This window comes from Aulostomus chinensis, chromosome 20, assembly GCF_037954235.1.
Source record: "Aulostomus chinensis isolate RoL2024-O1b breed Wild chromosome 20, RoL_Achi_v1.0, whole genome shotgun sequence".
NCBI classification, from domain to species: domain Eukaryota; kingdom Metazoa; phylum Chordata; class Actinopteri; order Syngnathiformes; family Aulostomidae; genus Aulostomus; species Aulostomus chinensis.
Genome location: NC_141339.1, coordinates 19,604,145 through 19,676,233, shown reverse-complemented (window position 1 = coordinate 19,676,233; position 72,089 = coordinate 19,604,145). Strand labels below are relative to the sequence as shown.

The 72,089-nt window shown below is 43.8% G+C and overlaps 2 protein-coding genes across 7 annotated transcripts; one reads left to right on the top strand and one right to left on the bottom strand.

The window, feature by feature from the left end:
• Positions 1-65,022: 65,022 nt before the first annotated feature.
• rps29 (ribosomal protein S29) lies at positions 65,023-66,031 on the bottom strand. The gene is made up of 3 exons (XM_086189943.1): positions 65,955-66,031; positions 65,444-65,543; positions 65,023-65,151 (listed from the first exon to the last, which is right to left on the bottom strand). The coding sequence occupies exons 1-3, from the start codon at positions 66,014-66,016 to the stop codon at positions 65,143-65,145; spliced, it is 171 nt and encodes a 56-aa protein (XP_086046069.1). The 5' UTR covers positions 66,017-66,031; the 3' UTR covers positions 65,023-65,142.
• A 936-nt stretch (positions 66,032-66,967) lies between these two features.
• mgat2 (alpha-1,6-mannosyl-glycoprotein 2-beta-N-acetylglucosaminyltransferase) lies at positions 66,968-71,382 on the top strand. Of its 6 annotated transcripts, none has more exons than XM_086189939.1 (3): positions 66,968-67,290; positions 68,899-68,953; positions 69,762-71,382. In XM_086189939.1, the coding sequence occupies exon 3, from the start codon at positions 69,776-69,778 to the stop codon at positions 71,180-71,182; it is 1,407 nt and encodes a 468-aa protein (XP_086046065.1). In that variant the 5' UTR covers positions 66,968-67,290; positions 68,899-68,953; positions 69,762-69,775; the 3' UTR covers positions 71,183-71,382. The 6 variants fall into 6 exon arrangements, with proteins under 6 accessions (XP_086046065.1, XP_086046066.1, XP_086046063.1 ...); XM_086189937.1 differs by having other exon boundaries at positions 66,969-67,290; positions 69,544-71,380; XM_086189942.1 differs by lacking the exon at positions 66,968-67,290 and adding an exon at positions 67,388-67,961.
• The last annotated feature ends 707 nt before the right edge of the window (positions 71,383-72,089 follow it).

Sequence of the window (72,089 nt, the reverse complement as noted above, 5' to 3'; positions counted from 1 at the left end):
GCCAGAGGTTAGGATACCAGGCTTTGGGAGTATCAGATGATGGCATATAGCCCTGGAGTCACCCCTCCTCTTGCTCCCTCATACAGTTCATTTCCAAAGTTGGATTTATAGATGCGAGATTTTACATGAGAGTGACTGTAACGTTCAGTCTCCCGCTTGAATGCGTTGAATTGCTTGTGATGTTTGTGGAAATTTAGAATGATAATGTGTCATTTCTGTAGATTTCCCTCATGGGCGCTATTATAAATTCAATTTAAATGTGGGTGGATTTGATCAGGCTTACAAGTGCATATTTGTACAACATTAGTATTTCAACCACCTTCCTGAACACCGGGGTTTGTGAGTCTTTGGTATCTTTATCTTGGGCTCTGGAGCTTCAATGTCTGCAAACCCCTGCACTCATGCAAAGTTCATACTGGACTAGAATTTGCTTCCAATTGTGTTGGGATATGATGTGTATTGCTTGCGCTTCCCCAGATCATATTTGGCCCCAATGTGGCCCACATCAAACGTGGCCCCGATGAGGCTTTAATGTGACCTGGGATCCCCAACTCAAATCCTCGTTGAGTTTATCCAGCAGATAAAAGAGAAGCAGCCAGTAAACTGCACAGAGTTCCAACTAAGGACATAAAACGCATTTTTGCCTCTGAGCTGCAGCAGCAAATGACTTTCAGGTGCAACACCTGTACTGGAGCCTGATGTGGCGCCAGGGGCAGCAGCAGCAGAAGGATAGCTGAGGACACAATGTGCTCTGGATCATAATCATCTGCTTAAGCTAATCAGGACGGCGCTGATTTACATTGCAGCTAACTGTGCACCACTGGCCACTCAATCACACAAACGCAACACAACAAAAGCCGTTAAGACAACCCCATCCATCCATTAGGTCAAAACGAGCTATTCATTAATTTATTTATCTGGGCATCCACAGAAAGAAGCCCGTGGAGATACAGTGGAGGGGGGCTTTTTAATCAAGCCCAGGCTCCCAACCGGCTGACTGATGTGCAGCGACGCGTGTTTGTTTATCCAGGACGCAGCTGCCAGAGGGCAAGTTGACGGGGGAATTTCTCTCCCTCTCTCTCCCTCCCAGTTAGTCTCTCCCTCTGCATTGAGAACTGATCTGTGAGAAGAAAACGGCAAGGAGGATCTTGAACTTTTCTAATGAGATCTAAAGCACTGGGTGTAATTAGAAGCTGTCTAGAAAGAGGACAATTAAGTGCGGTTTTGGTGTCCCTCAGGGTTCTCTGAATGGGCCGAATTAGAAAATGGGTGCAAAAAGATTGATGAGTTCAATGTTTTCCAAATGAGCAGCCCTATACACAAAATTACACTAGTGAAATGAATGGATCATCATGATACAAACTCAGGCGAGGGTATGCTAATTGCTCATCAAATGGGAAGGCTGTGGTGTCAGCTACACGACTGCAGCATTCACAGAGAAGAAAAAGAAGAAGAAGAAGAAGAGTCGGAGAAGGGTGTTCTGCTGCTCGCATCTATATGATCCATCTTCCTCCTCACTCTGCTCATTATTCTATATTCCCTCTAACCTCTGTTATCCAGTCTCTGCTCTCCACGCCAGTCAGATGCACACACGTGTTGCTGCAGGAACACATCTGCCGTGCAGGAGTCCTCAGCCAACCCTCTTTGATATGTTGTGGCTGTTAGAGAGACGAAACTATGCTTTCCCTTTATTGTGGTAGTTAAATAGCGTGTTTATGAGGCCGTTTTCCACAGCAAAGAAAAAACAAAACAAAACAAAAACGCGTACGGATTTCAAACATCTTTGCTATTTTTTTTTTATGCATCTCACATCTGCTTGCAGTTTCAACAAGCCCTCCAACCTAAACAGCCGTACAAGTCATTTGTTCCAACTGTCTGATAAGACACATAAGCACATTTCATGTCATAAAGTAATGAAGTGATGTGTGAACATTTTGTTTGGATCTGGTTCAGTTTAGGCACAGAAGCTCTTAGTTAAGATTAGTAAGAGATCATGAAATTAATTTGATATCTGGTTGTTGTTGTTTTTTCTTCTAAATCCCATATGGTTACTTCATTTGTAAACTATAGGAAATAAACAGTAACAACGATCAGCCTGGTGAGGATGCACAGCCCTCCAAGACAGCCTGTGCATCCCTCTGCTCCCCCAGCTGAAGCGCTCCAGACTGATGCGGCTCCACAGGCTCCCTGAACCACGTCGATTCATCTGCAGCGTCTTCCAGTTTTCATAGCTTCTTGCTAGCTTGTTTTCCATCCATCCATCCATCCATTTTCGACTGCTTATCTTCTTAAGGGTCATGGGGGGGGGGGGGGGTGGAGCCTATTCCAGCAGCCTTCAGGCGAGAGAAGGGGTTCACCCTGGACAGGTCACCAGTCCATCTCAGGGCCAGCACATAGAGACAGACAACCATTCACACTCACAGTCACACCTACGGTCAATTTAGAGTATCAATCAGCCTCGTCCCCTCTTGATGTCTTTGGACTGTGGGAGGAAGCTGGAGTACCAGAGAGAACCCACACAGGAACAGGGAGAACATGGAGACTCACACAGAAAGATCCCGTGCTCCAGCCGGGGCTCGAACCCGGAACCTTCTTGCTGTGAGGCGACAGTGCTGACCACTGCACCACCTAGCTTGACTTCTTTGTGCAGTATTCCGCCACAAAGCGTGCAATAGCGCCCTCCCTGCTGCGCGACAGTGAAGCACAGGTAGCCAGAAAATCTAATCAACAAGCAGAGAGCGTTGTCTTGCAAACGATGAAAAACCTCAACAAGGTCAGCACCTGCCCGTCTTCCAGCAGAGGCTAAGGACGCATCTGTTCAGGCTAAACCTGGAGAACCTGAACCCCCCCCCCAAAAATACTTGCCTCAAAAATGGCTTTGTGTATCAAAATATGTTGAGATATCATTCATATTTATGACTTATCAGGTCATTTTCCTGTGAGGACACTCTCTCCATCGTTTACATTCAGCTCAACACTGCCGGAGGGGGGGGTTTGCTTTGACACGGTCAGACAGTTCAGAATAGGACATTTTGTCAGTGACCAGACATCAGTAAGTAATATTTAGTGGAGTGATCTTGGGGATAATGACATGACTAATTTGAATAAATCTCCTCTCTATGGTATGGAGGTTATAATTACCGTCAGAGGTTATGTGACTTCTAAAACAGCTGCCAGAGAGCCTGTTAAGTTGATGGAAGGAGTCCAAATTAAAGTTGGTTTAAAATGTGAGGACATTCGACCTTAGACCACAGCGTTCGAAGTTTCATTTTCAATATCCCCACTTTTTCCCCCTCCCCTTCTTCTCTTGGCTGTACACAGCATAAGATATCCGTCGTCATCTTGGCCGTGGTCCTCACTTGACCCTGTGTAATTCACACGAGGAGTGACATTTCATATATCGAACTGCAGTATTTGGACTCAGCAGTGAAACCAGCGAGTGACATCACCGGCCAGTTCCATCTTCAAATCATCAATCGAGACATAATCAGAGACTGCAACTTATTTTCACTGCTCATCAGACCTTTGATAGCCTCATACTAAGCCTGCGGTGTCACTGTTACACAGGACATGTTGGCAATGGTCTACTTATCAAATCCCTAGGAATGGATGGCAAATCCCTTTTCCCTGACCTTATCTGATATCTGTCCTGCAAGCCTTTCAGCACACTCATCCTGTATTGCATTAGACCATATAGCTGTCGGCTTACTGGGCTGGCGTGTATCCTTACCACCTTCCTCCCACATAAATAAGTGAGTGTCCAGGAGGGGTTGTCCGGATCTCTTTAGATTTCCTCTGGGATCCACATTCTTGCCTGGTGGAATTCAGTCTATTTAGGGATGCTAGTAAAAGCGGGACTGCGACCAGTTCGTATGTAAAGACCGCTACATATTTAATCCAGTTTTTTTTATGGTTCAGGAGTTACGCTAAGACACATGACCTGAAGTCAAAGGAAAAAAAAAGAAAAAGAAAAAAGAAACATTTGTGCATTATGATAAAATGATGTCAGGGGAAAAAAAACAATATTCAAAAGGGCTGAATCGTCCTGGCTGTCATGTTGATGCTGATGGCAGCACAAAGGCAGTTGTGTCAAAGAGAGACATGAAAGGCACAAGTAGAAAGACGCAACTGCGTGCCCCCACGTTGTCTTCCTCCCAACATTCTTCTAAATTAAGGTCACAGCCTGAATCAGGGATGTTATGGATCACTTGATATGAATATATATCATATGGATTGAATGGGGGTCAGCAACATCATGCAAGTGTATTGAAATACTAAATCCGGCAGCAACAATAAAAAAGACAGTATTCATTCAGAGAAGCCATTACTGAGGGCTTGTTAGTACAATGCCAGCAGGCCGTACTCAAGTGGACAACAAGGAGATGACATGTGTCCTCTTGTGGAGATAAGGCAGCGGGGGCTAGAACCCACTGGAGACTCGCGGAAACGGTTCCGAGTTTAAAGATCAAGAAACAATAATTCAAGGTTGGAGACCCTCTATCTGCCCCAGAGCCAGACCCAGCTAACCGCTAGTTAGCTTAGCACAATGAATGGTAGATGGCTATGGACAGGTTAGCTTAGCACACCTCTGACAAACGTAATCAAATACAAATTTTCTCCAACGTGTGCATTGCCTGTATTAATACAACTGGGCTTTTGTATGACTCTGACAGTGAAACAACAACTTCAAATCACCTTTTTAATTTTAGACTCAGGCAGAGCAGCAACTATTTTCCTGACTTTGATTTGACGCATCCTTTAGCCAACAAAACAATGCATTTGCTGTTGACTAGACTGCTGTCAATCATGGCCAGCTCAGTAAGAGTGGAAGGGGAGGATTACTTCTGAAGGTCCTGAGCAGGTAGCTAGTTAGCTTAGCATTCATGGAGCTTTGGAACTCTGATGCACAAAATACTGATGAGATAATTGTAGATCAGGAACTTCAATTACTGGAATCAGTCATGCTTTCTTGAGAATAATCATCACGCAGGTGTGTGTTTCTCACTTTCCAGGCATCATCTCAACATCAGTCTGGATCGTCGGAGGGAGGGCGAGCTTGTAGTCAAAGTTACTGGCTTGACCCTGAGAAACCGTGTCAGCATGTCCTTGAGTGTGACACTGAAACTGTAATTGATGAGCAGGTTGGCACCTTGCACGGCAGCATTCGCCATCAGTGTGTGTGTGTGTGTGTGTGTGTGTGTGTGTGTGTGTTCAATTAATTAAACACACACAATTAAGGGGGATAAGTTGAGACAATAGTAAAATTAGGAAAGAAATTAATCATTATTTGCATCCAGACAGCAATCCATAATCATATCATCTTATGAGTTTTAATGTTCAAATTTTAACTTTTTATACAAATTACAGCGGGATTCTATTTTTGCTGCACCGGCCACAAGAACTAGAATAAATACCCTCACAGTTCCATGTGGTTTCCCTGCAATTTTAGACCAAAGGCAGCAGATTGTGTACATTTCTACACTGTAATGAGGACAATGAGTCATTAGCTCTGACCCATCATGACATCTGTTTTGATATATGACTATTATGTTATTAACGCTTACCAGTGTTGGATGGCCCTCTGAGATTTACTTACCAAATTGTAAAATTCCCCTGCTGTTGCCGCTATTCAGGCAGATGCTAATTTTGGAGCCTATTTACAGACGAAAATTTGCAATAAGTGTGTGTGTGTGTGTGTGTGTTTGTGTGAGAGAGAGCGAGACACAGACTGACAGACAGACACGGTGGAGACTAAGATAAGGAGTGAATATGAGTGAATGGAGGTTCTCAGGACCACGGACAGCAGTACAGACAAATTCCAGGCAAGCTTTCGATGAGAACATAATCCTGCACTCTTAGGAAGGAAATTTCAACCAAATTAAATGCACCCGAGTGCTAGTGGCAGCACATGAGACTCGAGCAAAGTATCATTCGCAAGTGTATTTATGCATGTCAGACACACGGCTTCTCAGAAACCTTCATCGGACGGCGCCGAAATCCATTCCATGCAGGATTTCAACAAAGAGGGTTGTGACTAATAGTTTGGACACATGTACTCTCTCGCTGGTGACAACTGAGCTCCAGTGTAATCATGTCTGAGCTTAAGGATCAAATGAATAAACATGAGCTTTGTTTAATTATGGCCTTCAGTAGAGAAAATTCCTTAGATGGGGGGAAACTGTCAGGAGGAGGATAATCTCTCACACCTGCGAGATGAGACACACACACACACACACACACACACACACACACACACACACACTCTTAAGTCCCTTTAACGAACGTGTCCACCCTAAATCTCCTCACTTTCCTTTTAAATAGGATGCATATTCCCTGGAGGAGGAATGACAGATGAATATATAGACAAAGAGACGCATAAACATGACGGAGAGCCATGCGTGCCGTTCCTAAACGCCACGCTTGGAAGGTGTGCAATGGTTGGGTTAACCTGCTGGCTGTCTGAAGGCAGCTCCTCAACTCAACGCCCAAACGTTGGTGTCTGCCTCGGAGCTTATCAGGGTTTCCCAGATGGTGATTTGAGTGCAGGGAGAGAGCGAGAGGAGCACTGGAAAGGAAAAAGGGAGTGGAGATGAGTGGAAGGTGGGTTTACCAAGATGAAACAGACTGTACACTTGGGGGTCAAATAAATATGTGACTTTTTCTAACCCACTGCGCTCCTTTTTTTTTTTTTTTTTATTCTTATATTCCTACGTATCCATTTCCGTGTGACAAGCGCTCTGATGTCTCTAAAAAAAAAAAAAAAAAGTGAAGCAAGAAGTGTTTGGTAATGTTCATTGAGAAAAATTAGCTGCAACAAGCGTTTGAATAAACACATTAGCACAAGTGTGCATTCATTGAGGTGTTATAATCCGATTTTTCACCCTACACTGTCAATGTGCTCAATTATCTCCAGTCCGCTGCTAATTAGGTTTCTGAATGACACACTGGAAATATGTTCTATATCAGGGAAGGTTCTGAAGCTACCTGCAATTAGTTCCTGTCTTCAAGCTGTCGTGAAAACACATCAAATCCAATTCCAAAAAAAAAAAAGAATGCTCAGGATTTACGACGACGCCCTATATAAAACCCGTACGCACGTGCTTATGACAGCAAAAGTGTCGTGGCGATCTGCGGGGATCAAGCGTTGTGTTACCAAATGTGGTGCTACAGGACTCATCCATGCAAGCTCGAGAGCTAATTGACTGTAATGTCATTTTATCTGCTTCAGCAGGTTATTGACAGCAACATCCCAGAAGCCTGTTCATCCTTCTGTCAACTCGTCAGCATGGGAGGCACCATTATCATCTCATTACGGCTCACGCTTTCATTTAATCCTGACATTTCCTCTCTCTCAGCTTTGGGAGCCTTGCCTGCATTGTAGTGGTAACCGTGAAATGTGTGCATGCGTGTGTGTGTGTGTGTGTGTGTGTGTGTGTGTGTGTGTGTGTGTGTGTGTGTGTGTGTGTGTGGTCGGTTTAAGAGTTGAGGGGTAGAGGATAAGAATGAGAGGTAATAAAGACAGTTTTAATTTCCTGGAACCACTCAACAGACAGTCCTTACCCACCTGGTACTTCCCCTCAAACAACCTCACAGCCTTTAAATCACCACATTCTTATACTTCAGCGAAAAGTGGATGCAAAATACAACAGATTACCGAATTCATGTGGGCAGAGCTGGAGCTGAATTTGAAAAAATATGAATCTAAATGAGATCATTACAATTTGTATTGGAAATGAACATAATTCATATTGCTTAACTCCAATAATGAAGGAAAAAGAAAAAAAAAAAAACGGAATCCGAATGGAGTAAGTTGAAAGTGACATTTCAAACTGATTTTTAGTTTTCACAAATTTGAATTTAGTGAGAAGATTTCTGAACATACGTCTCAGCCTCGTTAGTGAGCGGCGAGGGAAAGGATGAAATGAGGGTCGAAGCTGAGAGGGCAACGGCACAGACGCCTCTGTCCTGTTCCCGCTAACATGATATCTGAGGCAGACGTTGTGGGAATTTCTCTAAACTTTTCACAAATAGGTCTTCCTGTAAAATACCAAATTCTAATTCTGGGATTCAAAACTTTTAAAGGTTTCAAGGCGAGTTTAGTGACACACATATTTCTGGCCTGTTATCAATGAAACCAGCCTGGGTGTGGGAGCGTTGTACTGGGGAGAGAGGAGCCTTGACTGACGCCTGGTTCTAGCTGATGGTGCGGTCGGCGAAAGGTCACTGACACATGAGCAATGAGAGGTGTGTTTGGTTGATGCAAAGTTTCTGGGGATTTTATCTTCTCTGTCCTATACTTTCGCAGGGAATGAGAGAAAATGCCTCACGCTGAGAGCTAAAAACAAAGAAAACAAAAACAAATGAGTGTGTTTGTGTCCTTGTCGAGAACAAAAATGTGTCTGTGCCCACAATGAGACTTCCTTTTCCCCGTGTGATGCAGTGATCACATGCCCCTTTAAAGGGTCTACAGCCGACCCTCTCTCTGTACCATGATTCTTTTCATCTACCATTTCCAGTGACCCTCCACTGTGCCCCTTATTAATCTTCCATGGACCAAAAAAAACAAAAAAAACACTGAATTTCAACTGAGCGCCGGGTGCAGAGGGATATCAGAGAAATCGATGCGCGGAGCTTCTGTAAACAAAGCAGCAGCAGCAGCAGCAGGCCCCAGGGTGATGTGGGCGAAGGTGAGGATCTGTATGAATCCTACAATTTATCCTGTACAGTTTGTAGAGAACAGAGAGAAAGTTCCATACTTCCACTTCAGCAGCCATCAATAGCTTCCAAGCTGTCTCCCTCTGCACCTCTTCAGGAGTACAACTGTCTCAGGTAGAACGGAAGCCTGGTCAGATCAATGAGTGCACGTGCAGCTGGTATTAGAAATGTAATCTGGTCTTTTTCTCTTGCAACATTAATACAGTATTTTACACTCAAAAGTTACTGCTGGAATAAACTGGCCATAATTTTGCATTTAGCTCGCCGCTGAACTGAATATCGCCGGGCATAACTGGATCCCCACGCGGGAATTTGACACATCTGGGCTGCAAAAAATGCTAGTTGACAGCCGGGCCGTGATGTCACTGTTCTTTGTGTACATTTACATTGGCGGCGTGCAGTGTGGAAGTAACTGGAAAACATTTAACATGAAGGAATGTGATGCTACTAACACAACACTTTATAGAGATATGAGGTCATAAGATCTCAAGTGCCTCCTGGTGGATGAATAAGGAAAAGCATACAAACCATTCCAGTTAAAACGCGCCTCCGCGTCATCTAAAGTGGGAGGCAGCGGGACACAAATGCTTATAACGGCAGGTGAATGGATTGATTTAGCAAAAGGAAAAAGTAAAGCGAGCAGGCAAGGATGGAAAAGAGGTGAAGTGATGTGTGGGTACGACTGAGAAGTGACTCAGACAAACTCTAACGATGAGCTAATGACGCAGCAGGAAAAAGGTATGAGGACATGAGGGCAGAGAAGGAGCTGACAGGGTAAACACTCGGAGCAAGGCAGTGGCTGACGACGTGTGATTGACAGAGGATACACAGGTGAGACTCCAAAAAAAAAGGCTGGAAACCGGAAAAAACAGGAAGTGCCTGTGAAGGCACAGGAGGGAAGTGCTTTCAGAATAAAACAGGTACTGGTATGGAAATACAAGAGAAACTGAGCAGCAAGGGAAACAATGGAAGACCACAACACGAGAGTAATTATGTCAGAACTCAGTGCATGAGTACAGAAGGACGTCCCGAACATGAAAAAAAAAATCCAGATCATGAGAGGAATGACATAGCATGAAGCAATAATCCAAACATGTTCCAGGCTAATTGGTTCAGAATATTGGAGGAAAATGTAGAGTGCTGCAACATTTAGGCAGCCGGACCTTCAAAACGTCAACTTTAAGAAGCTCCTCACAAGCCGTCACGTGCAAACTGAGATATAGTTTAATTTAGTATTTCAAAGCGGTAGCCCAAAACTGAAAAGAGAGCTGCTCTGGTAGGGATCAGCAGTATATCTAGTCTTAGATGTATTCCTCTCTGCAGCAGGGATCTGTTATTCCTCATATCTGACAGTCATGAGCACATGGATTTGTGTTTCAATCTTCCTTCCACTGACGTACATTCAACTGACCTCTACAGCTAGCTCTCCTAAACCTTTCAGTCAGGATGCACTGGAGCGATCCAAGTGTGAAAACATGAACACGGCTATGAGCTGATGACATTTCTTGATTTCTATTGCCAGAATCACATTTCCTCTTTTTCTCCATTCGGGCTGTTTTACTGGCTTTCGTGGGAAGATACAAATATTGAGCCTCAGTCTGTTTTTGTTTGCTGTTGTTTTCCTTGCTGCAACATAACCAACATTCACTGTATCACATGTTAATGCGCTCCCATTTATTTCAGCCCTGACGCATCAATGACAAATCAAAGGGAAAAAAAAAAACACCTAAAAAAAACATAAAAGCTTGTACCAAATGTGCGACAGCTTGCCATAAATCCACACAGCATAAACTGGATCAATTATTCTCCTCCTGTCACCAGCACACAGCTCGTCGCGTTGACTCAGAGCCGATGCATAGCTGCTGTTGTTTTCTGTACTGCTATTCTGATGTGCTGTGTTCTACAGATCTGCCAGACTGCCAGGAAAGCTCAGTTAGCCAGCTCCGTCCTATCAGGAATACCAAGTACATGTTCAGACTACTCAGGGGATGCGCATACAAATGTCTCTGTGTTCAGCCTCAGTTTGCAGGCTGGAGGCAGAACGCCACCATATTACAGAAACAAAGCCTAATCGTCTGACTGTATTGCTCATCACAGGAAACATGACTCCTCTTGTTCTGCAGACCTGAGAATTTCTTTCGCATCACTGTGTCTCTGCACATACGAATGCGTATAAACACACCCTGTGAGTATACAGTTCGCACCATACACACACTCTGTGCAGACATTATTGTATTCCTGAGGCGGCGGAGAGGGCAGCGTGCCCCGGCTGTCGTACATGAGGGAACATGAGTGATATGGCTCTGTGCCTCCAGGCCTGGCTTGTCACTCTGCTAAATTGTAGTAATTTCCTTCTCCTGGACTGGCCTGCAGTTGTGTAACCTTCCACATTTCACCTTGCAGCTGTCCTTAGGTCAGAGAAGCACTAAAAGCTGTGTCCTCATATATCCAGTCCTGCGTCCTAATAGATAAAACTCTGGGCAAAAATGAAAGTCCCCTTGACAAAGGATGAGACTTTTTTTTTTGTTTTTTACTCTCTGTGTTCATGAAGTACTGCATTTAAGTTTGACTTTAGCACACACGCAGAAAGCGCTGTACATGAAGACATCATGCCTGCCATAGATACCTCTTCCCTTCATTTATAGCAGCGCTTCACCCAAAAAGCGTGTTTGAAGTACTTACAAATGAACTCGTAGTGATTTCTTTTTATTCCACGCGTATTTAGCTTCAAGCTATTGGCAGCCACAGCAAAATCCCCCCCCCCCCCCCCCCCCCCCAAAATGTCCCAACCGCCAACTTTCAATGGCATCGTCTGGAATAGTCCGCATCCATTCTGGTTCAGCACTATTTCACATTAGTACCAAGTGCGGTGATTCAGCTCAGATACCAGCTGGTGATTCCAGTCGAACCACCTCGCTCACACTGACCTGGAGGGGTTGGACTTTGTATTTAGCTTGAATCAAAGTGTTCATTGGGTTATTTTCTCAGTCATGGAAAAACAAGATGTGGATGGTGCCAGTCAGTGCCGGGGAGAGATGGTAAATGGATGCTTTAGGACAGTTTGGAGTTGGTGGCCAACAATGAGCTAAAGCTTAATATGCGTGGCTGGTTCTTTCTGCATTCCTGAGTCACAACGAAAAGTACTGTAATCCAGCGGTGGGGGGAAGAAAAAAAAAAAGAGCACCCAATTGTGAATTCTTAAAAGGAAGAATAAACTTTTCGGGTAAAGTATCACTTTAAGTATAGCATCAGAGAGAGAACCCTTATGGAAAGATATATGTATAAAAAAATCCTGAGGTTTCATCTCAAAGTTCCCCTCAGATCTGACTGGAGTTGATGGAGTTTCTTTAACACAAAGGTCCAATAGCATCTCTCCCAGGTTTGCTTATCTGTGCTCACTGCAGAAGACTTAACAGAGCGAGTAGACGCTTGATCTGCTTCGGCTTATTTCACCACAGCGCTGGTGTGCAGACACCCATAACAAGTTGGAGGAAATTACTAGAAAGTACGGTGCATGCCATGAAGTCGTTTTGGCTCAGTTTCACAGCTGAGTGCCAACGTGACACTGAGAAAGACCCGATATCTGTCAAAAATGATATTTCACTGCAAGTTGTTCTTTATTTGTCCTAGACTCATTCTACTTTTGGCAAACAAAGAAAACAACAACAACAAAAAAACAGCAAGTCCATGTCATTTTGCGACCTCGCAAGATAAGCTTGTGTGTGCACGTGTGGGTCTGTTTTTCAAGGACAAACGAGTTTAGTAAGAGAAAGGGACGACGAGGAGGACGAGGAGGCGAGGGGGAACAGCAAAGTGTCCATGTGCGGTGAGTCCTGTACTCAGCTGCTGAATGTGACTCTCAGGATACCATTTGTCCATTCTCTGTTCCAGGGAGAGGGGCGAGGTGCTGAGAGTGACTCCCTGTAGCAGATGGCGGAGTTATGCTCTGCAGAGGTGAGAAATAGCCCATTAGCCTGACCAAAAAATTACAGCCAGCATCCTCTTTAGTGTTCATCCTTGAGTACACCTGACCAGATTGTAACTGGGCCTGGAGTCACTTTGTAGTCAGACTGTTGTCCATTTGTGCTGGCGCTCTCCTTCCTCGCTGCATGTAGAGCCATCCAAAAACAACATTCCCACACTAATGTATCCGATCTCCTCCCGTTGGAGTGTAAAAAAATGCCATAAGGTTGCGCGAGAGGACAGCTGTAATGATGATTGGTCCATCACCGTGTCAGACACAGCCATGGCCCGGGTGTTTTTCCCTGTGCTTCTCATTTATTTGTCATCTCAAGAACGTTTTGACGGAGTTTCTTTGGCAGAAACGTCCTCTGGGACCGGAGGATAAACTGAGGAGGTTATGGTGGTCAAAGGTCACCTCTCATCAATGCAATATCTCAGGTATGCCTGCGTACATTTCTTTAACAAAAAATGGCACTAATGAGGGTGAACTCAAGGGATTTTAGTTGTCAGGGGTTTTCTGATTTGCAGATTTCTTCAAATTCGGCACAAACGTCCACGCAGACTCTAGGAGGAAGTGATAATACTCTGAGGTCAAAGGTCAGCTTGCAGGACTATTTGTGTCATTCTATCTGCCCTAATCCTCCTCTACTCAAGGCCTGCAAGGATGGCATATTTCATGTTTTTGGAGCAATTATGCACATTATGATTGCACAAATGTCCATTGAGTCTTTCACACTGAGTGACGAGCCGTTTCCAGTAGTAGATGTCAGATTGATTGATGCTGACATTAGTGTTTGACAGCTGTTCAGCCTGCAAAGACGAAAAATTGCTTTGACCTTTGGTTTGCCAGTTATTTCTGGTTTAAAAACAAGACAATCCCAAGTATTGACATATTGATTTGCTTTTATTTCCACCAACTAAAATGGCAAAAGCTGAAATCAATTGTGGTGTTTTGTTTATTTCTCATGGATAAGAGTAGAAAAATATTGATGGACTGCAAAAGTGTTGTGCGATGTACCGCATCAAGTGTACAGAGCTCATTTCCAACAGCAGTCCCTTCGTGGGCATTGGTGATTAGACTGACATGTTTCAGTTTAAAAATAATGAAATTATGTACATACGTTAATGAGAGAGAACATCGCAACACAGTCGTCACAGCAACCATCAAACTCCATGTACAAAAACAAGCACAAACAAGATGCAAACAAACACACGGGTAGACGGTTTGAACACAGCGAACACACAAAACAGCAAACGATAAATCTCACAGCGCCAAACATTTTGAATCTAAATCAAAATGCAGTTCAATTCACACTTGAAAACTGACGCGATGATCGCTTACATTTCCCGTCCCACCACTCTGATGATGACCAAATATATAAAACATTTAGCTTGCATCCTTCGATGCACAGTTGCTTCGCTCCCGGTGTCTACATCTCAAATAAAAGCCCAGCTAAAAAGCTCACATTCATTTAGAAAATTCTAAACTGGTGTGTTTTTTTCCCCGAATCTTCACTATAAGAACTGGAAATAACCAGTCGCATCAGTAAAAGCTAAGCTGTGCCCCAGAAACATTTAAGGTATGTAATAACAAAATGTAAATTTGCCTTTTGTGCCTCATGAAATGATTCTGCTCTTTCCTACACTATCTCATCAGTTGATGGGAACAGGCAGTGCACACGGGAATGTGTCGTCGTGGTGTTCTTCACCGTATCTTCGACGGAGAGACTCTTTTTAAATGTGACTTGGCAAATTACTGATTACTGAAATTACTCATCCTTCAGGAACTGCCATTGGAGAGTGGCACAAAAGGGAAGAGGAGAATTCTGGAGACTTTTAATACGTCTGAATAGGTTGAGACTGAAGTAATGCAGCAGCTTTCCAAGCTAAAGACACAGCGTTACAATGCAACGACCTGACAAGCGTGTAAGGATTAGCTTACGTTATTCTGGAAGTAGACAATTCAAGGAAGCTGCTTCAAAAGGAATTACACAGTCAGAGATAGTATACCTCCTGACATTGCTTTTGCATGTTTATAGCAGGCAGCTCTGACCGAGCGGAGGAAAGCACTTCAGTGCCGAAATCACAGAGAGAACAGCAGTACCTGTCGTCTCTGTGCATGTGGAACACGCGACGGGGACGCATCCCCCTGCGTGACGTTCTCATTTTGATGATTTCAAACCTCTTTGAACTGGAATCAGGAGAGGGTGAGAGTGAAAGAAATAAACTGCAAAGAGGAGAACAATAAATATGGCAAATTGGTGCCGTGAAGAAGGAGAGCAGCTCTGTTTTGTAATCCCCCTCCATATCACCTGATGTTCTCTCTCTTACACCTCATTCCTCCAGTGGGTAATCTTCATCCATCTCTTCCAAATTTAGTCCTTCTACTCCGTTGAAAAGGTGCAAATATACTGTATATAATCATAGAACCAAGGAACTGAGAGATGCTTGTCTGCTTGCATTAGTAAATTTAACGTTGGCTTTTTTTTTCTGCGCTGAGGTTTGGGCAAATTTGATTTTGTCCAAAGAGTTACAGGCCTGAGAAACTGAGAAAAAGGCAAAGAACAAGACTGCACACGCAATTTTTTTAGGAGTAAAGCAGCTACGAACCCCGTAAGGCATCGCAAACTAAACAAGATTTCATGATCAGCTGACCATTTTTGTTGTTGCGAGGGAACTTGTGATATTAAAGATCCTCAACATTTCTCATCGGAAAGCTTCATTCACACATGCAAGCGTTCCCACAAGTGTTGCAGCATGAAGGGGCCACGAATCGATTTTCTGGGAATTCGGCGCTGGTAATTTTCCACCTCAAGACCTAACAACATTACATGGAATACGCTGTCTTGTGAAAGAAAGCAGGAACATTACACGGACAGGCGCGTCACTGAGCTCTTGCCACGCCTACAACCGACATCAGTATATATGTGTGCTTTGAATTGTTGAAGCCTTGTAATGTTCTTGATGTTTTTCTTTTTATTACTCCATCTTTGGCTATTCATGCTTTGATGCTTTCACATTAGATGTTGTGGAAGCGTCGTAATCCCTGCGGTCCATCACAACGGCAAGTAGTGGAGACCATCAAAGACACAACATATCAATAATACACCAAAGGAAATGTATAAAACACACAAAAGTTACAAACTCTTTAACATATAGGGAGAATATAAATCTAAATCCAACATATTATCAAGTGCGGGTTAATCTCCATGGCAGCAGAACAAAGTGAGCTATTGTACATCACAAGAATTACAATATTTATGCATTAACTTGCATAATACAGAGAGAAAAGTTAAAATGATCAGAAGGACAGATTCCCCCGAGCTGAACAAAACTGTACAAACTGCTTGAAGGCTTTTACTGCTCCAGAGCAGCAGGAAGAGCTGAGATTAACATTGCAAGGGAGTAATGGACTTCAGCACTGCTGTAGAAAAAGCTCGACGGAGGGGAGCCAATCAGAAAACAGCGAGGCTGCTATCTGTTAGATGAGTGGAGCAGAAACGCTGGGGTATAACTCAGCTCAAAACAGCATCTCTGATGTTACTGAGAACTCACTCAACACTCCACAGAGTGAGTCTTTTAAATGTCAGCGTGTTCCTGTGTGTTCCTGCCTGTTGCCTGCGCGGCCACACACGCTCAGTCAGCTGACCGTGGTGTCACTTTGGCTCAGTGACGTTTTTTTGACTTCTCCGGTGCTTTCAACACCATCCAGCCATCACTGCTGTGGGGGAAGATGGAGGAGGCCGGCGTGGACCAACATCTGGCTGCTTGTTGACTACCTATCTGACAGACCACAGTGTGTGAGGATGAACTGCTGTGTGTCAGATGTAGCAACCTGCAGCACGGGGGACCCCCGGGGGACGGTGCTCTCTCCGTTCCTGTTCACCTGCCACACTGCGGACTTCAACTACAACTCCGACCTCTGTCACCTGCAGAAGTTCTCCGATGACTCAGCCATCGTCGGCTGCATATCAGAGGGGGACGAGCAACAGCACAGAGGGGTCATCACCGACTTCCTGGACCGGTGTGAGCAGAACCACCTGCTGCTGAACACCAACAAGACCAGGGAGCTTGTGATTGATTTCCGTAGGAAACCTCCACATGAACAATAAACTGGACTGGACTGATAACACCAATGGCCTCTACAAGAAGAGCCAGAGTCACCTCCACCTGCTGAGGAGACTGAGGTCCTTCGGGGTTAGCGGGGCCCGACTCCAGCCTTTCTATGATACTGTGGTGACCTCTGCAGTGCGCTACGTCGTTGTGTGCTGGGGTAGTGGAGTCACGGCCAGGAAGAGACTGGACAAACTGGAGAGGAGAGCCAGCTCTGTCCTGGGCTGTTCACTGGACACCACCCGGGAGTTGGCGGACAGAAGGATGTTGGGCAAGATATCATCCATCATGAACAACACCTCCCACCCCCTGCACCACACTGTGGACACCCTGAGCAGCTCCTTCAGTTCCAGACTGCACCCTCAGTGTGAGAAGGAGCGCTACCACGGGTCATTCCTGCCATCAGGCTGTGATCATTCATGTGTCTGTTTTTCAGCAATGTGCAATTAATGGTGCAATAACCTATTCCTATTTTTCATACTTTATGGAAATATTTCTGTTAATTGTCCAATATAAATGTTATTTATTCATCTTAGTTATTGTTTGTTTCTTATTTCATCAATATTTTCTTTATTTTGATTTATATTTTCCTTTCTTCTTCCCTCTGTAAATGCTGCTGAAACTATTTAAATTTCCCCTGAGTGGAATTAATAACGTATTCTTATTGTTATTACTCTCAGATGAGGGCAGGCGCCGCGAGACCACACTTCAACTGACACGCGCACACAAACAGCGGCTTGCAGAATAGGTCGGCGCAGAAATCACCCGCTGAGAATGAAAATGAGAGCGAGAGAACGACACGATGGAAAAAAACGGGTCCACAGGTCGACACAGAGCCAGGCTGGCTGTTCTTTCACGATTCACTGTTACAGCTACTGAAAGTAATGCGTAGAGTGACGATCTAACCCAGTTAACAGCGAGCCAGGAGTGAGACATAGGCTTGCAAGTAAACGTTACACAGGAAGTTAAACTCAGCAAGTTTAAGAATTTCTACCTTTTCTTTTGCGAAAGGTGGAATTAACTGGAATAAATGGGAATGAATGCAAACGGAGAACTGAGCAGCAGACTTTGAGGCGGCATGACTGCATTTGACCACAACTCCAACTTTAAATATTTTTGCAGTCTTACACTTGGTCCTACATTTGTTGCCATGTTTGTGGTTTTTTTCTAGTGTGTGTGTGTGTGTGTGTGTGTATGTGTGTGTGATGTAGCGACTATTGCCTGCGCGTCTCTTGACCAAAAGATTCACAGTTAGCAACAGGCTGCTAGCCAGAGGCGGCAGATGAAGGTGGTTTCTGACTGTGTGTGACCTCAAGCCTAGCACATTCGTTTCCATGGGAAATGTTTTTACGGATGCAGCTCGTCGTTGCTAGGAACCTAAGCGCAGCAGGTGGTGCAGCAGGGACATCATATCATGACGCACATGATCCTGTGATTAAACTCTGCTCAGTGTCGCTGTGGGCGAGAGGTCTGAAGTCATTTTTTTCTTTCTGCTGTGGCTTAAGCACACCGATGGCCTCATGCTGCAGGAATTTTGTAGGGTGATGCTCAAACAATCGACAAAGAAAAAAGAACAAATATGTCAACATGCATCGCCTCAACTCGACGCAGATAACGCATTAATATATGGCGCTTTTGGCGGCCAGGTAGAGAAAGTGAGAAGGCCTACATGGAACAGCCATAGTAGATCTATATAAATATGCATGAATCGGGATTCCTCAACAGTGAGAGCAGTGGTGTGTCAGACCTCCCAGTAGGAAGGGAGTAATTGTACAAGATGATCTCAGTCTCTTTGAATGCCAGCTTGACGCCAAACTGCAAAATACTCGGCGGTACTGTGCCACATCTGGGCTTTTTGTCGTTCTGGAGATGATATGATGTTCAACTGAGGAGTTCCCTGTTAATAATTTGACATTTCTTAGATCCCTGATGGTTTCAATCTTTAAACAAAAGTGCTGAATTGAGAACGTTCCCAATTCCATCACCATCGTTTTGACGAAAACTTTTTCTGAAACACTCAACTTTAACAGAGTGCAAATTGTGGATAGTTTTTCAGGAAAAAAGTGATTTGTTTCTTCTTTAAATGGGTCCGTAGATTAGTATCTACACAGAAATACAAAGGGTATAAAAGCAGAAGCGGGGTGAGGTGAGGAAAAAGGGGAATTTTTTCACAACAGATGACATCACAAACCCCAACACACATAGCCAGCGCAAAGATGTCAAATCACACTCTTACAAACTGTGTGAAGAGCAACATCTTGGGTTCAGGCTCCCAGCAGAGATGTGCTTTGTCAACTTTTTTATCTTTTTGTTGTTGTTAAACCTTATTACGGCAGCACGGTGGTGCAGTGGTCAGCGCTGTCGCCTCAGCAAGAAGGTTTCAAGTTCCAACCCCCGGCTCCAGCACAGGATCTTTCTGTGTGGAGTCTCCATGTTCTCCCTGTTCCTGTGTGGGTTCTCTCTGGTACTCCAGCTTCCTCCCACAGTCCAAAGACATCAAGAGAGGACGAGGCTGATTGATACTCTAAATTGACCGTAGGTGTGACTGTGAGTGTGAATGGTTGTCTGTCTCTATGTGTTGGCCCTGTGATGGACTGGTGACCTGTCCAGGGTGAACCCCGCCTCTGACCTGAAGGCTGCTGGGATAGGCTCCACCCCCCCCCCCCCAACCCTTAACAGGATAAATGGTAGAAAATGGATGAACCTGAAAAGTTGCCACTCAGGGTGAATGGGGCGGGAGGGGGGATCAAACTTGTGGTCAGACTTTAGTCTCCGGGACATACAAGATATAAGACGTCAAGTGATCTCAACAAGAAACAAGGCTGAAACTTTCATCGTATAAATCAAAATTGAGATTAACGAAGATTATGGTAGTTAGTGTTTTCAATATGTTTTCTGTTCAGACATGAACAACAATGTGAATCGGCACATTTCCAATATCAGTCCCAATATTCATAATTAGATATTTGACTCAGGACTGAAGGATCGCGCTCAGTTGGGCAGTTCAGCAGAGAATTTATCCAAAAAAAATCAACATTTAGAACCTCCCTCACAAATCTCACTCATCAGGGTTGATTTGGTGACTACATTTCACTGTAACAGTTCATCATTATTAAAGTGCGGAGCTCATCAGAGAACTGAAAGGAAATCAAAAGTTTGGAATAATCAAGGTACAAGTCTGAAATTGTATCTTCCTGTTTTGAGTCAGCTGACACCCCCCCCCCCAAAAAAACCCACCCACACATCTCACAAAAATCAAACTGAAACTCTCACACTGTGCTAAGAGCAGCATTTAGAGTTCAAGCTCCCTCTGAGAGTTGTCAAATTTATTACGTAACCTTTTTTTTTTTAACCATGAAGAACAATGGTTAAAATACAAGTTGCCATGTAAGGTGAATGTTTTTTGTTTTTGTTTTTTGTTTTGGAGCATCACAGTCGCCAGACAGGTTGCAGTCGATAATTCAGATACGCCGCGCGCATCATCGCATGTCACATCTCTCAAAGCCATCCTCCAGGCATTTCAAATGACAGCGTCTCCATAGAAACGGCTCTGTTTGTGCTGCACGTGTGCAGAGCAAACTAAGCCAGTATTAAAAACCTCTGCTGCTACTCACCTTGCATGGCTGGCACTCATCCATTCACATGCATTAACCCCCCCCCCCCCCACGAACCCTCACACTTAGTGAAGCAGGAGGTGTAGGCAAGATTTCCCCACTCTCCCAAAACATTATTTAACTACACACACACACGCGCACACACACACACCTGTGATGTAGAGGTCTTATTGTGCTATATTACCTAATAAATTCAGGCTGAGTATCCGGAACAACCTGTACTTTCTTGGCTGCATTGCCAGTGTTTACATGCATTTTCTTTCCTCATTTAGATGCAGGGAGAGTGGACAAACATAAAAATCAATTGTAGGTACGTCTTTGATTCCCAAATCTCCAGGCAGTTCTGCCAGTTTTTACATTTTAGCTCCCGGAAACAGAGACGTTGCCTTATTCTACCTTGCAGGCGCGTATAAGCCTGCAGATGCAGGTTTGTGTGTGCCTGCATGTTTGCTGTTGAACGTGCATGTGTGAGCATTATCCAGTCTCTGTCTCGTCATGTTTTTAGGTCACTGTGAATGTCGGTGTAAGATGCAGAACTAGCAGCATCATCTATGTTATGTAAAATTCACAGTTAAGAAATGGCACATTTACTCTGAGGATTATATAGATCAGTTTCTAAAAAGGAAAACTTTGTTTTGTTCATATATAATGGCTGAATATTGAGGCAAACCAGACAGAATCTGTCAAGCAGGAACCATGAACTGTCTGGTTCCTTTCTCAAAGTTCATCATTTCCACTTCCAACTCAGACATATCCATACATCTGAAGTATTCTTAACACCCAACACTGTCTTTACTTCAGTTTGTCTTTTAGTTCAGAACTTCCCAGGGCCTGAAAGAGACTCCTAATAGGCCATAAATGCAGAAGAAAATCTGACTCTTTTGCATCGTGTCCTCTTTCAATAAAAGAGCTTTGCCGTTATAAATGACAGGGGTGTGACACTGTCCTATTTAATACCTTTAGGGTCAATAAAGGGCGTTTTCTCAACTACAGTTCATTTGCTCCAGCAAAAACTATTGGAATCCATCCAATATTCAGAGGGAACACTACAACCAGAAAAGGCAAAATGGCTGCAGTGGGTATTTGTAACAGAGTAACATAGATACGGTGTGTCATCTCACTCGAGGAGAAATATATTCCGGAATCACGCAAGAGGTGTTGTTGCAAGACGTGTAACAATGAGAGAGAGATTGAGCTGTCCGTGGAAGAGTGGGAGTACAGAAATTGTAGCTCAATTTTCTCTAAAAGATTCATAAAAGTAAATAATGGTTTGTGTTTTTGTGGCGCAAAAAAAAAAAAAAAACCCATTGGGCTCTACTTTTGTAAAATAACTTGGGAGGAAAAAGGGGCATGCTGAGGGGCTATTTGTGCTCCACATGGGAAAAAAACTCTCAACTTCACCCTGCAGACCATCATAATTTGGGTGACCAATTTGAGCAGGATGACTACTGCCAGACAAATTGGAGAAGAAATCCTACATCAAAGGACTTTCTTTTTTTTTTAAAGAAATATTCTGTTGCAAGAGTCAAGAGAGGCCTGCTGCAGAAATATTGGAGGTAGTGTTATTCAAGTTATTGGGTTGACCTGGTGTCAGTGCACACAGTAGCATAGAAGGATCATTCAGTCCTCAGTGCCTATTCCCCAGGCGGGTGAGAGAGAGAGGTAGTTCACCCAGTCAGGTAGTTCCCCATGGTGGGTACCAATCACCCAGAGAGAGGTAGTTCCCCATGGTGGGTACCAATCACCCAGAGAGGTAGTTCCCCATGGTGGGTACCAATCACCCAGAGAGGTACTTCCCCATGGTGGGTACTAATCACCCAGAGAGGTACTTCCCCATGGTGGGTACTAATCACTCAGAGAGGTACTTCCCCACGGTAGTCCCAAGTAACCAGGAGGATTTGGCACATGGTCACACTCACCAGAAATGATGCATTGCCAGTTCCTGTTGTCAGCAAAGCCTGCAAATGACCACTAGAGGAGGAGACGTGGCCCCAAGTTGTTGAAGTACCGGTGCCTTGTGTTCGTGACGCTGTCAATTATCAGAAAGTAAAAGACCTTTCTTCTTGCCAAAGGGGGCACATTTACCCCTTACAAGATAACAATGTGGCCTCCTTTACACCTGGCGAGGCAGCAGTGGGCCAGTTCACACCTGGTATGAGTCCTGAGTGACATAATCACTACTAGACAGCTACAGATACACACACCCAGACTGAGATCCAGTCACTGGGTCCCCATTCGTAGGCGGCACATGCGTTTAGCAGTGTGAACGCAAAATGTCCTGGGACACAATGTCAGCCTCATCAGCTGATGTCCTCTGTTTAAGCAGAAATACACCCTGATGAGCGCTCCAATGGAGGCATAACAAGGAGCTGGAAATAGCATTGGAGTATTGACATTGTTGTACTGTAGCAGCTTTAGCTGTCAAACTATATGATGCCAGGTCAATAGACTCCCTCCCCGTGAAGGAGGAGCAAAAGTAACCTAGTTTAAACAGAATGGACATCAGCCAAGATTCAAACAAGCGTCTGCTGCATCTCAAAAGAGGGTCAATACAATAGAAAAATTAAATCAAAGACAATGAATTAATATCCTACAACATTCAAAAACATAGCCCGTGGACCAAGGACGTGAAGTGTTCAGGGGGAATGAGGTTGTAGCTCAATGCTGCTGAAAGTCTCCTCTGAGTGTGCTTAATAATTAATCAATGACACACTCATTTGGTCACAATAAAAATGGGGCTATTTACTTCAGAAATGAGTATCTGCTCTCTTTATCTGCCCTGCACTCCATTTATTGATTAGTTGTCCATTCAGAATCACACACACACACACACACACACACACACACACACCCAGACCTGAGAGGGCACTACATTGACTTATATTCATTTGACTTACCCCAACCTTCATGGTGACTTGCTTTTTGTCCCCAAAAGGGAGTTGAGTCTTCAAACTACGAAAACAGATGTATGTCCCCACAACATGAGGAACACAGTGTGCACATTGCCATGATGCTGAAATTGGCCCCTTTTCCTTCATTTCAACATCCTAATATATATATATATATATATGTATATATATATATATATATATATATATATATATATATATATATATGTGTGTGTGTGTGTGTGTGTGTGTGTGTGTGTGTGTGTGTGTGTGTGTGTGTGTGTGTCATTAAAAATGTATAAATGTGTAAAATTACTTGCATAGTAATTTGGTGAAGAGACAAAACCAAAAACAGGCCAGCTTTGTTTTGATTAAAGAGAATTTCATAACAAATGCAAACAGGGTCTTATCATTGGATGATGCCAGCTTTAGCAATTTATGGTTTCCATTCCCTTATGTTTCACACCCTCTAATTCCTTTTTTTGTTATCACAAGAAAAGCCCCTATGTATGAGCATTTTGTTAGTACTGAGTATTGTTCATCATATGTCCCCCATTAGAACAGATCTTTATTCTGATCAACTGTGCTGCATCCTTCTTTGAATCCAGAATAGTCCGTTTCTGTCCATGTCTCCACAGTGCCCCCGTCAGGGCTGCACCACACAGCTGCTACCCTGCCTCCCTCACTAATTGTGGACATGAAGATGGTCGGCTGGATGATGCAGCTGCTTTGAATTAACCTGTTTTATTTTGGATAAAAGCAGAAGGTGGAGAGCGGCCGCTTGCTCAACATGACAAATATGTTGTTTTTCTGGCTGGTTTGGTGTTGAGCCACCATCTTCACCGCCACCCCCTCCACTTCTTTTGGAGCTGTTCAATATGTACCCACGGGGAGGTAATAAGAACAGCTAAGTATATTTGTGTATGCCAAATGTGCTGCACTGCTACAGCAAGAAGCACAGAGTAAACAGAAAACTTTCAAATCTGTACAATGTCATGCAGGCAGGGTTTTATCCTTAAAGTAAACACGGCCACAACAGCATGAAGAAAACAAGTGAGAATCTGTAATAGATCTAACTCTGGAGATTCACTCTCGCTTTTTCCTTACATGAAGAACAGATGATTTACTGCTGACTCGCCCATGATTGAACACAGTAATGGCTTCCGTCTCTTTTGTTTTGCTACAATCTTTTAGGAAATATGCTTATTTGTCATTCCCTCCAGAGCCAGTCAAGAGGACAGATCCCCTTCTCTCATCTGTGCTCCATCAGGGACCCACAGAGACCAGCTGACCGCTAGTTAGCTTAGCACAGCGCATGACAGTGGATGGACGGACTTGTCAAAGTCATCGAATATGCTTTTCTCCACAACTGTCTTTGCCAACATTAATATAACTAGCAAACCCATAAACATTGTAATTTTAGAATAAGACAGAAAGGCGGAACTATGTTCCCGAGAGGGGGCGTTGATTTGACGCAGCTCTAAAAAAAGAGCAACCACTAACCATGGCGGACCGTTAAGGTTAGAATGAGGAGGATCACTTGAGGATGAACCAAGACCTTTAACCTCTATTTAATGACTTGTGATGAAGTGACATGCACTCACCATCCACCTGCTTCCATTCGTTTTGTTTAGCAAACTACCGGTTAGCAGAGGGAACAGTGTATGTTCTGCACTATATTAAGCAAATTGGTGTAAAATCAGCGTGTTCCTTCCTAACAACCGATGAGTTTTGTAAAGCAGACATTTTTGATGGCATGAACTACAAATATTATATACCCTTGAGGTTGCCCTCTTCCTCAGTTTGTCTAATTTATTTTCTTCCAGTTTCATTCATTTTATTTGTGGTGTCCCTGCTGTCTTCCAGCCTTGAGCTGGTTCGTGACAACAGAAAATGAGAGTCGTCTTATTCCTCAGCTACGTCAAAGCCTGTCACCGTTGTCCCACCTAGGAGCCCCTGGCGGGCCACTTTCACTGGGTCCCTCCCACCTTCTTTCACTCCAAAGCGTACTTTCTGCAGAGAGCATTCCCATTTGTACACTGCAACTTGTCGGAGTTTACAACATAAATGCGGAGACATTCTCATGACGTGGCTGAGTAGTGCAGGATGCACAAATGCCACTTTATTTAGATGTTATAACCACAGGGCAGTTGTTTGCGGTTAAGATGAGAAGAAGCAAGTCACACAAGAGCTTCACTTGACATTTGCCACCAAATCAACCCAAACGTCTAACTGCAAAATCAATACATCATCAATACTGCCACTGGAGACATTTCATCAATACACTGATAGCTTGTCTCTTGATAGCATCTCTGGCTGTCATAGTGGGATAGTTTAATGCATTTATACATGTCACTGTTATTGTATTTAAGCAGACTTGAGGAGAACATGGGAGATATTCCCACTGACGTTAATAAGACATCAATTGTCTGCGCAAAAATGTATCACTGTCGATCCTTCGGGGCTCGCGGCGGTCAGGGCCACTGATGAATCTGTCTTGCCTGCTCAGCTGATAATCAAGTCTTGGGTTCAAGGATCATGAGCTGATGAAGTGCATACGAGCAAGACGGATTATTTACCAGCTCCTCAGTGGGCTCTTTCATGGCTTAATGTCATGTGGAGTAGCGAACAAAATTATGGGTTTCCAAGCAGACCATCTGACAAGCACGCCAGAGGTGTTCAGCTCAGGGCTGTGAACGGATGACGGCACTTGTAAACCTTCTTACCTGTGAACTGGTCATTTCAGAACACTTTCTCTCCATTGTTTCAGCCTTTTGTTAAGATTATGGAGCCTTGTGAGCTTTAAAATTGCAGCTAATTTGCACAAAACATGGAAAACATGAAATGTTCCATGGGGGGAAAAAAATAACACGAACGAGTCTGTTTCATTCAGGTTATTATTGTCACGTGGGAAAAAAAAAGGTGTCGCGTTTTCAAAACGTTGGATAGGGAACATTTGCGGTGACTGTCCTCATGACCCTAAACATGGTCACCATTACAGTCGAATGTATGGCTGGAAAACAAACACATGCAGGTTAGGCTTGAGCTCCACTGAAAATTAGTTTTGTGCTTTAAGTACAAAAGAGAGCAAAACGTGAGATATGATGCTTTTGTAGTTATGGCTACATGTTTGTTTTACGTTAAGTTGTCAAGCAAATTTTAAGTGAACTTCAAAAAAAAAAAAAAAAAAGGAAATGTGCGTCAGCAGCTACGAAATGTTGCCAGAAGATGTCAGTGGAGGGAACGCTAGTGGCTGGAGCTGACACCAAGTTTGGAAATATCAGCTTGTCAAGTTAAAGTTTTGGTGCATCAGAAGTATTTTGGACCAAAAAAAAAGGGGGGGGGGGGGTTGGGGGTTCATCTTGTGTGCATTTAATCTTTTTCAAAAGAAGGCAAAAAAAGAAACACCTCAAGCAAGCATAAAACCTTTTTTGCAGGGAGATGTTTTTGTTTTCTTACAATTTCACCATTTCTATCAGTCTGTTCTGAATGAGCAGCAAAATAAACTGATTTTTGAATGACTGACAAGACAAACAATGGTGCAACTCAACACGTACACTGAGGAAATTCATAGACTCTGCGTGAAGCCAGCAGACCCCAACCCACTTCTCTGTAAGAGCCATTTACACGATTGGAGTGTCTATCTGCTATGGGTCTCTGTGAATGTGGAAAACTACAGCCTGTCTAACACATCATCAGTGAACGGCTGATCTTCAAACCACCGCATGGACTTGACGGCCTTATTGAACCGGATCATGACACCACTTCCTGGCTGATGTGTCAGCTGCCTGTGTAGCTCGTCACGAATGAACGAACAAGCGAACGAGGCGGGGAGGGCGACCTGTCAGTCTACCGCGGCAGTGCTCCACCACCACATTTGAATATTAATTTTCACAATGAAATTCCTTTTTTCCCCCCTTGCAATTTATTAGAATACCAATCGATGGCCCTAGTAGAGCTGTATATGTGTGGTCCGCTATTCTTAGTGTTCTACTCAAACTGTCTCTTTATCCTCCTGTCTTTGTTTTTCTCTCGTTCTGTTCCCCTTCTCTCTTCTCCATTGCAGCTCCATCCCCCAGCTCCTCGCTGACAGCTGGATTACCATGTATCAATGCAGTGCCAGACCCTGTCTGCCAGACAAAATCATGTTTTGTCTCATCCTTGGCTACTGCAGTGTGATGAGGGCCAGCAGTGTATGACATTGGGAACAAGAGAAGAAGAGCCCAGGTGTGACAGGAACAGAGGTGACAGATCGTTCCGTATGTTCACGTGTGTTCAGCCATATGAATTCACGCGCCGTTCATCTGCATGAATATGCAACCCTGCAATTACAGTGACAGAAAGTCATCAATTACAGTTGACTGAGGACCAACCACATTTAAGACTGAGTGTAAAACCAATGTGCGTTACATGTGCATATGTAGATATACAGGCAGAGTCGCCGTGTGTGTGAGTGTGTGTACGCGGCTGCCTGTCATGTCTGTTTGAAGGTTATAAATGCTTATTGTCCCGGAGACCATCGTGAAATTGCAGTGCGATTAGAAAGATTCTCACTGGCTTGCAGGCTGAATATTGGATTTCTCAAAAAGTCAATAAAGGGCTTGATCATTAAAGTGAATTTTATTCTTCCCCCTCAAAGCTATTTCAAGACTTGCAGTTTCCTGATGCTACTGTGGCTCCCTTATTATTTACAGTATTGTGCTCACACACACACACACACACACACACACACACACACACACACACACACACACACACTCTCTTACTGCATGTTGTGTTTCATATGAAACTGAGAGGAGGTTCACAATGGGAAAGTTGCCAATGATACAGACAGCTCTATTAAAATGGATTACCTTTTCCCCCACTCTTCCTCAACTCCCCCGAAATAATGTATACGATTATACTGTCAGGGATTTTGCAATAGATTGGCTTTTTTTGTATAATATCTGCACTCAGTGCAGAGTAGGAGAGGTTATTTTGGAGTCTTTGGTAGATGTGAAGAAAGCGATTTGCTGAGGATGTAAAAACAGCATCATGGTGGAATACAAAGTATTCCAACCATTAGTTGCTACTGATACTGAAGGCTCAATAACTACTACGTACATGCTGACATGAGATTAACACTAATTAATGATAAATTATTAAATAGATTATTTACGATAATCCTGAGATTTAGCGCATAGCACTCGACAACAAACTGAAGTACGACTTAAATTGGAGTTTAATTAATGCGATTCCAGTCAGATTTCCACTGACACTGGAAGCTCAAATGTGTCTTTTGATTCACCTTCAACACAAAAGAGTGTCAAAACCAGAGAGACTGAAGTCCAACAAAGTGGCTAAAGGGTTTTCATGTAGTTAAGCTAAGCTAGCAAAACATAACAGGAGCGTGGGATAGACACACATGGAGGACAGTACAACAATCCACGGACAGATGTTGAAATAAGGTGTTTGCTGGCACTTTGGGTGGAGGTTCTGAGGAGGCGGTGCTCAAGGGAAACTACCAGGACCAGACAATTTTTCAAGGGGTAAAGGGAAGTTTTTACACTAGCAAACATTGTTCCTGGTGCCTCTGTCTTTACCTCAGCAACCCATGCAGGTAGGTTGGTGATGTTGGGACACAACAAATCCACACTCCATCTCTTGTAAATAACATGGTGCACAGAAAAAGGTCTGATTTGGGACTGTAGTCTGAAGAAGGCCAAAGTTTAGATAAGATAGTCTGGACCAAAGTGGAAGAATCAAGATTTGCTAAACCCATATTTGTCCTTTATTTCGCTTGATGTGACCTCTACCATCTTCATGTGGAAAGAAAGAATCCGCATGAGTAGCTACTTATCGATGACAAGCTACCCACAGCCGCAATCATACGCTACTTTATCTCCTATTTTAGAAACTTTCAAATGAACGTTGAGACTTGAAACTCCATAAAGCCTATGGTAGGGATTATCATCCCTGAAATACTGCGACGGAAGCAGAATGTCCATTGCGTCGTCTTCCCACTGATGACGAGGGATGTCACAAGAGAGATGTCCAAACGGCAGATCGCTCTTCAGCCCCCTACGGACTGAGATTTCAGCACGATTGGAGGATTATTACAAGCAACACAGTGGATCTAATAAACCTGTGTTGTTGTCTGTACAATGGAGCACTTACTGAAATGTAGGCTATGACACAAGTCAAACTACAGGCAATCCGCAATAATCACTTCCCATACTGAGTGTGCAAAGACACTGCAGAGCGACTGACAACTTCTACAGCTGTGAAGAACTGCCACAACATTAAATAATGTATAAGTTTGGAGGCTGACATATATTGTGGTGTATTGCTGCACCAGTGAGCTGCAGTTCCTCTACTTTTTCTTGCGAACTTTTCTTTAACATCTTTCTTGCGTTTCTATAGGTTGGCGAGAAGATGTAAGAGCACAGTTGTGGCAACTAAAATTCAGATGGTCGACCCAGGCTGTCTTTGGTCCCAAGGCATGTGAATATCTCCGATAGGGCAAAGAAGGACCAATATTTTTGAATCAAAACTAAATATACCACCATGACTGGTCATCTTTCATCTGCAGCAACCTAAAAGTCACCTAACATCTACCGAACGCACACTTTCTTTGACATTTTTCTGGTTATTGACAAAGCTTCAATCCTCTAAACCCAGATAGACAGGAGAGGGCTGATTTGTATTCATCCGGACCTCCGCACAACATAACATGGAGTGCAGCTGAGGAGCGAGTGGGTCAGAATATACGAGCATGTTCTGGATCTCCACATAGATGTGCACGTCTAGTTGTGTATATCCCCGTGTGCATACCGTGAGCTTGCCGACACCAGACGGTTTACTCATCCTCTACACACCCACCACTGTCCAGATCAAGTTAATTAGTTTATTTATGAGGGAGGTGAGCTGCAAGAGGAGGTAAATGAAGACTTAGCATTGTTACTTATCCTGACAGAGCAGGATAGTGGTGAGATTAACTACGTGGGTCCAAGATACAGCTCCTTTGGATTGATGACTCCCGAGCAACTGGGAGACAGGCTAAACCACCCTTGATACTAACAAAAGTCACTTGAAAACCTTTTATTTCCTACAAGTGATCTTTAAAAAAAAACAGCATGCATCAGTTGTATGTTGTTGTTCAAACTACACTCAAGCCTACAGGGCACTGAATAGCTGTTTCACATCAGTGTCACCTCTGGGATATTCGTTTAAAGTTGTGTGGCTCTCTGGAGTTCCATTAAAGGCTTGAAGAGCTCTGGAGAAAGGGAGTTAACTCCACGAGTAACGGCACAGCCACAGTGACTCACCGTTGCCTCTTGAGGAACAAATATGATCATATTACGACATGATACAAGATGCATCAGCACTGGCTTGGTGAAACTAAATTATCCCCTTAACAAATGATAGCTTTCAGACTTGATTACTGGAAGTCTTGTTTTCGGGCCCAGCCATGTAATCCTTCACAAAACAGAGAGAGAAGGAGAGCAAGGCCAAGATGTTTGCAGAAAACATTTTTGAAATGGAAGTGGAGGGGCCATACTGGTTGGTATGAGCAGCACTTTCCCCAGATAAATGAAGAAGAATGAGCTCCTCATTCGACTTCTGGCGCAGTGCTGTTCCTGTGGCGCCAAAGAGGGTCAGCAGCGACAGGAACCTATCCCAGGCCCAACGTTGACAGTGGGCTTACGCCACCAATTGTAAAGAAAACGCCTGCAATACCACCGATGCAGGTTGACCCACCTGGATGTAGCCAATCTCATTCTCTGCCATAAAAAGAGCCTCCTTACCTTCCAGTTACTGGCTCAATATGGAGGACCCTCAGACTCCAACACGGCCAAACTGTGGAGGGTGATCAGCCCGGGGGGTCTTGTAAAAACCAAAGACTACACACTCAGACATAAACACCGCAGAGCGAAATCAAAGTGTAAGTCATTGACTAAAACAACTCTTGGGGAAAAATGTCACAAAAATATTCAAGGCTCTGAAAAACAGGTTTAGTTCAGAGGATAAGGTGGAAAAATATTTTAAGGGTTAAAAAAAAACTGAGCTGGCTGAAATCTTACAGCAGGAGATGATAGTTGGGTGGGGGGGGGGGGTTATGAGGTTGTTTGCAGGTTGAGAAGTGGAGCACCTGGTGAGGAGTCAGACAGGGTAGACGAAACAAAGATCAGGCGAGGCCAGAGGTAGAAATGGCAGACTAGTAAAGAGTCAGGCAGGCCTGAATACTTCCTGGGCTGCACAGGTATAATGTCAGAACAGGGCTTCGGGAACACCTGATGACTCCACACCCACACAGAGAGGAAGGCAGAAGCCAACTGACAACAGAAACAGGCTGAATGCGTGACAGGGCCAACCCTTGCCAGGTGCAGTGCACAATGATCTGGACCTTAATTTTAGTGTTTGTAATTTCTTTGTTAATTGGGCGACATGGTGGTGCAGTGGTCAGCACTGCCGCCTCACAGCAAGAAGGTTCCGGGCTCGAGCACGGGATCTTTCTGTGTGGAGTCTCCATGTTCTCCCTGTGCCTGCGTGGGTTCTGTCTGGTACCCCGGATTCCTCCCACAGTCCAAAGACATCAAGAGGGGACGAGGTTAATCCTGACTCTAAATTGACCGTAGGTGTGACTGTGAGTGTCAATGGTTGTCTGTCTCTATGTGTTGGTACTGAGATGGACTGGTGACCCGTCCACAATGAACCCTGCCTCTCGCCCAAAGGGAGCTTGGATAGGCTCCACCACCCCCGTGACCCTTAACAGGACAAGGGGTAGAAAATGGATGGATGGAAAACAAGATAACAAGAAGCTATGAAAAGGCTGGATTGATGTTTGTAATGTGTCTATTTTTGGTATTTATTTAATCTCTTAGCTGTCTGTACATTGACATTCACCTGAGCAAAAGGAATTTCCCTTGTGGACAATAAAGAATTTCTAAACTACCCTGTAATTATGGCCAAATCTGACAATACCACCTTCATCAACCCCCAGAGGAACCGCAGGTCACCCAGTGTATTTTTATAGAACACTATTGGAAACTGGGGCTTGTGTGACCTTTGCCCTTTTTTCCAATTCAGGGCATATAGATTGGCTGATAGGTGGTTGGTGCTCTGGTTGATGGATTGGTGGCATGTCCAGGTTATCAAGGGGGTCCAGTTTCCTTGCCTCTCCAGAGTCTTCATGATTTAATGATCTAAAAAAAGGTATGCAAGATATGCTTTAACCGCATTGAACAAATTTTACAAGTATTTTCACAATTCAGCTAATTCAATGAGAGTTTCCCCTCTTGCAGGACTGGTTAAAATCCAACTTTAATTCAGTATATCAGACATTTTATTTGGGGGCGGCGTGGCCCCAAAGAGTAACCAAACAGTCGCTGGTTTGATTCTCACCTCCCCCGGTGACCATGTCCAAGTATCCTTGAGCAAGATACTGAAACCCCTAATTGCTCCTGATGGCCCTGCAACGGCCTGGCGACCCGTCCAGGGTGAACCCCGCCTTTCGTCCAGTGTGAGCTGGGATAGGCTCCAATCCCCCCCCCCCCCCTCCATCCCCAACCCTTCATGCATAAGCGGTATAGAAAATGGATGGATGGATGGAGACATTTCATTTACTGTCCTCTGAAGTACACAGTCTTGCTTTGACATGTGGGCAACAAATAAAATCAAACACTAATAAGACCTGTTGAGGCATTATTGAAGCATTCCCTTTTTGCAGCAGACAACAGTGTAATTAAGTTAAGGCTGAGCTGAATAATTACGCACCCTGGTGAACAGACTCAATAGCAACTTTGTCTGTTTGCATTCAAATTTTTTGCCATCCAATTATTCATAATAGAAAAACGCTAAGCTGAGAAGCTGTGGGTGAATTGATCCATCAATTCTCATCCTTGCTACGTGAAGTTACGGCTCACTAATCCAACAGTAAACTGAAAAGTTTAAAAAGTAGTTGGAAGAAGCATCGAGTCATCTCTTGCTGAGGGAGTGTATCCTTATACGTTCCTCAGTTTGGCTGTTGAGATGCAGCAACAGGAAGTGCTGTCATTCACTGCGCTCCATATCCATAATATGCCATCTGTATTCAGGTGGTCCAAGAACACACAGCCACACACACACACACAAACACACACAAACACAATACTTCGCACTTAAAAATGACACAAACTCTTCAATATTCCAAGCCACTGTCAGAGGCCTGACTGAAACACCTTTGCTACAAATTACTTTATAGAAAAGAGAGTTTGAGAGTATAGTTATCCTCCCACTCCCCCCTGTAATAGGTTCCGACTCCTGATACATAAGAGAAGGATAATGACATGCAAAATGCACACAGCGGAGGCCAGGTAATGGATAAAATCTATTTTCCTGTTTCGTACATGCCAATTTGGAGTTGCAGGAGTGAGCGTGTTCATGTGGAACCATCTCTGGTTGCTAGAGCTGACAGTAATGAGCTCATCAATAAGAAACCCAAGATCTGCCCCCTCAGCTTTCCTGTCCTGACCCCCTCCCTCCCCTCCCTGATGAATCGAAGTCTCCAAAGACTCTCACATGTGGTCCAATTTATGGCTATGACATGGATTCGTCTGGTTCCAGCCAATACTGCTGAGTTGGTGCTTTCAATGTGTGCAAAGAAATAAAAATATATGTACCATTTCTGGTGTAAAAGTGATTTCATCGCATCTTGTGGCTGATTTGTGATCGCTACAGAAACTGAAGAAGGGGCGTTAAGTTTATGAGTTCTATAAAGGATTTGTTTAACATTTTGTGGTGCTTAATCCATATTTTGCTTCAGTTAGATGACAAGATTGATGCTGCTCTCCTGTCCGTTCGTTACACATATAAATATTTATACATTGTATATGTCAACCTTGACAGTTCGGTTAAGAAGAAAGAATGGCAACTGGGAATGTTTCCTTAGTCTTCGTCTTTGTTCAGGGGCCTGATCCAGATCAGTGCGTAAATCTGAGGAAAAGTTCCTTGGTTTGGATTTTTTCCAGACAGAAAGACAAATCCAAGCAAAACAAATTTGCAGCTACAAACCCAGGAAAGTTAACTTTGTCTGTTACCTCATATTGGTGCTGTTGGTTTAATTTAAACAGGATTACATAAAAACTACAAAGCTGATTTTTACCATTCAGGTGCAGGATTGTCGGCTGGGCCACATCTGGGCACCATACCAAAAAAAAAAAGTTTTACATTAGTCCACCTGAGCTCTTTAGTCTCCGAGCACCTGTCCGCAAGCAAGATTACTTAAACTCATTTGCTTAATTAATAACTGGTTTGATCTCTAAGCGTGCTGTCGATGGGCCTGGGGCAGGAACAGAAGTTCCTGTGTACTGGACCAGTACATCCAATATTTCTGCTATCCAAACACACAAAAGCAATTGAGCTCAAACTTGCAGAGCTGCCCTCGTAGTTGGGTCCCATTGATTTTGCTTCACATTTGTAGCACAACCCACCTTTACAAGAGGAGACAAAGACCATCTCTTTGGGAAAACAAACAAACAAACAAACAATGAACAGAGTGTGACGCCAGATCACATGAGAGGGTTGAGCAAACAGCTGAACTAATTGACTGCTAATGCAGCTCCTACTGGTCTTCTAGCTAATGGCGCGGACGCATATGTCATATAAAAGACAAAAAAAAACCTGTTTTGCCTGCTGTGCTCTTTGCTGAGGGAAACCGCTGATCAATTCCCGTCTCCAACTGTGGTTTGTACATTTCCAACAGTCAAGACTGTCTTAGAAACCCTGACTGTTCCCTAACACTCACCATGTGGCTATTATAGTAACCATGGCAACAAATGCAAGCCAAGTCAGAGGGTTGTTTTGTTTTTTTTTTGATTTTGTAATAAATCCAGCTGAGGCTTTATCAATTGTAATAGCAGATGATATTCAGGTTCCAGCCTATTGGGAGGTTCAGCTTGCCCTTTCTGAAGCATGATAATGGTAGGGACAACAACATATATTTGAACTGATTTGTAACAACCAAAGGCAGGTGTTTTGTGGAAACAAAATATGGAATTACTGCTCAGACCCAGAAGCGAAGAGACATGTGTTATAATTGCCGTGCAAATAACAAGGGGCTGTGACATTTCATTACAGAATCAGCTGCCAACGTAAAAGGTGCATAAAGTCAATAAAGTCACAACGATGATGAAATCTCAAGGCGAGGGCTCAGACTGCGGTTTTGCAGTGAGACGTGTGACTGGGAGCATCCTTCCACTCAGGCCTTCTGTGGCCACATCTGAGGGAAATTAATATCTAGCCAGAGAAGCCTCCAGTGAGTTCCAGCTGAGTTGGTGTCATTCTGAGAGGCGTATGCAATCAGGCACGCCGTAAAAAGTGACATTTCACTTAAGCTGACCGACTAATGCATGCACGCACATCAGATGGCACCTGTCACAGCACTCGATGGAAAAGCAATACCGCAGATTCAACTGTGTCCTGCTAATGGGTTACTTCATATTAGCTGGTGTCCACTACCGCATCGTCATCGTGGAGTGACCACATTTATAGATCCACGGGGACTCAAGACTTCCACGATGTGCTTCTGCTGCTCTATCATGCAGTGTTTGCAACAACAGTTAATAGTTATCACCTCCACCAAGGTGTGTCACTGGTAGCTGATGGTTTTCTTTGACTGTGGACAAAAAGGTGAGTTGCAACAACACTCAGGATTTTGGATTGGAGAGATATCACATGAACCAATACATTTTATATCAGAGCAATACTTCAACCCAAAGGGCAAATTATCGCCGTTCAAATATATCTTGAGCTCACAAAGACGCTTTCCTCCATTACACACAATAGAAAAGGTGGCAATGACTGTTTTTGCTCAGACAAAATTCTTTCTTCATTATTCCGCCAAATAAATCCTTAATTTGACCCCCTAAACATGCTCAAAAACTCACCCAATTTGGCACACATGTCGGTGCTGGTGAAAAATTTGCTATTTAAAAAAAAAAAAAAAAAAATGAAGACTCTGCTCAATAGTGCAGAAATACATACAGAAAAAGGCCCGTAACAGCCCAAAGGAATGTCGTACAGACATGGGACCAACACGTTTTATTCATCCCACCAAGACGCACAAATCATACACACGTACCCCTGACCTAACTCCAACAGGACGTCCACATTTTGGATACAAACGTCCAATTTTGGACAATTTTGCTCCCCGAACAAACGCGATCTCCTCCAAGGGCATTAATGGTATCTCTTCCAAAATTTTATACATTACTCACGAAACAATGCTGATCAAAAGTTGTTAAAGATTTTTATATAAGTCACTCGGTTTGGATTTTATAAGCCCTCAAAGTCGGGGAGACACTTTTCATCTTACAGTGGGAGGCCATGTCCTCTCATGCTACATACTCTCAAACAAACGCTTCTCACATCTCCAAAAAAAACTCCCACAGCTTCACAAAACACACCACTGGATTCCTGACAAAAATCCCTACATAAACATGGTATTATGTTCCACTTGTGACCAACGTATGCGGAGTTATTTCACTTTTTCACACTACAATTCTGTTAATCCTCCTCCCTCTCCACTCCAGCACAGAAGGCAGACAGTGCAGTGGGGGAGGGGTTCTTAAAGGGCCAGCTCTCAGCTCTGCGCCCCCTGTCTGTTCACACCAAACACGAATTTCGCGTCGCGTCATTCGCGCAAATTTGACTGCCGCATCATTTTAGTGTCCATTTGTGTCATTGGCAGGAATACGCGAATTCACTCACTTGCCCGAGTAGCGACTATTTCCGGCAACGTTTCTTTCCGCCATCTCACCATGGATATTCAAAGAACTATTGCGTTGTACCTGCTGTGGAAGGCCGAAATACGTCGGAAAACTAAACGCAGTCGTATCTGGGTTAACAACACCATCTGGAGGCGAGCACAGCTTGGTGAAATTCACCGCTCGGTGAACCGAGCTCCTCCAGGGGCTGCGTCTGGATAACTGCCGCTTCCAGCGGTATTTTCGTATGACGACTGGCCAGTTTCACGACCTGCTAGCTAGGATCGGTGACAGAATTTCACCAATGGACACCAACTTATTCAACCAGTTCTTGTAATTTTGACACTTAGTGTCATATAGCACCGGGTTCCCACACTCAGCCACAATCAACTTGTCCTCCATCTTGTGACACAGTCAGCCGTGACGTTGGGACAACCTCAACGCTGATTGGCTGTCGTAACGCAAATTTTTCGCCAAATTTGAATATTTTCAACTTGCGCGAATGGTGAAATTTCACGTTGCGAAATTCTCCATGCGAATTCGCCTCATTCGCGCCGCCCAACTGAAAATTCACCTCATTCGTGCATTTGCATAGACTTTGTATGGAAACTGTTTGCGCAAATTCACATTTGGTGTGAACACACAGTCACACTCAGCATCACACTGAGGCTTCTATCTCCTCAACTACAAGTCCCACCAATTTCATACTTATACCATTGGATTTGGGCCGATGTTTGCCACCCGGACGCGGGCGCGGGGAGGCTCAGTCCCTAACAACGCCGCTTGCAGCTTTAATTTTTTGCTGGTTAGCATCGGCCGCCAGTAGCTTCTAGCTAAATATGCATGTCTATGGCTGGCTCTTACTTCATTCTAAATTAGCACCTGATGCTGAACATGTTTCGGAAATCTTTGTGAGAAATATAACTTGTTAGATGATATTTGATATATTGATATATTCTCCGGCCCTACTTTGGTCCATGGCTTTTTTGACAAAACATGAGAAATACCTTTCAGTTCAATAGCACCATAAATTATAGCCTCAAAAATGTCCATTTAAATTGATGAACTCGTCTATCAGAAAAATAAAAAAAAAGGAGTGTAAGCAATAAATCTGCTAGTGTCTTTGCAGGTGTAACAAACTTTAAATGTAGCCAATGAGAAGACTACATTTCCGAGTCTTCAGGTGATACACAGCATCAGTTATAATCTCCGGTCTGCTTTACAAATTGGAAACTTATCTTCGTTTAGCTGTCCCCAGTTTAATAATGACACCAATTAAGGATTCAGGTCAGGTTGGTGATTGAGCTGTTGTTATCTCCATCGCATAAACAAGGTTTCTTTCTTCTCATCCTTCAGCTTCATTAGCAAACAGAACACATGGCTGCATCCTGACAACGCCCACAAAGACATGAATCTACAGCTTCGCAGTGGACTCGAGCATGCAGAGATATGGACGTGCAGAGACGTAGGCACACAAACCAGGGCTTTTATTTAAGTAAAGGCTTTAAAAGCAGCTTTTGTCTAGAAGTGATGGTTGATTTCCACAACGGCTGCAGATGTTTACTGACCTTAACCCAACTTAACCCCAGATGTATGTCCTATCTCATTTACAGGATGGAAAGGATTCTGTAAAATCTACGAAACTCATAATGGGACACTAAAGTGTACATTTGTCGTATTGTTTCGAGCCGTACAAGGTGGCACGGTGTATCTATAAGGAGTCTTTTGTGTTTGGCTTGTATAGATCTGTGTGCCGGAGACGATACAATGCCTGAATGGTCAGGCGAAGGTGGATGCAGTGTCGCAGATTGAATAAAACGATGAGCTTTTTCTTTTGGTCGGTTCGCAGATGCAAAAACAACACGTGAAAAGATGTACTTCATATTTCAGTCATTTCGACCTTCGATGCTTTTCAGAGCTTTATTTTCCCCAAATCAAACCTCAATCATGACATTGATTCGAGTAAAACGGGAGGAAAAAGAAATACAGACATCGTCTCTGAACGGTCGTACATTTTACAAGCAAGCGACAATAGAGGTCCTCCTCTTTTGTTATGGCTTCACCTCTCGTGCTCCTGCTCTCTCTGTGTAAACTGGGAATGCTTTTCATGCTTCATTAAGGCGAGCACTGAGTTTCCATTTAAATCCATTACTTTATAAAGCTCACTGATACTCAGTGGTGATGATGTTCTCATAAACCCATTTAAGATTTCATTGCTGCTAAAATGAGCTTTGGTGTAATTCTCAAGTAATAATGACACTCGGGCCAGTACAGTTCAGGGTCTCTTTCTATTTTCTATACTGGCGTATTGTCGAGGAAAGTCGACAAGGGATGTTTCATCAAAGTACCTTTGTTGATTCTCCAATGTTCCTCATTACCTGCTGAAACTGTAATATCTCCAATCAGGTGCAGATGATGAGAAGTGCATTCGGATGGTTGCAGCCCCCCTCCCGGCTCTCCTCTGATGGCAACGGTCATGTCATTTACCAGCCCTGATAAACCTCTTACCTGTGCATTCCCATCCCTTTTACCACTTAATAAGCTCAGTTCATCTGGATGCCATTTGGCCACAATAAGCGGGGTGATTTCTTTCTCTCTCTCCCTCTCAAGGCTAAATTACACCTCATACATCATCATTTCCTTGAGCATAAGCGGAATGAGGTTGGGAAGGGTGTGTCAAATTAATCCAAATAATTGGTCTTAGCTTGTTGGAGCCGGCTCTTGTCGTGATCTCGGACGGCGTAATGAAGTGCCGACCTCCCCTAAGATGAGCCTGACCACTCGGCTCCCGCTCATGTGTAGCATGTCGTATAAGTGGTTACATCTGTGGTAAACAGAGACGCAATGACCGTGTACACCTGACCCCAGCACTCATAAATCATAAACCCCATGTTGGTGTCCGTATATTGATTATAAACACTTCCAAGTCCAAAGCTGTTGAATTATTCATGATTTACTAATAGAAGTATTTAAAGATGGTCTATGTTGCCTGAAATGTGTAATGTGAACACTTAACCTGAATGAAACATTTAGTAAATACCTCTGGGGATGTGTGCAGACACTAGCTGAAGCTAACAGAAGTCATATAAAACAACTGCAAGAGAAGCCTGGGGCTCCTGTCAGGGGGAAACAACACCATGTTCAGCATACAATCTTCATTTTGAGGTTATTTGAGGTTTTTCTGCTTCTGACTTTACAACATTTTCTTTTATGTCCTAACTGGAGGTCCACTGTGGTGCTCTGTTATATTAGAAAAAAAAACCAAAGTGAGTTATAGGAAATCCACTGTTTTAAATGCTAATCAAACTGCAGGTTCATGAATAAATGAGGTTATAACCAAGTGTGTAAAAGTGTGCAAACGTCCTGTAGACTGTGAAAAAGCAATGTAATTTGACGCTCAGATGTTCAAAACTAGCTGTGGGGTTGTTTACTCTACCAAAACATGACCTTTTCTCGACACCTTGTGGTGGTAACAGAATGTAGCAGACCTGCTGGTGATGTACCCAAAAATAACTGCAGGTTTACCCGTAAAACTACTGCAATACACACACACACACACAACCAAAGTTTAAGCATGGGTGGAGGTTGATTTTTTACTCCAGCTCCACCTAGAAAGTCTCATTGTGGTCTCAATGTTTGCATGAGCTACAGTGCTAATTAGCAGTTAGCCACAATGCTGATTGTTCCTACACCATGACTCAATAAGTGCTAACAGAGCCAAAATCCTACTAGCATTTCTTCTGCAGAACAATATTAAAATCAGGTTTTACAAATTACATGAAAAGTAAATGGTATTTCTTACTAAATTTATGTGTACCTGAACAAAGCCTTGCAGGGCTAACGCTTTCTTTAGCTGATGGCCAAAAGCCAAATGGAGTTTTACACTAGACTTTGGATTATTGAGGAAAATAAACTGAAAAAAGTAAACCTTTTGCTTGGCAAAATAATATTTTCGGATTTTGAAAATTGTAAATGTAATTGCTACCAAACTGTTTGCTTTGTAATGTAAGAAAGAAGTTGCCCAAAGACATCATCATAACGACAACTGGCATCACACTTTTATGGTTTTCCGCTTGATGACATTTTAACATCAAAGGGAACATCTGTTAGCCACCGCCATTTTTTTTTTTGTTTGGGAGCTACGCAACTGCCTTTGAAAAATGTGGCTTAAAGTAATCCTGGTAGAACCACGAACGGCAGTCCAACATTTCATCACAAACATGTCGCTGATTCACCGTTACATATGCAACATGTAACAGATGCAGATGCGAGTGTATGTGATTATTTAACAAAAAAAACCCAAACAAACCAACACCACATCAGCTGCTATGTATTCCGTTAAAATTCTCCATTGTTTCCGGCAGCTAGGAGTTCTTGCTGTTCTTTGAGCAGGAGAACGGAGGCATGCCCTGTGTGACTGATTTGCTGTGACAGCCGCGCCCCCAGTGCCGGGCCCTACATTCACTTAAAGCACCAAGTAAGATTTGCCCATTTGTTTCTGGGGGTGGTTGTGCGCCGAGTGAGTTAGGGATTAGATTAGGGTGACCCAAAAATGAAACTCTGAACCATACAAAGGAATCATACACAAGGAAGTGAATGTCTGATCGCGCCACGGCTGTTTTCATCACGGCGGACAGATATTTCAGCTCTTGGCACTCCTACTGAGCGCGCCGTGGAGGTCATGAAGAGAAATTTTCAAATTGAGGGAGAAGAACCTCCTGGAGCTCTTTGGGAGAGATGTTCTTTTCCTCATGACAGCTATAACTGCTGAGCATCCTGACAGGTTCTGTCAAAAATGGCCGCCAGTGTCTTACCCTATGACACTTGCCTACGTCTCATAAGCCATCCTTGACACTGACACGTTGAGTGATTGACATCCAAACAAATCCATGAGTTTAGGTGCACATCCCAGTTCCATTTTTATCCTTGGTTACATAATAACGAAGGGGGCAAACGTGGAATCGGACCGGGAATACCAATCACTGATCAGCTGACATCATTCATTTATGAACTGGACATCAGAATGTTGGTGCCGATCTCCGTACTTGTTCAATGTCTGGTGCTGAATCACAAACCCGCTGTGGGCCTATTGTCATGTGAAACACGTCAGCGATCTGTACAGGTTTAAAATGAACTCCAGAAGAAGCTGCTCTGATACCAGGATCAGTATGGCCATCAGCAGGTGTCAGATCAGCGCATCTCTAGGCCGGACCATGGCAAGCGTCTCTAATTATTGTCAGGAGAGGTGCACATTTTTTTCCCACTGATATTTTCACTGGTTCAGCTGATAACAGTTGATAGATATTTATCTGTATACATAAACCAGCTTGTGATACTCATAGTGATGTGTCGTTCGCGAACGAGCCGGCTCTAAGAGCCGATGCTTTGTAGTGAACGAGAAGAGCCGATGCCCGTCGGAGGGAGCCGAATCTTAAGCCGCCTGCTCAGCAGCGGTCTGTTCATGGCTCTGTTCCGCGGAGGATCCATGCAGGCGGGGGCGGGAGTTTATTTTGATGGGCACATCATGCGGTCAATCACATGCGAGGACAGATCAGGATCATACCATTATGTGAAAGAAGGAAGGGGGACAGACGCTCCAAAGACCGTGAATGTAGTGGTACAGGCCAGGTACACACAAGGCAGAGAGAAATTCCACAGCTGATGCTGTACTGGAGGTGAGGTCCTACCTTCAGGAGCCCCTCATCCAGAGAGCTGAAGACCCACTGAAATGGTGGGAGGCCAAGGCTTCATGCTACCCACGCCTGGTTAAGGCAATGGTAGGAAGACTCTGCATTGTTGCAACATGGGTCCCCTCAGAGAGAGTCTTCTCAAAGACAGGACAAATTGTAACAGAGAGGAGAAATCGGATCAGCCCATCCAAACTGAGGCATCTGGCTTTCCTGAATGCCAATCTCCACTAGACACTCTGTTCACACTTTGTTCATTTGATTGCTGTGGTTGTGTTCAGTTTTAAAAGTTTCACACATAAAAATAAAGCATTTATGAAAACACTGAATCAAAATTGCTTGTGATACTGAATGAAAACTGAAGAGCCATTTGGGAGCCGTAAGAGCCGGCTCTTCTAAGAGAGCCGAGCCAAAGGAGCCGAATCTCTGAGAAGAGTCGGAATGCCCATCACTAGATACTCACATTTATTACTGAAAAACACGCGTTAACATTGTGAATCGAAAAATTTCACATTTTTCCTTCATTTAAAAAAAAGTATTGCAACAGTGGGGCAATGTCCGCTGCAGATCGTAGTATCGTGTGTCCCCTACAGAAAAGATCATAAGTCGTATTTTAGTTGTGGTCTAACCAGGAAAATTTAGTAGTGAAATGTTAGGAGCTGGACGTTCTAGTCTCTTACGGTTCTGGTCGAGGCTCATGACAATCTGATCATCACACACTCGCTGAACACAGAGGGACTGCATTTCCCAGCCAGATAGTCAGAAAGTGTCTGGGTTCTGTGATGGATGAGCTCAGAGGACGTCTACATACATCAGGTTTTACAAGACTGATCAGGAGAAAGAGTGGGGGCAAGACAGAAATCTCCCGAGCAGAAATTTTGACTTAATCACTTCATAAGAGGCTGAACACTGAGAATTACACCAGACAGACAGAAGACAGTCTATTTTTAGCACCAGTTGGGTTGGTATTTTTTGCTCAGACTGCCTGAGTGCTTTTTTCCTGTTGAAATGCATCGGTAGGTCAGACACACAAGCGCTCTGCTGTTCCTTCCATTTTGCCCCATCTGTTTTACATGGCACATTACTAACACAATCAGCAGATCCTGGCACAGAGTGTGCCAAACACTGACAGAGGGAACAACTGCCGCACAAACCTTTGGATTTACACCTCCCCCCCACACTTGAACCTCTCGCATCACATGTTTGATTTCAGAATTAATTTCTGTAGAGCTGAAATTGATCTTCGAGTTGCCTTTGTATTACAAACTTACCAAAACATTACTGCTGTTTGGGGCTGCGCAGCTACTGCTCTAGGTTGGGTTGCACCAGCTTTTTGTCTGTCCGTCTCTCCTCAGTACTCATAAATGTGCCCTGTAAGAGCTAAACACACGATGTACTACAACAAGTTGTACAATGAAAATGCAAAGATTCACTGCAGATGTTTAATGAAACCTCTAGTGCTACATACAGCATAAAACTAAAGAGCAGAAAATTACAGCTGCATTAAAAAAAAATGAATATAGTGTTGAGTGTCACGCAAGTCCTGGGAAGTGTCACTATCCCATGTATTTGGTTTAATAACATTTGGGCAACACAACATTATTAATCCACATTCACGCTAGCGATGTGCTGCTAGCGGTGGGCTGCTAGCGGGTAGTCACCCCAGCCCCGGCCAGCCCCGCTGGTACTGCTTGAGCTAGGAAACGCTGGATCCATTGTTCTGAAGTACCCTGCAAAAAAATGACGCATGTCAGTCGCAAAACGGATCCATTTTTCCTGATAATAGCGGGGATATCAGTAAGTGATTAAATCATTCAAGCTAACGTGCTAACCCATCCTCCCGCAATCATGGGCAATATGGCTGATCCCAGCGGTACGGGAATGTCGCTACATGTAGCGCACGAGCACCATCAAATGTAAAGTGAAGGGATTTACTGGGCCGCTATGAGCTGAATGAACACGTTTGGCGAAGTGTTGTCTGAAGTATTTCGACATTTGATGCACCACAGCTTTACTTATGGAATGCAATCATGGAGAGGTGTATATTTTTTTTATTGTGATTAAAACAGTCTCCCTGTTCATGTCCAGTAGTTTATTAAGTTGCTGTTACTTTCGTAAGTCAGTCCAGTTCGCTATTGAGCAGAAGGGATGGGAATTAGCTCTTGAAAACCAGTTGTTCGAGCCAGCAGAACAGTGCACATCAAATCTTTGACTTATTTTGATGATGCACGGCCTGTTTTCCTTGCGGTTGCATAATGTGAGACACTGACATCAAACTAATGTTCCTACGCTGCAGGAAAGTTTCATTAAGGAGTCGTCGTGGAGGAAAACTGTCCAAAATGGGGTTTCATTTCCTAGAAAGTACTCGTTGGAACGAATGTAAACACCAGCACTATGCTGCTGCACTTTTATCCAGAAGCAGTTGCCGTGCTCTGCTACAGCTTGATGACAGATCTGCCTCCTCCGTGCTCTTCTAATTATGCACATTTCTTCACCAACCCATTCGCCAGAATAAAGCATTGGCATTTTACTGTTCTGCAAACCCAGGATATGCGTAATCTGTGTTTTGACAACACAGCCTCTTTACATGAATTGTACTTCTGGTTGAAAAGCGTTGACATTATACGCATCCGTGGTTTGCAGAAGCATACAATGCCAGCGTTGTATTCTGGCAACGGGGCTGTCTTTACAAATTTGGGAGTGCTCGGCAGTGTTTTGTTTGTTTGTGCGAGCTGCCTGACTTCCTCAGCCTTCCTATCTCTCGAGTTTCTGGCCATGTCGGTGGCTCAAAGAACATTTGCTATGCAGGTTCATGAGATCAAGTGGGTGTTTGTCATTCCCATGCACACTCCTTCACAGTGGTTGGCTGCCTGTCTCACTGCGATACCACAGTGAGGGGAAAACAGCGTGACACAAAACCACGGTCGCGTCCCTCACAGAAAGGAAACGTACAGAGGCCACCACTCATATGTTGCTCTGATTTGCTCCAGTGTTACTTTGATTTGTCGGCAAGATGGTCAGGCGGACATTCGCTACAGCCGTTAGATTCTGCTGTCAGTCATGCAGCAGCTGCTCTTCCTCAGCCAACGATAAGAGAGAGAGAGACACACACACACAGTGAAAGCAGGCAGGAGTGTGACCCCACAAATAGTGATGAGGTCATTACAGCTGACACAGGCAGGGCTGAAGCCTAGAAGCTGTGCAGTAGTAAAACAGAGGAGAGAACAGCGTGTTCCCCAGAAAGGCTAGAGGGCAGGATGTGCTAGTCCCCCGTGCTTGTCCTCAGCGGTGGATACAGAGGACGGGGAGTCGGTGACATCACACAGGGCCACTCAGTGACTCACAGACACTAATTATGGTTTCAACCTCCTGCTCTCGCTCGGTTTGACTCCTCTCCACCTCGCTGCTGACATTTCCACCTGCGACATTTCAACAATCTCTTAAATCTCTCGCTCCTCTCTTGCTTGAACTTTCTCTCTCACCTTTGCCAGCGCGTCTCTCTCGTACACACCTAATATGCCATGTTTAAATATAAAAGCTAAATTTACATTCTGTCCAACATCGCTAACTCCCTTTTAGCTAACCTTGCCCTCTTTTTTAAACTATTTCTTAGCAACTGTATTAAACTGCAACAAAAGCAAATGGACTGGATAGTCAGAAGGCAGTGCTGCTTGACCAGGAAAAAAGGCAACATATGTCAAGTTAAATCATGTCTGTTCCTGTCTGGGAACATTGATGTTGCTCTGAGATGATTCACCTCATATCCATTAAAAGACAGCTGAAAAGAGTGAGAAACAAATCGCACAGTGCAGGGAAACGTGGAAATGCTGCGATGAGCGGTTGAAGACATACCTTTTAAAGTTAATCACCTTGAAACACAAAAAGGGGTCACATCTTCAGAAATGTGATTTTAAAGATAAAGAAATACATTTCAGGTTGATTCAACAGCAATGATATGTCGAAATTTTAAAATACAGATTGGTTTTGTAGCCAGTAGCTGTGAGAGATATTGTACAATACCCTGTAGGCCCATTAGTTTACCACTGAAAGCACAGGGCGCAAAGAGCAGGGCAGGGGGCTCGCTGAAGCTAGAAAGGCTAGCTGACAGGGAGTGGGAAAGATCGTGATGCTAGAAATACACGTTATGACCCCGCACCACCCAACTGACAGGCTGCAAGAACAGCTCAGTGAAGGAACCCCCCACCAGGGAACTAGCCTGGGAGGACCAACAGCTCCAGTCCAGCAAGACAGACAAACAACTAATTAGCCATTGGTTTCAGCTTTACACCACCCTCAAGAGAGATGGAGTTGTATTAAAAGAGTGGGAGCAAATATAACGGGGACGTAAGCTGTCGATGTATGAAAAACTGTAACACAACCTACCTTGGTATGTTTTAATCTTTGTGTTTCCTCGTTTGCGGTTTGATTGTGAGAGTAATCAGCTGCTGTCTTGTCTTGTAATCGCTTCCCTCCAGTGCCTTCGTTGGCTTTGAACTCCCTGTCTTTGTCTTTTTCCCGCCTTTTTTGAGTCATTCACCTGAGTCTGGTCAATTCGTTAGCCCTCGTCAGTCACAGCTCTGTTCCTTTGTGTTTCCTGTGCTATCAGCTCCTTTCCTGCCCTCGTGTTCTCCCACTTGTTTCCTGTTGGGTCGTTATGTTCGGGTTTTTTTTTTAGTATTATTTTAGCTGTCAGATCCTCATGTCACCCTCCCTGTTGTTCACACCATCTTGTCCCTTGTTTTGCCAGCTTGAAGCAGTCCTGCTTCAGTTTATTTTTGAAAAAATAAAATCTTAAATTCGTCAGTTCTTGCCTCCCGTAGCTTGCATTTGGATCCTGGTTCCTTTAAACTTGACAATATACCAAGAAAGAAATGTGCGTTACATCAGAGCAACTTCATATACTGCTTAGTGGCGCCACCCACCTTTTGCCTTGAGCGCCACAGGAACAACGTATTAGGGAAACTTTGCCAAGGGCTCCCTCTCTCAAGGGACAAACAGATTTTTACTCTGGATTATTGCAACAACAACAAAAAAGAGAGACCTGCACAAACAAAAGTTCATGTTTCACCAGATAATCTTAAATAGTGATCTTCAAATGCGGCCATTAAAAGTACAAAGCTAACGTTACGCTAACTACACCATGGATGCATGACGTTAGCGTCACCACAGCTAGCTTTGCTCCTCTTGGCTACTTCTTAGCAAATGCTGTTTATTGACATATATTATTCTGTAGAAGAAGGGGGGGGGGGGACGCTAAAATATTTTAAGCTAGTTTGAACCATAGAACTTTAAGGATTTTTTTTTACGCAAAAAACTCATTGAAGAATCCCGTCGATTTAGGGATGAGGTACCAGACTTTCAACAAATGTACAGATACAGACAACTTTATTAATCCCACCTGGGGCAATTGGTATGAACAGCTTGCGTATCACATACAGCCACAAATACATTAAATAAGAAGAAAATAGGAAGACATTTATGTCTGGGTTTTAGGACAAGGAGAAAAAATAATAAAGGTGTTGTCATATTTAGTGTGTCACAGGTAATCCTTGTAAAATACAAGTGTTGAGGCCTGCCAAAACGGAACAGGGTTATAATTAATGTTATTAATTACCCCTGTGTTTACCCTGCTGTGACATGTCAAAATGGCTAATGTGAAAAATGCCAATTAGGACACCTGTAAATCATTAAATCCAGCTGGTGACAGTCTAGTAGGGTGTAAAGGGACGTGCCACAGAGGGATGACAAGTGGGGGATAAGTAAACTTATTTAGAGGTTTATATCACCAGAGAGAGGATGTAATAGGGAGGTTTGCACTCCCAGTTAGCACTCAGCAGGCTGAAATGAAGAAGCCTTGGCAGGGCAGTCAGCCAGCCGCCAGCACACCTGAGGAGTAAACATGACAGCTGCTGATAGACCCTGACACCTACTGATAAGCAACATTCCTCCAGTGCTCCCCTCAACTGTGGAGAAACCTTCCCCAAAACCTTCCCTTGCACCACCTCATAATTAGCACCATGTGATTCCCCTACCAAAGGGTGGCGAAGGCTCTACCTGGTCGGGCTAGAAATCACATTTGACTCCTGCCATTATTCATCTCATCTCGGTTACCACCCTGAAGCTTGATTGAGTACCACTCCAAACCCAGGTGTAATGATGTAGAGCGGGTTATCATAGAGAAAGAAAATGAATGATGAGACGTCAACCTTGCGCTAGTTATATGTAAATTGGCTAATAAAGATATCTCTCTAAGAAAGTGTGTCGGCAGAGTAATAAGCAACACCGTACACACAGGTTCGTTAATGTAAGAAATTCCTACACGGCGAGGACCATAAAGCACGACCATTCAGGAAAAAGTATTGCAGTATTTGTCAAAGTAACTGCACCTCAAGAAGTAGGTGCAATAGAAACCGGATGAATTATAGTTAATATCAGTGTGCTGTTTCAAAAGTATCGCATATTTAAAGAGAGGTTGCTACTGGGATTGATTCAAACACTCACTGCCAGGTTGCCTTTCTGTCCCTTTCACAGAGACTGCAGTAATCCAAGAGACAGTTCACATGAACAGACTTCAGAACAGCTTCCTCCCCGCAGCTGTGAACCTGCTACATACAAACTACATTGCCAAAAAAAAAAAAAAAAAAACAGAGATGAATAACAGGTCCTGGACTTTTACACCTTCCCCCCATTACTTAGGGAGGCGTTACACACTGTTGCACTATACACACTTTACTTAGAAAGGCTAGCTTTTATTCTTTTACCCAGGCTTTGGACTTCACTCACTGAGAGCACAGAATGCTGCACCAAGTGTTGATTTATTTATGCCGTGATTTCCCACCTCTAGTACTTTTATATTTGTTACTAAAAATGATGTTGCCGTGGAAATTCAGCGACCTCTTTTCGTGATCGCAACGCGTCTCATGACAGTTAGCTTTAATACCAGCTGTTTGCACTTGATTGTAAAACAGAATTATGTATGATTTTACAAATGTTGTTTCACTGACGCTGTTCGAAGAGACAAAGCCCGCGATCCTGGCACTCTCGTGGTCATGCCGTGATCTGAGCGCTCGCACGGTGCAACCGTCGCCACCTGCAGAGCGTTGTGGCTGATTGCAGCAGTGAAGGCAACAGTTTGAAAGCCCCATCTTGACGAGGAAGAGGAAGTGGAACGGCTTGTCGAAGCCAGTGTTTGCGCGAGAGCATAATTTTTGATGTGCAACTGTATGATGTGTGGATATAGTTTTAGAGCCACCCGGTGGGTTAATAGTGCAACTGCAGGTTTAGTGTTCCTTTCGGCATACTGTACGTCCCTCCGCAAAGAAAAAGAGCCAGCTGTATTTTTATGTTTCATGCTTCTTGGTTGTGGTCAAAACTATCAGTGGCATGCATTTTGACTGAAAGCATTTCTAGCATGTGGAAAGTTACAGACGTTCCTGTGCAGAAATGGTAACTTTATGAGGGTGTTTCTGGTGACATGCCAGGCCAGTATAAGCTAGCTAGGTAGCTCACCCCCTGCCATGATGATTTCTAGTAATTAGCTTGCCTAATAATTTTTATGTTTTGTGTTACACAGACCTGAATGCTTGCAATTGCACATCGATGACATTTCTGTGTCGCTGTGTCTTTATACCAGGTGGGCTTCATAAAATGTTTTTATATATTGTTTAAATGCAAAAGAAAATGGCTCTCATACTGTGACAGTCTAGACCCCACTGTCACGGTTTGTCCCTAACCCACCTCAATAAGTGCACAATTGTTTGGTGGGATAACATGGACAAACCCGGAAAAACAACCAGCAACATTAAAGGACATTTATTCAACAAAACCATGCATCAAACAAATCACAACCTTCTCCCTCACCAGGGCTCTGAACGGGATCCTAAAAGAGTCGGGGTGGGGCTGGAGCCTTTAAGTAGGCGTCGAAGGCTACGCCCAAATTGGGGCGAACCATTCCCTGTCCGGAGACAGGGGAACTCGAACAGTACATGGACATGTGAATGGGTTTGGTCAATGAAGGACACTGGACATTTGTTTATTGCAAAGTAGCAGATATATATATGGTCACTGAAGGACATGGTGTTTCTTTGCTGTATGTTAAGGTACACAGAACAATTTGGGAAACAATACAACTCACCTTAACTGGTCTTTGGTCTGTCTGGTGGGAGGGGCGATGAGATAAGGGGTGAGAGTGGGCTTACAAGGCAGTCTGCTGTTAACTCTGCTGGGGTGAGGTGCTCATTGCTGAGGTCCAGAGACCTCTGGTCCCTTCTGTATATAGCTGATTTATTACATTTGTGTATCACAACTGGGGAAATAAATATTGTTACAACTTATGCAACTCTGTCGTGTTTTGCCATCAATGGTTTAATGTCTGGGTCTCACACTACTCATACCCGTGTCCGGGGTGTGACACATACCCTTGCGGTGTAGATGGTGTGTTTCCACTATACGATGACATGTCTTCTTTGTTTTCTACTGAAATGTAGGGGAAAAAAAGAAAAAGAACTTCTGAGCTGGAGACCTGAATGCTTGCAGTTGCACATCTCTTTGTCGCTGTGATGTCTTGGTACCAGAATGGAAAAAAAAAAATGGCTGTGACATTCTTCTGCACCGTAGACACCATCACATCCACAGACTGACACGGCTGGTTACATAACTACAGTTGTTGTTGTTGTTGTTGTTCTTGGTGTCATTTAAACATTTCCTAATTGGGTAAACACAAGTGTATCCGGTAAAACTGTGATAATAACTGTCCAATTCTGTTTGGTGTTTCACACCTGTTCCAATGCAACGTACCAGGACACACGGCCGTGATCTATGTCATTAAAATGACTGCAAAGTGAAATTAGCAATACAATTGTGAAAATTACAACAAACATAATGACCAAAGGCAAGCATCTAAACCTTTGAATAATAAGAACAAAATGTAAAAGATCATCAGAAATGTGTTGTGCAGAAATAGAAACTAGTGACGTGTGGAAATGGTCACATATTCAATTCCGACTGGAAGTTTGAGGCTGAGCACACGCCTTCCTCGGGTGTACTGCAGCGAATAGCTTTGAGTCATTCATTCATTACTACTCACCTATGATAACAGAGCCACGTTTGGCCAGGAAATAACTTTGATACTCCTTCCTTGGCTCCACAACGCCTCCCGTCAGCCAGGTCTGAGTCCCTCTTGATACCGGAGATGGAGGCGATGCAAAATACTGTTAGCCTCGCTCTAGAGACTGCTGCTACGTCATAACATCCTGCAACCAATGATTTTATTCGGTTGTAAAACTCTCACGGGCCCTCGAGTCTTTCTGGCATCATCCCAACTCGTATGAGAGGCCTCTATCCTGATTCAGCGCCACCGTGTTAGCAGCTCGTCAGTCACAAGGTAGCAACAGTTTTATCTGCAAAGGCTAAAATATTGGCGTGCCTCCATAACACCTTTTAACTTTTGTCACTCACCGCTGCTTGTTAAAACTCTTATAATTCCTATTGACCCGTCTCCATTGATCTTTATGTGTTTATACACACTCACACCTAATCAATCGTAACCTGGCTCTAACTGATCCCTATCACTCTCAATTATGCCAATCGGGGTTTGCTCTGCTGATACCCTCCTTCTAAATATGTGGATTCTGCATCATGTTTGCTGGTATCGGATCCTCTGGTGGGCGGACAGGCTGGAATCAATAAATGCAGAGAGGATCTCAGAGCAGAGAGTGGGCAGGTCATGCAGTTACAGGCACACAGACTGTGAATATACTGGAAAAAAATAAAACATTTCTGAACCACAGCGGCAAACAATTGTGTCCTTTTTTTTTTCCTGCCTGACTTCTTAATCCTGCGTTTGTTGCTGACTGCTACAAAACATTTTACTGTAAATAAGAGATACGACCTCTCGAGACGCCTGAAGTCAGAGACGTAATCTAAAATAACAGCCAAAGCGACAGGAAGCTCTTTCAGCGAGCACAAGGGCACAGACTGCGCAGTATATTATAGTGCGGATTGTTCCTTGAGGTTTACATAACCTCCCATCTTCAATGCTATCAGCATTGATAATTACAGCTCTGAAAAGCTTCGTCTGTCTGACTGCTGGAGAGAAACCCTCTTAGCCCAGGTTTCCATGAAAGCATTCACTTGGGACTGGTGTCGGTCTTTAGTGTGATACACAGAATACACCTGCTGATAAGCCCGAGGTGAGGGGCTAAATTTGTCAGCTTTTCAAACAATGGCACATGTGAAATATCTCCTTGGAATACTTCAGAGTTAGCTGTAGAGATAGTAGAAGCCTGCTAGCTCACCTGTAACCTGTTAGCATGTTCTCGCTAGCACGCTGTTCATGATCTGTCGGTGGCATGAGTTCAGATTCTCCAACATACTGAAGGCCAGTTGTCGGCCATGTCGCTTGCCATCTTTGAGTTAGCGTTTTCCATCAACCTTTTCTCACCCAAATGGTGGGGAGTGACGTCACCGTCGATAAAGGGACAGGTCTAAGAAATGAGCATTGCACAACAAACACTTTATTCATCTGGGTTTCAAATGTAAATCTGAACAGCAACTGACTGCACGGGTCGAGAAACTGTTCAGCCGCGAGGCAAAGTTCCCCTCCTCAGAAAAGCAGCCATCTTCCAGTGTGTCCGGACCCTCGGTGGCACTGGTTTGCCGTGGCATTCGGAAAGCAGCACAGGTGGGAGACTGTTAGATGACTCAAATGCAGCATTAGGCCTGTTTGTCAAAAAATATCCACTCTTCACTATCCTCAATATTCCTCAAGAGGAAAATGGCCCTCTCTGCAGTGATGGCATAAGGACTGTGTGTCATATTTAATGACAGTCATTTTCTGACATGTTGGTCAGCCTGCAGAGATGTTGCACATAATAGCCAGAGGCATAATGGTTATAGTAGGAGTGGGGTTAATAAAAAAATAAATAAGACGGGCTGGAAGTGGAGTGAGTGGAGAGGCAAGCATGCTGTCTGTGCCTCCATATGCTTCTCTCTCTGATCCTCTCTGGCTGCGTCGTTGGCACATTCGTCTTGGAAAATAGAGCTGCATCTGTCACATTGTGGCTCCATGAATCATCTGAATTACCTCCTTCAGATATTCAAAAAGAATAAAAGCAATAAAAGGTTCGGATGGAGAAGTCCTGCCTGCCCGTTACTCCAAACCCAAGCCAGTAGTCGGCAGAGGTGTTGTCAGGGAAACCGGCGGTCGCTTTTAACAATTGGACATGCGTGACAGTTAATTTTCTCTCCTGGATTGGCTTGCGTCAACATGTGAGCAGAGTCGCAGCAGGGCTGCGCCGCAGCCGAGTGTGACAATCGGATGGAGAAGACATAGACATTTCACAAGTAGTGGCACAGTGGAAAGAATTAGCAGCTACTAATATGATCAGTGGGTGGCAGATGTTCACCCTCCATCTTCAGCATCTGTTTATCACATTAAACAATTAAAACATTTGCAATTTTGAGGAAGCAATGGGTGTGACAAATATTTACATATTGGAGTCCTCCCCTGCGCGTGTGGTGAATCCTATAGAGCCCTGGAGAGACCGTAGAGAAACAACAACAACAACAACCGTGGCCTACTACTAACTTGTTCCCTCTCTTTAATGATTTTGTGCCCACGAGATAACAGCCACCACACTTTGATTAGTTTGTGTAACAAGCTATATCATGGGGCCATGATTGGCTTAAACTGAGGGAAGTTATATCCCGTGGTCTCGAAAAAAAAACTTCTGGGGAAAAGTATTATCTTCTGCACGTTCATCAGTTAAACTGAGGGAACAAATTATATCTTGTGGCCATGAATTGACTGAACTGAGACAAGAAGATAAGTTTCTTTGGAGGCCACAAGCTGTAACTCCCCCCCCCCCTCGATATGATTCATTTGTGTCCATAACATAACTTCTAACGACACTTTGATTATTTTCTGGGGTTATGTTACGTCTTGTGGCCATGAACTAACTGAAGTGAGGGATGGAGTTTTATCCCCGGGTCTCAAAATGACTCTGTCTAGGTCGGAGCTGTACAGTTGATTCTATTTTTATTCCCTCAGTCGAACTGAGCGGACAAGTTATAGACCACAGCAACTTCTTCCAGCAAATTCATCAAAGCATTGTTTTGTTGCCATGAACGAATTAGACTGAGGGAAGAAGTTCTATCCTGCGGCCTCAAAATGATAAACTTGAGGGAAGACGTTATCCCGTCTGGCTGGTAATACTCTCGCTCACTACGCCGACAAATGTTTTTTTATTCCCGGCCGGTCAAAGCAGAAGGCCGTCCCCATTGAGCCCGGATCTGCTCGACGTTCCTGCCTGTTAAAAGGAAGGTTGCAGGATGTGCTCGCCGATGGAGAATTGCTGAGTGTAAATTGACTGAGGGAGTGTGGTACTGGACCTGCTCCACCTGTAAAGTGTCACGAGAGAGCTTTTGTTGTGATTTGGCGCCACACTGATGTGGGATGAAACTGACTTGACTTGACCTGACTTATTTCTCTCCACGATCGCGCTGGGGCTCCTTTGTTTCCGTCATCTTTAATTCAGCATGATGCTCATGCCAGTCATGTTAGAATTCCACTCAAGCTGACTTAAATATTAATTAATTGCCGTAATGAACGATGCGGGTCATATTCAGGGCAGGCATTGTGGTTGCAAAGGTTAACTTCCAGATTGACGGCAATGGTTATAGGCAGTTATTTCCATATTGCCTACAGCCTCATGGACTTAGAGGCATAAAGTCTATTAATTCATCTGCATGCACCTGCATTCATAGCTCTCGCTCGGTGAGTATATACGTGTGCATGGGCGTGATGGGGGGAATATAGCGAGAGACCACCCGGTAAAGTATGCGGCGTTATTGCTCTGCCGTGACTTGTGTTAGAAATGAATTACAATGCTGACAGAACATCACATCCTCTTCGCCGGAGGAGAGAGAAAGGCGAGGGTCCTCTGTGACACCCTGTCTCTGCGGATTGTTAAATGCCACTATTTGATCTTTTACCTTTCATGTTTCCAGGGAATCTCTGAAGTTGTTTAACCTGACATTCAGTTGCAACCTTCCTATTTCCTCGCTGAGGAGTGATTGTAACAACAAAAATAGAATTTAGTCTCATCCCTCAAAGCTCTCCTAATGACAGCGTGCCCCCCCCCCCCCCCCCCCCCCATTCGAGCACCCTCTCCGGCAGCACATATAGAAAGACAGTGGGAGATGTCGATCACGGAGCAGAGATCACGGTTATCTGTTTGAACGTCTTGTGTGTTCGCACTTTGATTTTTTTTTCTTTTTGTCTGGCGAGGGCTGCTCTCCCGCTGCGCCTGCCCTATGCTGGCTCCTCTTCTCTGTTGCAGCTCTACTCTCCACTTCAAATGGTGTGCTGTATTCACTTAGATATGCCCTGACAGCCTCATCCTGGCTGGCTCTTGCCATTCTGCATTTGTTTATTTTTGTTTTTTTTCCTTAAGACTGGAGAGCCCCTCCCCAGAGAACAGGACAACACCCCCTGTCACTTTGCCTCGCAGCCCAAGCGGTTCCAACTGTGGTGCAACGCTGCCCCCACAGGTGTGTTTGCGTCATGAAGCATCTACTTCTGATTTAGTGGTTGTGACTTGTGAGGGTTGGTGTCATGATAAGATAATGTGGGCTGTTAAATTCTGTCAGTTTGAGGGATCTTTTTATTCACGGTCCGGTAAACAAGGGATGGGAGTGGGAACATTTGGCGTTCTTGTAAAAAAAAAAAAAAGTGTTGTTGTATTTGAGACCTTCTCAGTCGGTCAGTTTAGAACCAAAAACACCTAAAAGATCAGCTGGAACATCTATGGCATTTTTGTAAATAATCTCCTAAAACCTGAGGGTGTTTTGATAGAACTGTCAATATCCACTAAAACTTTTATTTCTCTGCCTCTGGAGCAAATTTTTTTTTTTTTTTTTTTTTTTAAAAGAGCTTTGGCTTCAAACCTGACTTGCCCAACTCTTCACTCAGTCGATATAAAAGCTAGAAATACTGCGTCACAGTTGTGTACCTCTGTGATTTGTGTCCTTGGACCACCAGTTTTCTGTTCATCCTTGAATCCCGGGGGACATTTGTGTGAAAATTTATGAACCCCCCCCCCCCCCCACCCACCCCCTTCAAAAAAAAAAAAAAAAGTTCCAGAGATCCAGAGGTGACAGCGGCCTTCACTTTCCACCAAATTCTATGTGGTTCATCCGTGAGTCCCAGTGGTGGTTTGGGCCAAATTTGAGGAAATTCTAAGATTCTGAAATTCGAAGTTCTTCTAAAAGTTGTTCCCTCGTGTGTCGTTTCGATGTTGGTGGTTGGAAGCCAAAAGTGTCTAAAACTTGGCTACGTGGTTTAGGATTTTTGCCTGCATGTGTAAAGAATTACTTGAAAAATGACTTGACAATTAAATCTGGCACATTGTCGGAGAATCAACCCCGACCAGTTGTTTCCCCGCTCTAATTTGACACAAATAAGGTGTAAAATCTTCGGTCTCTGAAGTGGCATCAATGCCGACTTGGTGCACCAGCGGAGCCAAAATAAAAGCAGTTGAGTTCAAGGACGCGTCTCACTCTTGGACTCACTCTTGGACTCACTCTTGTTCGAAACAAGCACAACAGGCTCAGCTGATAACTCTAACAATGCCTCTGTTCCATTTAAATGTCCCAGTAAGCCTTGACAGCGGTCCAAATTGCAGCAGGACCCTGGAACTAACAGACCGAGATGAAACGCAGCCATCATTAATGATGTTAATTACACTTTTCCTGCTGTGACCTGTCAACCAGGCAAATCCTTTCACTCCAGCTGTGAGTTTTTCATGAGCGGCTGACACTTTTTCATTTAATATAACCCGGTAAATGTAGACTAGGCTTAGTCCATTGTGTCATATGGACCTCACTCTTAAATTCAAGTGAATGAAACTCTGGGTATTAATTTTGGGGCATCAGTCTCAATTATCGTCCGTGAAATCCATAGAGAAATTAGTGTTTGCTAAAGCCATCATATCTTAAATTGAAGCTTTGCAGGGGGAGAAGGCTCATTCTATGGTGGCTTGGCAATTAGGAGCTGTTTGACTTGTGTCAGCCAGGTGCTTCGTTCTGGTCCCCAATAAAGCTCAGCTCACTTCTCATGGGAATGAGCTTAGAAAGGAAAAATTAAAAAAACAAAAAAAAAAAAAAAGTGGAAAAACAGATCCTTAAAGGTCTGGTGATTTTCGTGACTGTGTTTTATTATCTTCTCATAAATGGATCATTGAGGGTTTCCCTAACCTCCTCAGTTAATTCTATTGTTTCATGAAAATGAGGAACACACACACACACACACACAAAAGCTGCTCCTTCCTTGGTGGTCATTCCACACAAGTTTTTGAGGGTGTCGCAGTTTTGCAAAGTGTTTTCACTCAACATCCGATCAGTCGCTATCTCGACTCACTTTTTTAGGGGAAGGTTTTCCACCGTCGGATCGGATTTTTAGGGGGGATTGCGAAATTGTATCGGATTAAATAATCCAGGTTTAGTTTTGCTCTGGATCAAACGATCATGAACCCACCAGAGGGATGAATTCAGGGTGGATTCAAGGACCTGCATGTAATAAAACTTTTCCATTTGTGAAACACGGCATTTGCATCATACACTGTGCATTTATTTAGATTTTGCACTTGATTTTTTTTAACCTCTACAGAAATCAAATGGACATTTAGAAACCTAATAAGCCTTTCGGTACAATACTTCTGTCCCTATAAGATATTCCCCTAAAAATGAAAACGGTGTCAGCATCAAACATGAATCACACGTTTATTTGATCCATTTTTTATTCCTATGAAAATCCCGTGTTCTTGATACTCAGAGCTGCAAGCCATCTCGTTAGATGTGGTCACATTTTGAGCGCAGTTGATCAAGTTTTGGGAATCTTGAAAAGTTAGAATCTGTGAAGGCAGGATCCAATCCAGTATTGCTTTGAAACACCAGTGTAAAAGTAAGATGGACTGCCCAAAAAAAAAAAGAGAGAGAGAGAGAGAGAGATCTATGATATTCTGATCCAGATTACATTATTTAAATGAGCCCTGTGGGTGAAAGTCCAGTTCGCTATTCCCTACCTCTAAAAGATTCCGTGCCGTTAGACAGTACTGCAGATTCTCTCAAAAGCTCCAAATCTCTAAGGCGTATGAAATAACTTAAAATTTGTGTCATTTCTCCTCACACTCCCTGACTGGAAGTCAATGGACTTGAACTGTGAATGGAGGGAATAGGAAATGAGAAATGAAAACCTGTGGAGAAAAGAGGTGAGGAGGACGAAAGGAGAGCAGATGTAAGAGAGTAAGATATGACGCTTTTCATCTGTATGATCAAAAATCGTAGTACTTTTAGTTTTACATTTTCTTTCAGTTGAGGACATTTCCACGGATAAATGAGTAGGCCTCAGGCTCAGAGTGTCAGAGAGGTTAGAGGAAGAAATGAGGAAGAAAGGAGCGACTGAAAGTACTCTCAAATTCCTTCAGAAATAATATGTATCACCGCAACAAATGGGGGAAAAAAAACTTGCTTAGGTTTGAGCTGCGGTAACTATTTACATCTTATGGCTCCGCCCCTGGGCACATATGCATTAAAAAGCTCAATGCGTAGGAGCGGCGATGGAAATATTAAGCAATGAGTACAAAATCTTCCATCCATCCATTTTCTACCGTTTATCAAGTAAAGGGTGACAGGGGGGCTGGAGCCTATCCCAGCAGCCTTCGGGCGAGAGGCGGGGCTGGAACCCCCGACCTTCTTGCTGTGAGGCCACAGTGCTAACCACTGCACCACCGTGCCGCCGCCCATTTGAGCCCTTTGCGCTTTTGGTTGAACGCCCTCTGCTGGCCAGACTGTATCACAACATCTCCACAACACAACACCTTCTCAAAACAGTTGCCCCTCTCGCCGACGGGGCTGCCCTCCTATCTTTACCACTTACACAACTTCACAGTAAACACCTCCAGGCTTTAAGGCTCCATTTTTCCTCCCCATTAATCTTTCAATGTGTTCTCTGTTGGCTGCTGCCCTCTTTTTGAAATAACACCAATTCCACGCCATCAAAAGTGGGGGAGAACATGAATGAGCTGCATGTTTACCCGCAGCCCTTTTGAGGAACCTTGCAGAGGGGAAGTGCCTCTCGGTCTAACAACTGAAAGGAGGTAAAAACCCAGTGGAATGTTTCCATGCCAACACTGCAGCCCTAACGTTACTTTCTTTATTTCCCCTCACAAGAGATGGATTGGAAACCTCTGCAGCGTGCCTGGCAGTCAGTCACCGCTGCACCGTGGTTCCCAAGATGTGACCAAAAAAAAAAAAAAAAGTTTTATTTTTATATTTGCTGATTAGGAAGAGGCGACGGACACTTACTGAGTTAGCTGGACTGCTACGTTACATCAGCGGTCCCCGGGCAAGTAGATCTGTTGAATGACTCTAGCTTGAAACTATAGAATTAAGAAAAGGGCACAAAACAAAGGGAGAATAAACACTGTATCATGAAAGACATCATCATCATCATCATCATCATCATCATCATCATCATCAGGGCCGTCCCGAGGCATAAGTGAGCTAAACGGCTGCTTGGGACCCCCTGGCCACCAAGCAGTGTTTTTCTTTTCTTTCCTTTTGTCTTTTTTTTGTCTTTTTTTTTTTTTTTGCGTTTTTGTTGTTGTTATTTTTTTAAACATATAAAACATCTTAAAGAAGTGACAACATAATTTAATGAATGAATGACAAAGATAATCCGTCTGCATTCATACTTGATTATGTAACATACAGAGATGGCACTTCCTCCAGAAACGCCTTCGTAATCTAGTTCAGTGATTCCCAACCTGTGGGCCGCCCGCCTCCTGGTGGGCTGTGAAGGAATTGCAAGTGGGCCCCCAAATCGTTTTCAAAATAGTCTGATTTTTGTAGGGGGTGGGGGTGGAAATGTAATTATATAAAAATATACAGAATAATGTTTTAAATGTTAAAACTCAGTTACGTTTAAAAGGATATTAAAATCTTTAAATATTATTTTCATTGTTGTGTTTTGTTTTTCCTTCCCGTGTTAGACATGTGACAAGCAAATGAGAGACAGGAATTTTTGTTGTTATCGGCCGGACCGTCACACTTGTCTTGTTAACGTTTGATGCCGAAGGCTGAAAACGGAGCGTAAGGATGGAGCTGGCGAGCAACCGGGAGAATTAAAAGGGAAGAGAGACGGGACGCCGATGGTGAATCGACAAACGCCACGTGGTTATGTGCTAGGCTCCTGAAGGTGTTGCTAACCTTAAAGGTGCTGTGTTAGCGACTGGGGAGCTTCCAACATGTTTCTCCTGTATTCAGATCAGTCCTTCATGCTCAATCTTCAACGGAAAAAAAAAAAAAAGTGCTCTGAGAACGCACTGCATGGCCTCCGTGTTTATGGGGTCGGAGGAGGGCCGTGAAGATTTTGGAGACTTAAAAGTGGGCCCTGAGTTGGAAAAGGTTGGGAACCACTGATCTGGTTTATGCTCTTCATAAAACGCAGGGAGGATCCAAACTTTTAGAATCTAAAACAGTGTGTGGATATCCCATCTCCTCTCTTGCGTTACCTTTTACCAGACATTGACCGCACCTTGTGGGCTTCTTTGTCTGATATATTTTTTTTATGTCCTTTTGTCAATTCTGTGCCCCCCGATTTGCTGTATTATTCAGATTTAATTCTAATGTTAAGGTGTGTTACGTAACAACGCACACGATCATACATTTACAGTACATGATAACATGTACAAGCTCACTGGGGCACACGTGCAACATGTGTGTGTGTTCCTGTATTCGTCTGTACAGCATCAGAGTTGCATTTACTAGACATTCATGAGTTCTATGTTCTTTTTGACCAAATTACCATTTCAGAGTTGTTTTTGTTTGTTTTTCAATTGCAACTTAATACAGGTTGTGTAAATGCTAGCCCACTAACTCAGATCAGTATAGTCAACAAAATGTCTCCTTCATGAAGATTACTCTCAGGTTTTATTGCATTTATTTGAGACTCCATGATAGTTTGGTGGCGCGGCTCAGGGGTAGAGTGGCCGTCGAGCATCCGAAGGGGGGCTGGTTTGATCCTCGCTTCCCCTGGTGACCATGTCTGAGTATCTGTGAGCAAGATACTGAACCCCTGGTTGATCCTGATGGCCCTGTGACGGACTGGCGACCCGTCCAGGGCGAACGCTGCTGGGATAGCCCCCAACCCCCACCTGCGACCCTTAATGGATAAGCAGTATAGAAAATGGATGGATGGATGTAAGTATTTGTCATGCTGTTGATCTCTCGCGTGTTGTACCGACTGATTTTAACATTTCCGTTGTTTTGTTTTGTTTTTTTTCTTCAACTGGACGATGGTCAAAGATCCCAGCTCAGGTGAAGAGAGAGACAAACAGAAAAGGTCGTGGCCACGGACACAGGCCTCCATCTGAAGAGGGAAACATTGAAACGGCTGCGTGTGTATCTCGCTAACAAAGTGTTCTGATCACACGCAGGTACTGAACAAAGGCTCTTCTCATCATGTCCTATCTGTCAGCTGTCATAGCAGCGGTGTGCTGAGGAGGCAGATCAGTGATTCACTCCCGAAAGATGAAACTGGACTGAACATCAAAGCCAGCACCTGCCTCCGTGGTGGACTGATGCAACGCTCAGAGCTCTTGCGTGTTCAGCTCCCTCAGTCCGCACAACCCTGCCGGCTTGGGAACAGTGTTACCGTCACCAGGGCAGGATATTCCATCAGACTTCACAAACAGGGCACTGTAGGGGCAAAATTACTGCACACAGATGTGTGGTCTTCAGGAGTTTAATCTCTTGTCGGAAGGGTCCACAAAGACCAGCTCAATGTGCGAAATTGATTTTGACAATTAAACTTCATCCGAGAGGAAATAACTTTGGTAAGGCGGTGTATTTCCAAGTAGAATAACAGAAAGAAAGTTTGGGAGTTCTATCATTGGAACACGGCAAAGTGTGCATCCAGAGCGTGACGGAACACAACCGTGAGGTGGGTTACAGGTAACACCGGGAGGCCCAGACGTCACACGCTCACGGGATGGCAGCGCTCCTTCCTGTGCGCCATCAGGAAATATGAAGCCCAGTTTGTTTTCCACGTAGTTGCATGTTTTAAAACGCCGCTGTTGTTGTGTTTAGTGGATCTGCTCCAAAACGTGAGCGTCCTTGGCTCGCGCTACACCGCCCCACCGGGCTCGGGGAAGTTTGGCCACTCAGCTTTTGTACAATCCTGCTAATAGCCTCACACATAAACAACCTGGAGAGTGCGTACCTCTGCCAAGAAGAACTCAGCCAAACCTAATGCACAAAAAAAAAAGAAGCAATTTCTCTCTGTGTTAAGCGGATCTGATCCAAAATGATACGGTTCTTCTGTGGCCTTGTGGGTTTTGCATGATCCTGCTAAGAGACAAAATAGAAATAGTTTTCTGCATCATAGGCTGACAAATGGCCCCTTAGCTACAATTTGGTTGATCCTGATAATGGAGGAAGTCTCTTCTACATATGGGGGTTAGTGCCACGTGGAGGCGTCAATGGGAGAATGTTAGTTTGGTCAGATATTAAAGAACTTCATCTTTAAGAAACGTACCGCCGCTTAGGTCGGATCATTTTGAATGTATATTGAATTTCACTTCCTCTTCATTTCTATAAAAGCGCGTTCCAGTGCTGAAAGTGAAGGGTGCGTTCATAAAACCTTCCCTGTTTTATTTCCATTTACACATTCACATTCTGACAGATTCCATTCCCCCTCAGTGGCATCAGTCCATCTACCATCTCATTTTTGTTGCGTCTGATCAAAAAAAAAAAAAAATGCCAAACCTTCAGCAGGTAAATCATCAAAGACGCACGCCGGAGCACGAATCTTAGCTAATAAAAAAAAGAAGAAATCAATCCTTCTTCTACCAGTTAAATGTGTGCTGTGCTTGTCTTTTTTTTTGGGGGGGGGGGGGGGGGGGGATTTCCACAAGAGGCCCTTTTCATCGACCAGCCTATAATCTCGCAGTAACCATCCACCTGGAAACCGACGCGACCTTGAATTAAACTATTTGATGAGGAAGTGGAGGTCTGGGTATCTCTCACAAGATCTCAGAGGAGGGAAACCTGAAGCGCACGGCATTTGTTGGTGCTCTTTGTGTTCATTTCCATTTCTCTGGCTTTTCATTAAGAACGCGCTTCTACTGCCATCTGGCGTTTTCTGAGTAAACGTCCTTTTTTAAAAGCAAAGGAATTAAAAAAAAAAAAAAAAAAAAGATGAATGCCATCAGGAGGTCCTGGCCAACGTGTAGATGCTTGGTGTCACCTGCCAAGGTGCCAGGCTGCCGCATCTGTCCGCCGTATTCAGTTTATCAAGCCTGTTCGCCAAAATAGCAAGACACAAGGTAATTAGCCGTGCTAGCAGGAGCCCGCTGGATCACATCTGCACAGCAAGGAGCCGTTCTCGGATGCGTGGGGGACTGTGCTAATGAGTGTAATTACCGGCCTGGAGACTGATCTTGGCACCTTTTGATAATAAAGCAATACATTTTGAGACGATGAATAAAATCTTGCCCACCAGCGTCTCCAGAGTTCAGACTCATTTTTCTTGCAAAAAGTCACATACTTCCACATTTTGGGGGGGGGGGGGGGGGGGTTTACCGACCACCTTCTCTAAAAGGCCTTTTGAGATGATACAGAAATCCACGTCTAAACCTGCCCGCAGACACACAACTACCATTAACACCAAGCTTTGTGGTTTCACGGCACAAATATTTTAAAAGTTTAATTTTTTTTTCTCAGATCTTCACTGCATGAAATGTAATAACTGAGATTTGTTTTGACTTTCCCGACTTCAGGCCTCCGTGACTTTATGAACTCTGTAACATACACACGGGATGAAAAACATCCCTTTAAAATGTGTAACGCCTTCGTCAGAATCTGTTGCCTTATTTATGTTCGTTCTGGACGTTTCAGGCTTCGAGTTCTTCACACTGAGGTTTACTCTGCAAAATGTTTTAATATCACAGTAGATTCCTGTATATTAAATATTCCTAGTATATTAAATACATAATTTCACAGAGTCTGAATACCGTCTTTAATTTTTTTTCCCCTCCAAATATTGCTTTACTGAGTCTATTTACTACTATTTTTGTATTTTTTACTAAGTAAAAGTAATTTCCGAGCAGTGCGAGCTCACACGCCTGCCCGTACCTGAGACTTGCACCTGCTGAGGTTCAGTTTACAGCATTTAAACCAGTTTTCCTCTCCTGCCATCATAACAAGATCAAGCCATCACAACGGATGATGTCAATGAGTGGGAGAACAAAACAATGAATTCGTTTTGGACAACAAAAAAAATTATTTATTTATAGAACTGAATGATCCCATCTTGGCCAGCCTCCCTGATCACAGTTGACCCGTCGGGAGGATTTGAAGACGGGGTAGCAGGAGACATCTAGTCCAGCTGGGAGGGAAAAGAAAAAAATTCATGCATTTAATTAAAATGTTAGCAACATATTTCATTGTCAAAATTGAAAGGAAAAAAATCATCAAGTGACTGTCGACTCAAGTTACTGAAGAAAAAAAAATACAACTCGACCTCTGAGGCGCGTAAGTTGTGTTTAGGTGTTTCCCATGCAGAGTAGCAAACATGTTTCACTTGATTTACAAAAAGTAGTGTGGTTTGCATGGTGCTACTCCAGCCACACAGCGGCCTTGACGTCATACAAACACTCACTGTTTTTACTGATACTTGCCTTGACAAAACCGATGTCCTTAGCGTACTGCCTGAAGCACTGGCGACACATGTTCAGTCCGTATTTACGGATCAGCCCGTGTCTGTTCGAGCATACCCGGCTACAGGTTACAGGAGGGAAAGGACAGCAGGTTAGCAAAGATAAACCGTGGAGCACACGGATAAGAGCGCCGCCTTTATTTATTGGTAACACTTTAACTAACCTACAGGACGTGTGTTTTCTCATAAAACACAATACGTGTTATGTTACACTCTCCAGAACTCTTTTACGGACATGATATCAACTTAATGGCCGGTAGCGGTGGCGTTTTGTACATATTATGCGATGGACATGCTAGCTAGCGTTAGCAATTAGCAAAGTGCATCCTCCGCCGCCATATTAGCTCCGGAGCGGTTCCCATGCGGTTCTGGTTTGGTGGTAATTTATCAAGTTTTGGAAGCCCCCGAACCTACTACACTCACTCATTTAGGAACAGATACAGATAACGGGGTGATAAGGGAATAGGACTGACCAGGATCTGGATCCCTGTCCGAATTTTCTGGGGTGACTCCAGTAGAGCTGCTGATGGCCCATCTTGTCTCGTTCGCTCGAGCGTCGGAAAGGAAGGAAAAGTGGAGGCGCCTGCGCACATGAAGCGCTCAGTTCCAGTCTGTAACGGCGGGTTGCTTGGGACGCCCTCTGGTGGCAGGATGGCAATCAGGCGGCACAGCCTCAAGGTGGCGATCACAATATTGCACAGAAAAATAACATAAATGCAAAAAATGAAGTTAGTTACATTTCAAAACAAATTCAGTGAAAACAAAACTATACGAAGACACAATTTTACATGTATTTCAGTGTCTATATTGCAAGAAAATACATTTTAAGGCAACAATTTGACAATGACAAAAGACATTTACTCTCAGAATGTGGTTCATTGCATTTTCCAACATATTTCTTTCAGATGTTCAGATGATCCCACTGATGTCGTTTGATTTTAACTCACCCCGGTTGACAAATGAAGAACAGACTAAGGATTATTTGTATTTATCTATTCGTGCTAAAGCGCAATTATCAACGTGTGAGTTTGGGTTTCATATGAAGTTTCGTATTGTCTTCCTTTTACCATGAATGCAAGAAATCTATGTTATGTATGACTCAGTAAGCTCAGCAAGTGTTAATCAGATCAACATCAAACCTGGGAAGTGTATTGCTGGCACCTTAATTAAGTGCAGTGCCAAGTTCGAGGTTTTTGGGGTCAAAAGGGGGGGGGGGGGTCCTGAGGTTCCACACACTCTCAAGTTCCTAAGGGCAATGCACGCACTGAGTTTGACATTGGTCTGATAAACCGTTGTGGAGTTAATTGAGTCAAAGACACACAGACAGAGATTTCTTGCCTTTATGGATATATAATAGGCTGTATTTTCAAAATATATAATCAGAAAAAAATGAAAACAATGCACAGTCACTAATTGACCTCCTGAAAGTGTCTGTAATCCTCTGAATGCTCTGATTTTATTCCCGCGGGCAGTTCTTGTATTGACCCACATGGACTGGAGGTGCTCCGTTGTAGTTTCAGGGTGTGTTTTCCACTCTTATTCCGCAGAAGACACTTCAAGCTGTCGTGAACCCGTGTGAGGAGCCAGAGCAGGAAGTCACCAGCAGGGAGACGTGATATGCGAGGAGGGCGTCTTGGGTGCCCCCCGCTGGACCAGCACAGACACTGGTTCCGTATTTGGGTTTCTCTATAAAGCTAGCTGATACTAGCTGCGTTTCCATGCAGCCTGTCGGACGGTATGGAGGAAAATGGGACGCCGCCGAACTGATGTTTGTCGCTGAAAACGACCGCTCGGCTACTCCAGTTTTAGGTAACCGGTGTTACTACGGTGGTCGTTGGTCGCGGTGTCCGCTGTTGCTGACGTTTTGCCTGGGTGTGAAAGAGGCTGCTCGCAAGTTGCTAGCGGAGCTAACTTGCTGTTAGCATTGTGCAGATGCTCGCTGTCACACAGAAAGACCCTAAACTGTTGTTTTCTGTTGCTTTCTGGTGTCGGCCGGCGGAAAATAAACCTCATCTGATGCTAAAACTGGGGCTAATAGTGGCTGTGCCTCGTTACCAGCCAGCGACAGGACGCTTCAAGTGAAAAAGCCAATGATTTATGGGCAGTTAAAAACACTGTCAACTGTTAGAAGGAGCTGCTTCTGCATTTATGTTGCGAAATGTTCACTTTAGTTCGCCCCTGTGTTTGAAATGATCCGGTATTTTCTAGAACGTCGCATTCGTATTTGGCAGAGGCGAGGCAGGTTTTTTTGTTGTTGTTTTTTGTTTTGTTTTGTTGTTGTTGTTGTTGTTGTTTTCTCCAAGAAAAATGCAAGTCTGCAGACGTTGAAGTGCTCTTTGTCCTGGTGTTAATTTACCAGGAATGTATTCATATTTACTAAGAATCACATGTTCAGCCCTGGCAGACAGTAGAAGTACTCAGCTGTGACCAGATCAGCTGGAGAGTGTCTAGGCAGCACTAGGAGACACTGGATGGGTCAGGTAGGAGACAGGAGACACTTACTGGTGTTTATATATATATAATGTATAATATATATATAGCGTGTGTGTTTAATGACGTGGCAAGAAAAGGATGGATAGATAATTTTAAGCCTGCAATGTCAAGTATGTTTGTGCTTTTTGGGTCAAAGCTCTCTGCAGAGTAGATTAAAATATTACTAGAAGTGTACTTCCATTAGTGCTGGGCTGCTATTATAGAAATGGGCAATTTACCGTGCATGTATCGAAAACAACATTTACAAGCTCTTATCAGCGTGGCGTTGCTCATACAAATGAACTTCATCTCCACTTTCCCCTCAGGACGCGCGTGCACTCATGAAGTACTTTTTTAATACGGCATTATCTTAAAGGATTTGTTTGATACGACAAGATGGCTTTTCCATTTATTTGTTGTTGTTTTTTTTTTTCAGGGGGTCGTGACTTTTCACATGATTTCAACTGGAGCTGCAACTATTAATCATCAGTTGATGATTGTTTCAGTCTCTTTTTTTTCCAATGGAAATAGAAATGTTGCTGGTTTGAGCCTCTTGAGTGTCAGGATACTGTGCGTGCGTGCGCGTGTGTGTGTGTGTGTGTGTGTGTGTGTGCGCCCGCACTATGACAGAAGTCTTTGCGTAATTTGGGCTCTGGGGAACAATTTTCTACATTTCGTAGATTAATTGTGAAATAGAACCACAGATGATCATTGTTGTCATTTGTTGCGGCCTTAATTTCAGCTGTTTGAGACATTCAGTATACAACCATAAATATTGAGTTTGTGTGGGAACTGAGGTAAGAATATCAGTCAATGATAACAGTGTTTAAACGACTAAATAAATCGCAATAATACTAAATAATCCAAGCCACTCCAGCAACATTGGTGCCCCACAATTCAAACTAATGCTTTCTTTCCTTTTTCTTACTGTCTCTTTTTTTCCAGTTATATAATAGCATCGGCCAACATCAAGATTCAATTAATGGTGCAGCCAGACCAGGTTAGACAGACCGCTTCGTTACTGATTACTGATTTGCTTTGTTGGTGATCAGATTTTACTGGACTCTGACCGTGATTAAATCGTGCTCCGCAAACCTCCTCTGTCAAAATTAGCCATTGCGAGTACGTCAGGCTGGGATTTTCGTCACAAATTAGTTTGATGCTCAGTGGTTCTAAAAGAATAATCTGACCCCTCTGTTGGTGTTTGCTTGTTCAGTAGTTTTCAGCCGTTTGGGGTTTTTTTTGGTTGTTTTTTGTTTTTTTTCCAGCCTCCATCAGGGAATTTAGGGTGCTCGGTTGTCATGCAGTTGCTGCCTCACTTGTCATCTCATGACCTATATAAAGCATGAAGCTCCATTAAAATGCGTATTCACCACAGACCCGAGTGGAGATTGTAAACTGCTGTTGCTGAGGTCAAGAGCAAAGTTTTAGACATTTCAGGTTGCGTCTCGTGTGAACAGTGGAAGTGAGATGTGGATTGGATTTGAGTGCTGTACATTTTCCATCAGTGACTTATTGCCCAGCTGTATTTGCTGCTGTGATGCACATAACTGTATGTATTGATTTGTTTTTGTTTTGTTTTTAATCCAGGTGATTCATGCACACTGCCCCCCTGCTGCCTCCCAGCAACTGTCATGCCTTATGGAATATTCACCCACCACCAGTGACACCCCAGCAGGATCCATGTTTCCAACAGTGCTTCATTTTGCCAACAATTAGCCTCATAGTAACTTTGTAATCAGGTGCAAATCACACTGTTACAATCAGAAACCCACTAATTATATTTTTTTCCCGTCCCCTCGCACAAGCCTGACTCCCTATCATGAGATTCCGAATCTACAAGAGGAAGGTGGTGATACTGACTCTGGTGGTTGTCATCTGTGGCCTGGCTTTCTGGAGCAGTGGAAGGCAGAAGAAAGACAGCGGATCATTCCCCAAGGAAGTGGAGATGGTGAGGAGAAGTAACAGCGTTAGCAGCAGCACTAGCAGTAGCCTTAACAACCCTGTCCAAGTGCTGGCCACACCTGCTGTCAGCCGGGTGCCTGTTCCACCTCCGATTGTACAAGCAAATGAGACGCATCCAGAAAAAGTAAAGGATAAAGAGAAACTACCCAAGCCAAATGTAGACAATACTACTTTGGTTTACCGTGGAATTGTCTTCCAGCTCAACTTTGACCAAACGGTAAGAAACGAGGAGAAGTTTAAAACAGCACGACAGAAGGATGATCTGGTTGTGGTTGTTCAGGTCCATAACCGGCCAGATTACCTGAAGCTATTAGTGGACAGTCTGCGGAAGGCCAGAGGTGTGGAAAGCATACTGCTGATATTCAGCCATGACTACTGGTCTCCTGAGATCAATAAAGTGGTGGCCTCTGTCGACTTCTGCCAGGTGCTTCAGATTTTCTTCCCTTTCAGCATCCAGCTGTACCCCCAGGAGTTTCCTGGACACGACCCCAGGGACTGCCCTAGAGATATTCCCAAAAAAGACGCCTTAAAGCTGGGATGCATAAACGCAGAGTACCCAGACTCATTCGGTCACTACCGTGAGGCCAAGTTCTCCCAGACCAAGCACCACTGGTGGTGGAAGTTGCACTTTGTATGGGACAGAGTCCGCGTTCTCAAGGAACATAAAGGTCTGGTCCTGCTGATCGAGGAGGACCACTTCTTGTCTCCAGATTTCATCCACCTCTTGAAGTTGATGTCAGCCCTCAAACGCGAGCAGTGCAGTGACTGTGACATCCTCTCGCTGGGGAGCTACAGCCACATCGGCTACTCCAGCAAAGCCAACAAGGTGGAGGTAAAGGCCTGGAAGTCCACAGAGCACAACATGGGGATGGCTCTGAGTCGAGAGACGTACCAGAAGCTCATCCAGTGTACCGACACGTTCTGCACATACGACGACTACAACTGGGACTGGTCCCTACAGCACCTGACTGTGTCCTGCCTGCCTTCCTACTGGAAGGTCATGGTGAGCGAGGCACCACGAATTTTCCATGCTGGCGACTGTGGCATGCACCACAAGAAGACTTCTTGCATGCCCGCCAGCCAGAAAACCAAGATAGAAAATATCCTTCAGAGCAGTGGTAACCAACTGTTCCCTAAGAACCTCCTGATAGCGAAGAGACTGCCATCCAACGGGGCCGGAGGCGTGGCGCCTCATGTTAAAAACGGGGGCTGGGGCGATATCAGGGACCATGAACTCTGCAAGAGTTACATTCGATTACAGTGACCTTAATTGCTACCATAATTATATTATTGTCTCTTTTGCATCCTCTATAAAGAAAAAAGCCTTTTAAAAGTAAATCTTTATGGATTATTCTTCATATTGCCTGTTTTACTGGACTGTTCCAAATAAAGATGAATGTTGGATTTTTGGGCTTCTTTAACATAAATGTCTTTACATCTTTACCAAATTACCTACATCTATTTTGTTTTGTAAGTTGTAATTAACAAGAATACACCTAACAAGGCTTTGTTGTTTTCTTTAACGGGGCTCAGATTAAAGTATATCTCCTTTTCTTAAATTAGCCAAAATGAAGAACACCTCTAAATATAGGGGAAGAGCAGGAGAGTTATCTTTGGGGCAGTCAAATTTGGAGAGTCTGTGGACTTGGCATTCCCACTGTGCATGCATAATTAATTTGAAGATATTTATATCGCGTAATTTTGCTGAGATCAAAGGAGATCCTTAGAGACACCTTGTTCCATTTAAATAATCTGCCACTTAGTTTCTGCGGGTTTCTTGAAGGTGTTTCATTGCTCCTGTGGCTACAGAAATGATGTCACTTAGGACAATATATGCAATATATATATATAGGCAAAAGTATTTTTTAAATGGATGAATATAATCTCTGTTCTTTTTTTCTTTTTCTTTTTTTGCAGCGTCACTGTCTAGCCAAACGTGGTGTAGATTATGGCTGTTCAAACTACTGCACCTCTGCTGGAATTTAGATTTCACACCTAAATGCACACAATGTTCCCGGCGAGATCCCCAGACGCTAATAGAACGTGCTGGTTCCTGTTGTTGCTATTGAAGATGCATTTACATTTTAAGTGCTCCGACCGCAGCTCAGTATCGATAGGCTTCTCGACTGAGGACGGCCCGGTGGCTTATCTAAGGCTGCATTGATTTCCCC

Bases quoted from the DNA above. Each gene is read 5' to 3' on its own strand.
- rps29 (XM_086189943.1), bottom strand. From the start codon at position 66,016: ATGGGCCATCAGCAGCTCTACTGGAGTCACCCCAGAAAATTCGGACAG. The intron at 65,544-65,954 runs GTCAGTCCTATT...TGTAACCTGTAG, and splicing joins GGACAGGGATCCAGATCCTG to CCGGGTATGCTCGAACAGAC.
- mgat2 (XM_086189940.1), top strand. From the start codon at position 69,776: ATGAGATTCCGAATCTACAAGAGGAAGGTGGTGATACTGACTCTGGTG.